Raw genomic sequence first — 72,089 nt, 5'->3', positions numbered from 1 at the left:
GTGAATGATGCATGCCTGATATTTTATCTCTATGAAAGATTTGTACTTGATGGGCACGAGTGTGATTCCTAAGTAGCAATGTGCCTCTGATATGTAGAGAAAGTATGAAAACGATGAATATGTAAGAAACATGAAAATGATGAATATGTAAGAAAGCATGAGCTGAATAATAAGTCTCTGTTCTACTAAAAAGTATGTACATGCACAAGTGTGTTTGAAGCATAATTGGCTTTGCATAATGAGTCTGAGTTGTATGTTTAGAAATGTAAATGCATCTGTATGTTGAAGTGTGTTACAATGAGTCGGTCAAGCTTGAGTTTGGATGCTGAGTCTTTTTACGTGTGAGTTCATCAAGACGGTACACACGAGTTCTGATACGAAAGTCCATGGCCATTGCAAGTGAAGACCATATAGTGTAAGACCTAGTCTGGGACTATGGCTGTAACACCTCTAACCCGTATCCATCACCAGAATAGGGTTACGAGTCATTACCAAATAACACACTTCATTCACAAACATTTATACATTCATACTCACAATCTATTCATATCAATCACATTGTCCCTTAAAAGGTCAAATGAGACCTTAAAACATGCTTAAACGAGGTTCGGGACTAAACTGATAACATTTACAAACTTGAGGAAACTTAGAAAAATTTATTTGATTTTCAGGGTCATACGCCCATGTGAACAGGCTGTGTGCCTCACATGGCTACCAAACACACCCGTGTCATAGACTGTGTGAAAACAGGGCATACATACTGACTTGTACCACACGACTGAGGACATGTCCGTGTGCCAGGCCATGTGAAATCTAAGGGGGTTACTGTCTTAGGACACATGGCAGACCATATGCCCATGTGCCATCCCGTTTGCCAAACACAACCAATGGACACACCCGTGTGTCTAGGCTATGTTAAAACTGTAAGATATGCTGAATTTAATTTGAAGGGTACCCCAAGGGACACACGGCCGTGTAACATAACCGTGTGTCAAACACGGCTGAGACACACGCCCGTGTCTCTACCCGTGTGGACAAAAATAGGCCATTTGAATAGCCAATTTGCCACCATTTTCTCATGCTCACCTAACCATCAAAATAGTATCAATTCAACACATAAATAGGTAGCCAACATAACAATTCATACGCACATATCAAGCCATCTATTCACAACCATTTCAATTACTCAAATCCACAACCAAAACAAACCATTTCAATATGACAAAATCATCAAACTTGCATAACTTCTAAATGCATTTATCCATTGACTTATCACCTATTACATGCTTTAAAATATACCATTTTATCACCTCAAAGTCAAGCCACAACATATCTTTATTCTAGCATTAACTTACCACATAACCACTAGTTACATAACCAAACTTATAACTATCACATAAGACATTATATACATTACATGTATCACATAATAAACACATAATTCAAACAAACTAAAATGGCCAAATTCATGTCAACATTTACAAGCCAAATCTCATGGCTAATATCATAACCCAAAATATACCAAAATTACACTAGCCTATACATGCCATATACCATATATACAAAGGTTCAAAAGTACCAACGAGACAATTGATAGTGTGATGAAGTTTCCTGACGATCCCCGAGTTCGAGCTAGCTTCGAAAATTTATAAAATAAAGACATATAACACACAGAGTAAGCTTTATAGCTTAGTAAGTTCATACCAAAAATACTCAATAATTCATAATATACAAATCATTACGTAATAGACACTTAGTAGTTCTCAAAACATCATTCAATTCTAATCCATGACCATTTATCATGCATATACAAATTCATCAAACTTCATACACATAGTATCAACTAGCACATGCGTATCATACGTACCTATACTTTCCCGTATTTATTTATTTCATTCTGGCCTCTTTGTTCTATATGTTAAATCGTTCGGAAATCTTTCAATGCTCTAAGAACTCACACACTTAGTGCATAAATGATTAGCCAAAGCTATAAAGATATCACACACTTAGTGCCATCACATTAAACCGAAGATATGCACACCTAGTGCCACATATAGCCGAAGTTATCCCAACTCACACACTGAGTGCTATATATGTATAGCCGAAGTTATATTGAAACGTACACTAAGTGTCAAACATAGTCGATTTTTCGTCGTACGCAATCATAGTCATATATATACAATTTATGCATTACTAAAGCATTAAAAACATAATTGTAACAATGTTTATCACGTACAAACTTACCTCGAACTCTAAATTGACGAATTGAATCGATTACTCGATAACCTTCGATTTTCCCTGATCTAAATCGGATTCCTTTCTTTTTTGATCTATATAAATTCAAAATTAACTGATTTAATCACTAATTCATTCAATTTAACCCACAAACACGTAGTTGGGCATTTTTGTGCTTTAGCCCCTAAAGTTCCACATTTATTCAATTTAGTCCCTATTTCACAAAAACACAAATTACACAAAATTTAATTACACCCAAGCCTAGCCGTATTTCCTAGGGACCCCTAGTAGACCAAAACTTTCATTTATTTCACCATCTAACCCCTCAATTTACACTTTTCTCAATTTAATCCCTAATATACATTTTTACTCAAAATCACTTTACAAAATATATATATCAAGCACCAAGCTTTCATGATCCATCATCAAACATCATAAAACACATGAATTCATCAATAGAAACTTTCAAAATCATGAACACTTTCAAAAATTGAGACATGGGCTAGCTAGAACACGGAGCAACTGTCACAAAAACATAAAAATCATTAAAAACTGAACAAATTTCATACCTCAATCAATCTATCAAGTTGCTGAAATTCAAAGCCCTAGAATAGTTCTTTCTTTTGTTGAAAATAAGCTAAGAAGAAGATAATGGAATAAAATGGCATTTTTGTTTTATTAAAACATCATGTAATAATCTATTTACCTATTTAACCTTTAAATTAAACCATAACAAATACAAATCTGATGTCCATGTATGTCCATTAAATATATTAATGGTCTAATATCATCATAAGGACTTCCACCTTTTAATTTCATAGCAATCAAGCACTTTTAACATACAGCATGCTACTTTTGTATTTTACGTGATTTAGTCCTTTTTCTCAAATTGAGCTATTAAACGATAAAATTAACTCACGAAATTTTCACAGACATATAGTCACATGCTGTAAACACCAAAAATAATATTAAAATAATTTTACGATCTCGAATTTGTGGTTCCAAAACCACTGTTCCGATTTAGCTAAAATCCGACTGTTACATTGGCCCCATGTGGAGAAAAGATGAAAAGGACGATTGGTGAGTACCAAGTGATAAGGGGCAAAAATCATTACGATGAGTTTAGGAAAATCCCTATCGTCAAAAACACCATTACCTAATGATAACTCTTGAAAAGAGTTATATTTTGGGGCTCTAAATTGAAGTATTTGCTTGTAATTAAGAAAATATGTTTGCATTTTAGACTTATTACTAGAGCATTCCATAATAAAGCTTGGATTGTGTTTTAACTGTAAATTTATGTTACTTTAAATTGTTGGAAAGAGGTTTTGTAGTCTTTGGTAGTAGGTACAAGTAGGATGAAAGAGACAAGAAGAAGGAAAAGAGGAAGAGTAGAAGAGAACAAAGGAGATAAATGAAAAATAGCGAGATAGATTGCCAACAGAAATGCCATGGCAATTCCAAGAAGATGACGCAACACTCAATCCATGTAACAACCAGGTTTTAGCTAAGTTAGAACAATGGTTATTCAAATGATATCCGGGCTAAGTCCCGAAGGCTTTGTGCTAAGTGACCATATCCGGACTAAGATCCGAAGGCATTTGTGCAAGTTACTAATCCCGGGCTAAGCCCGAAGGCATTGGTGCGAGTTACTAAATCCGGGTTAAGTCCCGAAGGCATTTGTGCGAGCTACTATAACCGGGCTATGTTCCGAAGGCATTTGAACGAGTAGCTATATCCGGTTAAATTCCGAAGGTACGTGATTCGGGAATGAATGATCTTGCTGTAAAAATTTCAGTTAATACGCTTGTGAAATCCCAACAATGAGGTATGTTTCGTATGTGCTCTGAATTAGTTGAGCCCTTACAAATAAGTATTCGCTCAGTTGATAAATGAGCTACCGGCCTTTGGCTAAGTTGATCTTTGTGTATGAATATAAGGGTTGGTAATGTGAAGTAAGTATGATATTGAGAATTTGTGCATATGAAATTATCTGTTTAGCTACATGAATGCTATACTTTGGTTGTGTTTAAATTCATGGCTCAAACTTACTAAGCATTAAATGCTTACTCCGTTTTCTTTGATTATCATTTTATAGATTTTGGTTCTTCACTATCGGACTCGGGATTTTGAAGTCGAAGTTGCCCACACTATCAAAGCTCCTTTCGGTATATTTTTGGTTGGACTTTGAAATGGCATGTATAGGACTACCCTTTTGTTGTAGGTCATATACCTTTCGGTTTTGTGTAAATTTGGATAGCCATACGAAAATGGCTTAAGTATACTTTGGGCATGGTATTATAATCATTGTATGTTGTTCATTAAGAGGTATGTAAATGTTTGGAAACGATTAGCCATTGGGATGGTTAATCATGATCATATTTTGTGCTATTTATGTTAAAGGGCTAGTTGAATCATGGAAACTATGAAATAGGTAAAGCCTACCTTAAAGACAGATGCTGCAGTGACGTGGATGTGAAAAATCACTATAAATAGTAGGAATGGAATTCAATAGTGAATAAATTATGTAAACTAACCTTGAGGAGACTATTTTCATAGGAAAGTAACGAAACGATCATATGAACAGTATGTTAAGAGATATTTAAGTTTTCGTGAGACAGGGCCAGAACGGCTTCTAGAGTCCCTGTTCCGACTTTGGAAATTCATTATAAATTTACCAGAGATAATTAGAAGTCATGCCATATATGTACAGATTCCTTCTTGAGTCTAGTTTCTGTAGAAACAAACGGTATCAGTAGTGAAGCCCTGTACAGAGAGATATCCAAGTCGTAATGTGCAAAGGTCAGTGTAGTCGATCCCTGTAACATGGGGGACTTTAACTAATAAACTGTACTAATTGACCTGACCAAAAATTCTAGAAAAAAAGTTGTAGATGCATATATGAGTCTAGTTTCAGGGAAAAATCACAAAACTGATTTTCGAGTTGTGGAACTCAAGATATGATTTTTAAGGTGACAGTGACACAGTTAGCCGGCTGTCTGGAAATTTTTAAAATGAACTGTGCAAGTAAGTGGATTAAGCCCGTTAACCCCTCGTGTCTGACTCCGGTGACGGTCTCGGGTACGGGGTGTTACAATTAAATTGGTATTAGAGCTACGGTTTAGTCGATTCTAGGATTACCGTAATGCGTTTGGGTCTAGCTATACATTCCATTTTATGTGATTATTTGATAGTGTGGTGATTTCTGACATTTGCAAATGTGTTTATTTATAGTAATGGATCCGATCCCGACCGAAGCGGTAGTGATGATCTTGAGAGTGTAGCACTGCTCCCAAGACAAGGGACAGCCGGCGGACTCTCAACCTAATGCTAGTAATCCAAATGATGAAGCTAGACAAGCTTTCTATAGCGTGATGAATGATTGGTTCAACCAATACATTCGAACTAATCTGACATTCCACAACCTCCATTCCCGACAAAACACAACCCGCACCTACCATACCTCCCAGTATCGACCAAATAAGGTCAAATAAGCCCCGGTTGATGAATTGAAAACATGGGGCTACTAAATTTAAGGCTACGGATAGTGATGATGCCGAGCAAGCTGAATTTTGGTTGGACAACACTATTCGGGTACTCGATGAGCTATCTTGCACACCCGATGAGTGGCTAAAGTGTGCTATCTCCTTGCTACGTGATTCTGCCTACTATTGGTGGAATACGTTGACTTCTGTTGTGCCTAGAGAGCAAGTAACTTGGGAGTTTTTCCAAACCGAGTTTTGGAAAAAGTATATCAGTCAGAGATTTATGGATCAAAAACGGAAGGAATTTCTTGAACTTAAACAAGGTTCCATGTTGGTTACCGACTATGAACGAAAATTTGTGAGGCTTAGTAGAGTGCATGCGAGAATGCATTTCCTCGAAGCCGTAATGTGTAAACATTTCGAGGATGGACTAAATGATGATATAAAGTCGTATGTTGGCATCTTGGAAATCGAGAATTTGTGGTACTTGTTGAGCGAGCTTGCAAGACCGAGGAGCTCGATATGGAGAAAAGAAAAGTGAGGTGGGAGCAAGGAGTTTTGTAAGAGGTCTTGGGAAGCCCTTCCCACGATCATCAAAGAAATTTAGAGATGGCTTGGGCGGTCTAGGGACACTTTGGGCTTTTCTAGACGAGATCGCGATCGACCCCTAGAAGCACACGAGTCACTTGATCGCCGGTGTTGGAAATGACCGTCGAGACAGAGCGAAATGCCGATGATTGTGGTAAATGGCATTGGGAGTTGTAGGTTCCATGATGCTCCTATTACAAGTCTTGGTCACCGACCACTTTATCAAAGATTGCCCGAGATTATGCGAGCAGAATGTAAATCAGTGGGAAGCCGGTGCTACCAACTGCTCGGGTAGACCATCTAGGAATACGGGCAATGCTAGTGGCGGTCGAGAGGATCTAGAGATGCTACAACCAAATCTGAGGCTCGTGCTCTGCTAGGGCTTATGCCATATGCGCGTGAGGATGCTTCCTCGCCGGATGTTATTACCGGTACTTTCACTCTCTTTGATACTAATGTGATTGCTTTGATTGACCTGGTTCTACTCATTCTTATATATACGAAACCTTAGCATCCGAGAAGACTCTACCTATTGAGTCTCATTGAGTTAAATAATTCGGTGTCAAATCCCTTGGGTCGTTCGTGCTTGTTGACAAAGTGTGTAAGAAATGCCCCTAGTAATTCGAGGTTCCTGTTTTCCGGCGGACTTGATGCTTTTGCCGTTCGATGAATTTGATGTTATTCTTGGTTTGGATTGGTTGACCATGCATGATGCGATTGTGAATTGCAAAAGCAAGACTATTGATTTGAGGTGCGCAAATAACGAGATAATCCGAGTTGAGTCTACGGACTTAAAGGGTTGCCGGTGTAATATTAGCAATGTTGGCCCGAAATATGTAAGAAAGGGTGCGAAGCATACCTTGCGTATGTATGATGACAAGGAATTGGAAAAGAAACCGAATCTGTGCGGTGGTTTGTGAATACCGGATGTTTTTCGAAGAATTATCGGGTTTACCACTGTTCGGGAAGTAGAGTTTGGTATTGAGCTTGTACAGGACTACGCCAATTTCGATAGCCAGATCGTATGGCACCAACCGAGTTAAAAGAATTGAAAGCTCGGTTGCAAGAGTTGACGGATAGAGGTTTCGCTCGACCAAGTTTCTCACCTTGGGTGCACCGGTGTTGTTTGTGAAAAGAAGGGCGGAACCATGAGGATGTGCGTTGACTATCGTCGGTGAATAAAGTGACAACAAAGAATAAATATCCGTTACCACGTATTGATGATTTGTTTGATCAACTAAAGGGAGCCTCGGTGTTTTCAAAGATAGATTTGAGATCGGGTATTACCGATTCGAATTCGAGATTCGGATATACCCAAAGCGCTTTCGAGCGAGATCGGCCACTACGAGTTCTTAGTGATGCCGTTTGGGCTCCCTAATGCCCTGCGGTATTTATGGATTTGATGAATCGGATCTTGAGCGATATTTGGACTGGTTCGTAGTTGTGTTCATTGGCGACATCTTGGTCTATTCAAGAGATGAGACCGAACATCTTTGAGCACACGAGATTAGTGTTGCAAATTTTACGGGATAGCGGTTATATGCTAAGTTCATGAAGTGTGAGTTACGGTTAGAGAGGTTAGCTTCTTGGGTCACGTGGTATCCGCGCCGGTATTCGAGTTGACGAGCAAAATTCAGCCATACTTAGCTGGAAGCCTTGAGAAATATTACCGAGGTTGAGCTTTTTGGGACTTGTCGGTTACTACCGACGGTTTGTAAAGGTTTCTCGATGATAGCCACGACCATGACGAAGCTACTTCAAAAGATGTTAAGTTGAATGGACGGAAAAATGTCGAAAAGTTTTGATCAACTAAAACTTATTTGTGGAAGCTCAATTTTAGTGCGGCCGAATCGGGCAAAGAGTTTGTCATCTATAGTGAAGCCTCCCTACTTGGGTTAGGTTGCGTATTGATGCAAGAAGGTCGAGTTGTGGCCTATGCGTCGAGACAATTAAAGCCACATGAGAAAAATTATCCGACCCATGATCTCGAATTAGCTGCCATCGTATTCGCCTTGAAAATATGGCGACATTACTTATTTGGTGAGAAGTGCCATGTATTTTCGGATCACAAAAGTCTCAAATATTTGATGACTCAAAGAGACTTGAATCTGCGACAAAGGCGTTGGCTTGAGTTGTTGAAAGATTATGAGCTGGTCATTGATTATCACCCGGGAAAGGCTAATGTGGTTGCGGATGCCTTAAGCCGGAAATCACTGTTTGCTTTACGAGCAATGAATGTACACTTGTTTGTTCTACCCGACAATGTGTTAGTGGCCGAATTAAAGGCCAAACCATTATTGATTCATCAAATTCATGAAGCTCAGAAAGTCGACGATGAGTTGGTTGCAAAACGGGCTGAATGTGTTCCGAATGTGGAATCGGAGTTTCAAATTGATGATGACGATTGTTTGAGGTACAGAAATCGGTTGTGTGTTCCAAGAAATTCAGAACTCATTTCGATGATTACGAGCGAAGCTCATTGTAGCCGAATGTCAATTCACCGGGAGTACCAAAATGTACAACGATCGAGGCGCCGATTTTGGTGGCATGGTATAAAACGAGACATTTCCGATTTTGTTTTGAAGTGTTTACTATGTCAGCAAGTGAAGGCGGAACATCAAGTGCCTCTGGGTTTACTCCAACCGATCATGATACACGAATGGAAATGGGATCGAGTAACGATGGATTTTGTATTTGGGTTGCCGGTCGGCAAGTAAGAAAGATGCGATTTGGGTCGTTGTTGATAGATTGACTAAGTCGGCTCACTTTATCCCGTCACGCACGGATTTTCAATGGATAAATTAGCTGAATTGTATGTTTCTCGATTGTGAGATTACACGGGTACCTATTTCTATCGTGTCGGATAGAGATCCGAGATTCACCTCACGATTTTGGAAGAAATTGCAAGAAGCTTTGGGTACCAAGCTGCATTTTAGCACCGCTTTTCATCCACAAGCAGATGGTCAATCCGGCGGATAATTGAGATACTTGAGGATATGTTGAGATGTTGCATCCTCGAGTTTAGTGGTTCATGGGAGCGGTATTTACCTTTGATTGAATTCGCCACAACAATGGTTTTCAGTCAAGTATTAAGATGGCACCTTACGAGGCTTTATGCGATCGAAAATGCCGTCGACATTGTTTTGGGGTGAGCTCGGTGAAAGTAAAATTTTGGAGTGGATTTGATTAAAGATGCTGAGAAAGTAAGAATAATTTGTGAAAGTCTGAAGGCGACATCGGATCGTCGAAGTCGTATCGCGGATTTAAAGCGAAGAGATATTGAGTATCAAGTGGGAGACAAAGTGTTTCTTAAGGTCTCGCCTCGGAAAAAGATACTCGATTTGGCCGTAAGGGCAAGTTGAGCCGAGATTCATTGGGCGTCTGAAATCTCCGAAAGAGTTGGTCGATTCGTATAGATTGATTTTGCCCCCGAACTTGAAAAGATTCACGGCGTCTTTCATGTTTCGATGCTTGACGTTATAGATCCAATCCGTCACACGTAATTAATCCATCGAAGTTGAAATTCAATCGACTTGAGTTATGAAGAGGAACCGATTCGTATCCTAGCTCGTGAAGTGAAAGAGTTGCGAAACAAAAGGGTTCCGTTGGTAAAAGTGTTATGGCTCAAACACGAATCGAAGAAGCTACTTGGGAAGCGAGAACTCTATGAAAGAACGATACCCAAACACATTTCTGGGTAAGATTTTCGAGGACGAAAATTTCTTAAGTGGGGAGAGTTGTGTGACCCTAAAGTGACCCTAGTCGGGAAGCGGATTCGGGACCGCTAAACCGAGTCACCAAATTATTTGAACATGATATTTATTGTCTAAAATATGTGATTATGAATGTGTGAAAGTTTTAGGCTTTGATTTAGTAAATTGCATGCGAATTTAGTCAAAAAGATTTATGTGAGAAAATTTAGAAATGTGCTAGGCAAATGTAAAGTGGCCTAATAATGCATGTTGTAGAAATGGTGGGTTTGCATGTCAAATTGCCCAATATTTGAGCTAATGGTCGGCCATGCTATGAGTGGAAACATGTCACAAACATGTTATATAGTGATGTATGTTAGGAACAATAAAATAATGAGTATGGGTAATAAAGAAATGGAAAAAGGAAAGAAAAATGTGTGTGGTTGCCCCCCCCTCCATTGCCGTGAATAGAAGAAAGAAAAAGAAAAAAAAATGTGTCCATCCTTTTTTCATTCTTCTTGACCGAAAATTCAAAGGAAAGAAGGGAGGAAATGTTGAAGAGATTCGGCCATGCTTGTAGCTAGGTGAAGGTAAGTTTGATATTGTGCCATGAGATTCATGTATGTTTTCTTTTGTTAGCTTGAGTTCTAACTAGCCCATGGTTCAAATCTTTACTATGTCATGGAGATGATATTCGGCTAAGGTGGATTTGTGTTGATGTTAATTGCATGCTAAAGGTGAAGCTTGTAATGATGCATGTGATGGTGGATTGATGACTCTTGAATCTCCTTTTTAGCATCCTTGAGTGAGACATTAAGTTCTTTGTTTAACCATGACTAAAATCGAAATGATATGGTGTTGTGATGCATTCGGCCATGGTAGAAAGTAGAGAGAAAAAAAAATATGGTTGTTGTTAGATGAAGTAGAATCTAACAAATGAGCTCGTATGTGCATTAGTTGCTAGATGGAGAAGAATCGGGTAGCAAGTTGGGTGCTAAGGCCGAATATAATTTTGTTATTATGGGTAATGCATGTGTTGAATTAATGGAAAGGGAGAGGATGCTTTAATAATGTATATATGTGTATTAGCCAAGTTTTGAACTTGAAACAAATGGTGTTTAGTCAATACAAGTGACCATACTTGTAGAATGTATTAAGTGTTGCAATCGGCCTTAGCATAGATGTGTATGTTCTACCACATGAATGAGTACATGAGTTGATGTGTCATTTGGCCACAGGTAGCCTATTGATGGCTTTAGCTTGACTTAGAAAATTGACCAAGGGGAAATATTAGCTAAAATGTTGAGTTTGATTAAGGATTCCATATATATATATGTGACTCTAATGCCTAAAGTATATATGGGCTAAGTACCTTGAGCTTCTCTTTTGATGTTCGAATGAATTGTATTAAATTGCTTGATGTGATTAAAAATGCGTATGATCATTGTGTATTTGAGCTAAAAGGTGGCCATATGACCTATCAAATTCCTTGTCATATTCGGCCATAAGCTAGCAAAATGAGACTTTAATAAGTTAAATTTGTTTGAATTAGCTCAAGAGCTTAGAGGGCCACAGTTGGATAAGGGAAAGGAAAAAGTGATCGAATAGCCGTTGAAGCCATTCGACAACATCTGAGGTAAGTTTTTGAGTAATAGAACTTAGATTATGATTTGATTAGATCATGCTCTTTGTATGTGGCTATTGAGCCGAAATTGCAAGTGTGATAAGTGTCTTGTGTTTGAGTTTTGCTAATGAAAATGAAATACGAATGTGTCATGATTTATTGTTAAATGTGCATGGTTATTCAAATGATATCCGGGCTAAGTCCCGAAGGCTTTGTGCTAAGTGACCATATCCAGACTAAGATCCGAAGGCATTTGTGCGAGTTACTAATCCCGGGCTAAGCCCGAAGGCATTGGTGCGAGTTACTAAATCGAGTTAAGTCCGAAGGCATTTGTGCGAGCTACTATAACCGGGCTATGTCCGAAGGCATTTGAAGCAGTAGCTATATCCGGTTAAATTCGAAGGTGCGTGATTCGGGAATGAATGATCTTGCTGTAAAAATTTCAGTTAATACGCTTGTGAAATCCCAACAATGAGGTATGTTTCGTATGTGCTCAATTAGTTGAGCCCTTACAAATAAGTATTCGCTCGTTGATAAATGAGCTACCGACCTTTAGCTAAGTTGATCTTTGTGTATGAATATAAGGGTTGGTAATGTGAAGTAAGTATGATATTGAGAATTTGTGCATATGAAATTATCTGTTTAGCTACATGAATGCTATACTTTGGTTGTGTTTAAATTCATGGCTCAAACTTACTAAGCATTAAATGCTTACTCAGTTTTCTTTGATTATCTATTTTATAGATTTTGGTTCTTCACTATCGGACTCGGGATTTTGAAGTCGAAGTCGCCCACACTATCAAAGCTCTTTTCGGTATATTTTGGTTGGACTTTGAAATGGCATGTATAGGACTACCCTTTTGTTGTAGGTCATGTACCTTTCGGTTTTGTGTAAATTTGGATAGCCATGCGAAAATGGCTTAAGTATACTTTGGGCATGGTATTATAATCATTGTATGTTGTTCATTAAGAGGTATGGAAATGTTTGGAAACGATTAGCCATTGGGATGGTTAATCATGATCATATTTTGTGCTATTTATGTTAAAGGGCTAGTTGAATCATGGAAACTATGAAATAGGTAAAGCCTACCTTAAAGGCAGATCTTTGACAATTGCAGTGACGTGGATGTGAAAAATCACTATAAATAGTAGAAATGGAATTAAATAGTGAATAAATTATGTAAACAAACCTTGACGAGACTATTTTCATAGGAAAGTAACGAAACAATCATATGAACAGTATGTTAAGAGATATTTAAGTTTTCGTGAGACAGGGCCAGAACGGCTTCTGGAGTCCCTGTTCCGACTTTGGAACTTCATTATAAATTGACCAGAGATAATTAGAAGTCATGCCATATATGTACAGATTCCTTTTTGAGTTTAGGTTCTGTAGAAACAAACGGCATTAGTAGTGAAGCCCATGCATGGGAGATATCCAAGTCGTAATGCGCAAAGGTCGGTGTAGTCGATCCACGTAACATGGGGACTTTAACTAATAAACTGTACTAATTGGCCTGACCAAAAATTCTAGAAAAATTTGTAGATTCATATATGAGTCTACTTTCAGGAAAAAATCACAAAACTGATTTTCGAGTTGTGGAACTCAAGATATGATTTTTAAGGTGACAAGTGACACGCTTAGCCTATTGTCTGAAATTTTTAAAATGAACTGTGCAAGTAAGTGGATTAAGCCGTTAACCCTCGTGTCGACTCGGTGACGGTCTCGGAGTGCACGGGTGTTACAATTAAATTGGTATTAGAGCTACGGTTTAGTCGATTCTAGGACTACCGTAATGCGTTTGGGTCTAGCTATACATTCCATTTTATGTGATTATTTGATAGTGTGGTGATTTCGACATTTGCAAATGTGTTTATTTATAGTAATGGATCCCGATCCGACCGAAGCGGTGGTGATGATCTTGAGAGTGTAGCTTTTGCTCCCAAGACAAGGGACAATGCCGCGGACTCTCAACCTAATGCTAGTAATCCAAATGATGAAGCTAGACAAGCTTTCTATAGCGTGATGAATGATTGGTTCAACCAATACATTCGAACTAATACGGTTGTTCCACAACCTCCATTCCCGACAAACACAACCCCCGCACCTACCATACCTCCGGTATCTAACCAAATAAGGTCAAATAAGCCCCCAGTTGACAGAATTCGAAAACATGGGGCTACTGAATTTAAGGCTACGGATAGTGATGATGCCGAGCAAGCTCAATTTTGGTTGGACAACACTATTGAATACTCGATGAGCTATCTTGCACACCGATGAGTGCCTAAAGTGTGCTATCTCCTTGCTACGTGATTACGCCTACTATTGGTGGAATCGTTGACTTCTGTTGTGCCTAGAGAGCAAGTAACTTGGGAGTTTTTCCAAACCGAGTTTGGAAAAAGTATATCGATCGAGATTTATGGATCAAAATGGAAAGAATTTCTTGAACTTAAACAAGGTTCCATGTCGGTTCTGACTATGAGCGAAAATTTGTGAGGCTTAGTCGGTGCATGCGAGAATGCATTTCCTCGAAGCCGTAATGTGTAAGCGTTTGAGGATGGACTAAATGATGATATAAAGGCGTATGTTGGCATCTTGGAAATCCGAGAATTTGTGGTACTTGTTGAGCGAGCTTGCAAGGCCGAGGAGCTCGATATGGAGAAAAGAAAAGTGAGGTGGGAGCATGGGAGTCCCTTCCCACGATCATCGAAGAAATTTAGAGATGGCTTGGGCGGTCTAGGGACACCGGGCTTTTCTAGGCGAGATTGCGATCGACCCCTGTGAGCACACGAGTCACTTCGATCGCCGATGTTGGAAATGACCGTCGAGGCGAGCGGAATGCCGATATTGTGGTAAATGGCATTCGGGAGTTGTAGGTTCCATGACCGCTCTGTTACAAGTCGGGTCACCGACCACTTTATCAAAGATTGCCGAGATTATGCGAGCAGAATGTAAATCGAGTGGGAAGCGGGTGCTACCACTGCTGGGGTAGACCATCTAGGAATACGGGCAATGCTAGCGGTGGTCGAGAGGATCTAGAGATGCTACCACCAGATCGAGGCTCGTGCTCTGCTAGGGCTTATGCCATATCGCACGCGAGGATGCTTCCTCACCGGATGTTATTACCGGTACTTTCACTCTCTTTGATACTAATGTGATTGCTTTGATTGACCCTGGTTCTACTCATTCTTATATATGCGAAACCTTAGCATCCGGTAAGACTCTACCTATTGAGTCTACTGAGTTCGTAATTCGGGTGTCAAATCCCTTGGGTCGTTCGTGCTTGTTGACAAAGTGTGTAAGAAATGCCCCTAGTAATTCGAGGTTCCTGTTTCCGACCGGACTTGATGCTTTTGCCGTTCGATGAATTTTATGTTATTCTTGGTTTGGATTGGTTGACCATGCATGATGCGATTGTGAATTGCAAAAGCAAGACTATTGATTTGAGGCGCAAATAACGAGATAATTCGAGTTGAGTCTACTTGACTTAAAGGGTTGCCGGTTGTAATATCGCAATGTTGCCCCAAAAATATGTAAGAAAGGGTGCGAAGCATACCTTGCGTATGTACTTGATGACAAGGAATTGGAAAAGAAACCGAATCTGTGCGGTGGTTTGTGATTACCGGATGTTTTTCGAAGAATTATCGGGTTTACCACTGTTCGGAAAGTAGAGTTTGGTATTGAGCTTGTACAGGACTACGCCAATTTCGATAGCTCCGTATCGTATGGCACCAACCGAGTTAAAAGAATTGAAAGCTTCGTTGCAAGAGTTGACGGATAGAGGTTTCGCTCGACCAAGCTTCTCACCTTGGGTGCACCGGTGTTGTTTGTGAAAAGAAGGGCGGAACCATGAGGATGTGCATTGACTATCGTCGGTGAATAAAGTGACGATAAAGAATAAATATCCGTTACGTGTATTGATGATTTGTTTGATCAACTAAAGGGAGCCTCGGTGTTTTCAAAGATAGATTTGAGATCGAGGTATTACGATTCTTGAATTCGAGATTGGATATACCCAAAAGCGCTTTCGAGCGAGATCGGCCACTCTGAGTTCTTAGTGATGCCGTTTGGGCTCACTAATGCCCTACGGTATTTATGGATTTGATGAATCGGATCTTGACGATATTTGGACCGGTTCGTAGTTGTGTTCATTGGCGACATCTTGGTCTATTCAAGATATGAGACCGAACATCTTTGAGCACACGAGATTAGTGTTGCAAATTTTACGGGATAAGCGGTTATATGCTAAGTTTAGTAAGTGTGAGTTACGGTTAAGAGGTTAGCTTCTTGGGTCACGTGGTATCCTCATCGGGTATTGAGATGACCGAGCAAAATTTCAGCCATACTTAGCTGGAAGCCTTGAGAAATATTACCGAGGTTCGGAGCTTTTTGGGACTTGCGGTTACTACCGACGGTTTGTAAAAGGTTTCTCGATGATAGCCACACCCATGACGGCTACTTCAAAAAGATGTTAAGTTGAATGGACGGAAAAATGTCGAAAAGTTTTGATCAGCTGAAAACTTTTTGTGGGAAGCTCAATTTTAGTGCGGCCGAATCGGGCAAAGAGTTTCTCATCTATAGTGGCGCCTTCCTACTTGGGTTAGGTTGCGTATTGATGCAAGAAGGTCGAGTTGTGGCCTATCGTCGAGACAATTAAAGCCACATGAGAAAAATTATCGACCCATGATCTCGAATTAGTCGCCATCGTATTCGCCTTGAAAATATGGCGACATTACTTATTTGGTGAGAAGTGCCATGTATTTTCGGATCACAAAAGTCTCAAATATTTGATGACTCAAAGAGACTTGAATCTGCGACAAAGGCGTTGGCTTGAGATGTTGAAAGATTATGAGCTGGTCATTGATTATCACCCGGGAAAGGCTAATGTGGTTGGAGACGCCTTAAGCCGGAAATCACTGTTTGCTTTACGAGCAATAAATGTACACTTGTCTGTTCTACCCGACAAATGTGTTAGTGGCCGAATTAAAGGCCAAACCATTATTGATTCATCAAATTCATGAAGCTTAGAAAGTCAACGATGAGTTGGTTGCAAAACGGGCTGAATGTGTTCCGAATATGGAATCGGAGTTTCAAATTGATGATGACGATTGTTTCGTGTACGAAATCGGTTGTGTGTTCCAAGAAATTGAGAACTCATTTCGATGATTACGAGCGAAGCTCATTGTAGCCGAATGTCAATTCACCGGGAGTGCGAAAATGTACAACGATCCGAGGCGCCGATTTTGGTGGCATGGTATGAAACGAGACATTTCCGATTTTGTTTGAAGTGTTTACTATGTCGACAAGTGAAGGCGGAACATCAAGTGCCTACGGGTTTACTCCAACCGATCATGATACGAATGGAAATCGGATCGAGTAACGATGGATTTTGTATCCGGGTTGCGGTGTCGGCAAGTAAGAAAGATGCGATTTGGGTCGTTGTTGATAGATTGACTAAGTCGGCTCACTTTATCCCGTCACGCACGGATTTTTCAATGGATAAATTAGCTGAATTGTATGTTTCTCAGTTGTGAGATTACACGTGGTACTTATTTCTATCGTGTCGGATAGAGATCCGAGATTCACCTCACGATTTTGGAAGAAATTGCAAGAAGCTTTGGGTACCAAGCTGCATTTTAGCACCGCTTTTCATCCACAAGCGGATGGTCAATCCGGCGGATAATTCAGATACTTGAGGATATGTTGAGATGTTGCATCCTCGAGTTTAGTGGTTCATGGGAAGCTGTATTTACCTTTGATTGAATTAAACACAATAATAGCTTTCGGTCAAGTATTAAGATGGCACCTTACGAGGCTTTGTACGGTCAAAAATGCCATACGCCATTGTTTTGGACCGAGCTCGGTGAAAGTAAAATTTTCGGAGTGGATTTGATTAAAGATGTAACACCCCGTACCCGAGTCCGTTACCGGAGTCGAACACAAGGTGCACAAAGCATGAATTTCATCATCCAACTTACAAGCTTACAATGTCATGAAGTTTAACCTCATAGTATCTATCAAACTCTCACTCAAAATTGCTAAAAAGAATATTCAATAATCATTAATCCACCATCACATGCACCATTGCAAAGCTTCACTTTTAGCATGCAAATGATATCAACACAATCTCACCTTAGCCAAATATCATCTCCATGACATAGTAAGGATTTGAACCATGGCTAGTTAGAACTCAAGCTAACTACTAAAATATACATGAATCTCATGGCAAAACATCAAACTTACCTTAATAGTGACCTAGGATAGCCGAATGCTTCACTCCCTTCTTCCCTTTTTCCTTCAATTTTCGGCCAAAAGATGTTCAAGGATGAACACACACATTTCTTTTTCTTCTTTGTATTTTCTTCCTAGTTTTGGCTCAAAGAAAGGATGAACAAATTTTTTCTTTCTTTTCCTTCAACTCACGGCAATGGGGATTACACCTTCTCTCCTTTTTTTTTCAATTCTTTATTCCTCACCTTAGTTTAATTTTTCCTCCCATATTGCACCAACAAAACATGTCTATGACATGTTTTGCCCATCCTCCTTGTCATGACCGCCACCACTTATAAAGGGGGTATTTGACATGCAAGACCATTGTTTTGCATGCATGCTTTAATTAGTCATCACACATTTCCTATCCTACTTTCAAAGTTCACTACTAGGTCCTTTTAGTGAAATTCACATTTATGACCCTAAATCAAATCATCAAAAATGTCACACACAAATTAACACATATCCTAGGCATCAAAATGAATATTAAATTATTTTATGCCTCGGTTTTGTGGTCCCGAAACCACTTCCCGACTAGGGTCAATTTTGGGCTGTCACAACTCTCCCCCACTTAAGAAATTTTCGTCCCCGAAAATCTTACCGGTAAATAGGTTTGGGTAACGCTCTTTCATAGAGTTCTCGGTTTCCCAACGAGCTTCTTCCATCCCGTGTTTGAGCCATAACACTTTTACTAACGGAACCCTTTTGTTTCGCAACTCCTTCATTTCACGAGCTAGGATACGAATTGGTTCTTCTTCATAACTCATATCGGCTTGAATTTTAACCTCTGATAGACTAATTACGTGCGACGGATCAGATCTATAGCGTCGAAGCATCGAAACATGAAAGACATCGTGAATCCTTTCAAGTTTAGGGGCAAAATCAAGCGATACACGCGAATCTGACCGACTCGTTCGGATATCTCATATGGCCCGATGAACCTCGGACTCAACTTGCCCTTACGCCCAAATCGAGTATCTTTTCCAAGGTGAAACTTTAAGAAACACTTTATCTCCCACGATACTCAATGTCTTTTCGTTTGAGATCCGCGTCACGACTTACGACGATCGGAGGCTATCTTTAGATTTTCACGGATTACTTTTACTTTACATTCAGCATCTTTAATCAAATCAACTCCGAAAATTTTACTTTCACCGAGCTCGGTCCAAAACAATGGTGTACGGCATTTACGACCGTACAAAGCCTCGTAAGGTGCCATCTTAATACTTGATTGAAAACTATTGTTGTGGCGAATTCAATCAAAGGTAAATACCGTTCCCATGAACCATCGAACTCGAGGATGCAACATCTCAACATATCCTCAAGTATCCGAATTATCCGCTCAGATTGACCATCGGTTTGGGGTGAAAAGCGGTGCTAAATGCAACTTGGTGCCCAAGGCTTCTTGCAATTTCTTCCAAAATCGCGAGGTGAATCTCGGATCTCTATCCGATACAATAGAAATAGGTACCCCGTGTAATCTCACAATCTGAGAAACATACAATTTAACAAGTTTATCCAATGAAGAGTCCGTACGTATGGGGATAAAGTGAGCCGACTTAGTCAGTCTATCAACAACAACCCAAATCGCATCCTTTTACTTCTCGACAATGGCGGTCCGAACACAAAGTCCATTGTGACTCGATCCCATTTCCACTCGGGTATCGTAATCGGTGAAGTAATCTCGAAGGCACTTGATGTTCCGCTTTCACTTGTTGACATATTAAACATCTCGAAACAAAGTCGGAGATGTCTCGTTTCATACCATGCCACCAAAACCGACGTTTCAAATCGTTGTACATCTTCGTACTTCCCGGGTGGATTGCCATTCGGCTACAATGGGCTTCGTTTGAATTATCAAAATAAGTTCGAATTTCTTGGAATACACAAACGATTTCGAACCTCAAACAATCGTCATCATCAACTTGAAACTCGATTCCACATTGAACACATTCAGCCCGTCTTGCAACCAACTTATCGTCGACTTTACGAGCTTGCGAATTTGATGAATCAATGATGGTTTGGCCTTTAATTGGCTACTAACACATTGTCGGGTAGAATAGACAAGTGTACATTCATCGTCAGTAAAGCAAGCGGTGATTTCGGCTTAAGGCGTCCGCAACCACATTAGCCTTTCCCGGGTGATAATCAATGACAAGCTCATAATCTTTTAACAACTCGAGCCAACGTCTTTGTCACAGATTTAAGTCTCTTTGAGTCATCAAATATTTGAGACTTTTGTGATCCGAATACATATGGCACTTCTCACCAAATAAGTAATGTCGCCATATCTTTAAGGCGAATACGATGGCGGCCAATTCGAGATCATGGGTCGGATAATTTTTCTCATGTGGCTTTAATTGTCTCGACGCATAGGCCACAATTCGACCTTCTTGCATCAATACGCAACCCAACCCAAGTAGGGAGGCGTCACTATAGATGACAAACTCTTTGCCAGATTTGGGCTGCACTAATACTAGAGCTTCCGTCAAATGAGTTTTCAATTGATCGAAACTTTTCGACACTTTTCCGTCCATTCAAACTTGACATCTTTACAAGCGGTTTCGTCATGGGTGTGGCTATCATCGAGAATCCTTTTACAAACCGTCGGTAAGTAAGCAAGTCCCAAAAAGCTCGAACCTCGGTAATATTTCTGAGGCTTCCGGTTAAGTATGGCTGAAATTTTACTCGGTCGACTCGAATACCCGATGCAGATACCACATGACCCAAGAAGCTAACCTCTCTTAACCGAACTCACACTTGCCGAACTTAGCATATAACCGCTTATCCGTAAAATTTGCAACACTAATCTCGGGTGCTCGCATGTTCGGTCTCATCTCTTGAATAGACCAAGATGTCGTCAATGAACACAACTACGAACTGATCCAAATACGGTCCGAAGATCCGATTCATCAAATCCATAAATCTGCGGGGCATTAGTGAGCCCAAACGGCATCACTAAGAACTCGTAGTGACCATATCTCGTTCAAGGCGGTTTTGGGTATGTCCGAATCTCGGATTCGATGGCGATAATAGCCCGATCTCAAATCTATTTTTGAGAACACCGAGTCTCCTTGATTGATCGAACAAATCATCGATCTGTGATACGGATATTTGTTCTTTATTGTCACTTTGTTAAGGCGACGATAGTCAATGCACAACCTCATGGTTCCGTCCTTCTTTTCACAAACAACACCGGTGCACCCCAAGGTGAAAAACTCGGCGAGCAAAACCTCTATCCACCAACTCTTGCAATCGAGCTTTCAACTCCTTTAATTCCGTTGGTGCCATACGATATGGAGCTATCGAAATCGGTGTGGTCCGGTACAAGCTCAATACCAAACTCTATCTCCGAACAGTGGCAAACCGGTAATTCTTGGGAAAAACATCCGGTATTCACAAACCACCCAAGACAGATTCGGGTTTTATTTCTAACTCCTTATCATCAAGTACATACGTAAGGTATGCTTCGCACCCTTTTCTTACATATTTCGGGCCATCATTGATGATATTACGGTGGCAACCCTTCAAGTCCGTAGACTCAACTTGGATCATTTCGTTATTTTGCACCTCAAATCAATAGTCTTGCTTTTGCAATTCACAACCGCATCATGCACGGTCAACCAATCCAAACCAAGAATAACATCAAATTCATCGAACGGCAAAAGCATCAAGTCCGCGGAAAGCAGAACCTCGAATTACTAGGGGCATTTCTTGCACACTTTGTCGACAAGCACGTAACGACCCAAGGGATTTGACACCGAATTACGAACTCGAGAGACTCAATAGGTAAAGTCTTCTTTGGATGCTAAGGTTTCGCATATATAAGAATGAGTAGAACCAGGTCAATCAAAGCAATCACATTAGTATCAAAGAGAGTGAAAGTCTTGGTAATAACATCCGGCGAGGAAGCATCCTCACGTCTTGGCGTATAGCATAAGCCCTAGCAGAGCGCGAGTCTCGGATCTGGTCGTAGCATCTCTAGATCCTCTCTGACCACCACTAGCATTGCCCGTATTTCTAGATGGTCTCCCTCAAGCAGTGGTAGCACCCGGTTTCCCACTCTGATCTACATTCTATTCAAACAACCTCGGGCAATCTTTAATGAAGTGGTCAAGTGATCCGCACTTGTAATGGAGCGGTCACGGAATCTACAACTTCGAATGCCATTTGTCATAATGTCGACACTCGTTCTATCTCGACGTTCATTCCCAACTTTGGCGTAAAGTGCCTCGTGTACCCACCAGGGTCGATCACGATCTCGTCTAAAAGGCCGAAGTGCCTCTAGACCGCCCACATCATCACGAAATTTCTTTGATGCTGTAGAAGAGACTTTCCGAGGATCTTTTACGAAACTCTCCAGTTCCCACATCAACTTTTTGTTTTTCTTTTCTAAGCTCTTGACTTTACAAGCTCGCTCGACAAGTACTACGAACTCTCGTATTTCAAGAATGCCAATGAACATTTTATATCTTCATTCAGCCCATCCTCGAAGCGTTTACACATGGTAGCCTCAGACGAAATACATTTCCGAGCGTATCTACTAAGTCTAACAAATTTTCGCTCGTAATCAGCAACTAACATAGAACCTTGCTTAAGCTCAAGAAATTCCTTCCGTTTTTGATCAACAAATCTCGATCGATATACTTTTTCCAAACTCGGTTTGGAAAAACTCCCAAGTTACTTGCTCTCGGGGCACAACAAGTCGAGTGCTCCACCAATAGTAGGCAGAATCACGTAGCAAGGAGATAGTACACTTTAGGCATTCATCGGGTGCACAAGATAGCTCGTCGAGTACGCGGATAGTGTTGTCCAACCAAAATTTAGCTTGCTTGGCATCGTCGCTATCCGTAGCTTTAAATTCAGTAGCCCCATGTTTTCGGATTACATCAGCTGGGGCTTATTCGACCTTATTTGGTCGATTCACGGAGGCATTGTAGGTGCGGGGTTGTATTAGCGGGAATGGAGGTTGTGGAATAGCCGTGTTAGTTCGAATGTATTGGTTGAACCAATCATTCATCACGCTATAGAAAGCTTGCCTAGCCTCATCATTCGGATTGCTAGCAACAGGTTGAGAGTCCGTCGGCGCTGTTCCTTGTGCGGGAGCAGGCGCCACACTCTCCACATCATCAGCTATCACTCGGGTAGGATCGGGATCCATTACTATTAATAAACACAAATTCAAACGTCAGAAATCACCACACTATCAAATAATCACATAAAATGGCATGTATAGCTAGACCCAAACGCATTACGGTAGTCCTAGAATCGACTAAACCGTAGCTCTGATACCAATAAAATTGTAACACCCCGTACCCGAGTCCGTTACCAGAGTCGAACACAAGGTGCACACAAACTTGACTTAATCATTTTCACAGTCCATTTAAAAATTTCCAGACAAGCTGGTTACTGCGTCACTATCGCTTTAAAAATCATATCTTGAGTTTCAAAGCTCGAAAATCAGTTTCATAATTTTTCCCTGAAATTAGACTCACATCTCCATCTACATATTTTTTTCTAGAATTTTTGGTTGGGCCAATTAGTACAGTTTATTAGTTAAAGTCTCCCATGTGACAAGGGTCGACTACACTGACCTTCGCGCATTACAACTTGAATATCTCTCTGTACAGGGCTTCAATACTGATGCTGTTTGTTTCTATAGAAACTAGACTCAAATAGGAATCTATACATATATGGCATGACTCCTAATTATCCCTGGTTAATTTACAATGAATTTCAAAAGTCGGAACAGGGGGTCCAGAAACCGTTCTGGCCCTATCTCACGAAAACCTAAATATCTCTTAACATACAACTCATATGACCGTTTCGTTTCTTCCATATGAAAGTAGATTCATCAAGGTTCATTTAAATAATTTATTCACTAATTTATTCCATTCCTGCTATTTTTAGTGATTTTTCACATCCACACCACTGCTGCTGACAGCATCTGCCTTTAAGGTAGACTTTACCTATTTCATAATTTCCATGATTCAATTGGCCCTTTTTGCATACATAGCACAAAGTGTGATCATGATTAACCATTCCAATGGCTAATCGTTTCAAAACAATTCCATACCTCATAATGATCAACATACAAATGATTATAGTACTATGCTAAAAACGTATATAAGCCATTTTCGCATGGCTATCTAAGTTTACACAAAACCGAAAGGTACATGACCTACAACAAAAGGGTAGTCCTATACATGCCATTTCAAAGTTCAACCAAAATTTGTACCAAAAAGGGGGCTTTGATAGTGTGGATAACTTCGACTTCAATGATCCCGAATCTGATAGCTAACGAGCAAAATCTATAAAACAAAGAGCCAAGGCAACGGGGTAAGCATTTTAATGCTTAGTAAGTCTCAAGTAATGAAATCAGCTTTGACTAAAGTGTTACATTCACATAGCTAAATGAATCACTTTAGTAATACACATTCTCATAATCATATACACACACAAGGTATCAACCTATCTAAGAGCCGAAAGTTCGTTAGTCGATCGAACGAACACTATTTCAAACGAATCGACTTTTCCGATGCACATGTAAACATACCTTATCATATGGGTTTTTCGAGCGTATTAATTGAATTTATTACCGCACCAAAACGCTCACCTTCAAACCGAGCTTCTTCAGAATTTAGCCGGATATAACCACAAGCACAATTGCCTTGGTCTTAACCGGATTTGGTATCTTGCACAAATGCCTTGGTCTTAGCCGGATATGACAACTTCGCACGAATGCCTTGGTCTTAGCCGGATATAATCACTAGCATAAATGCCTTGGGACTTAGCCGGATATATTCACTAGCATAAATGCCTTGGGACTTAGCCGGTATCATTCAAATGCTCATGTATACATATATCGATAATCACGACACATCCATATTTCATTTTCGTTACTAAGGCTCAAACACAAAATATTTATCAAACCTTTCCAATTTGGCTCAATAGCCACACACAAAGAGCATGATTTCAATTAACTTTATAACTTAGTCCCTACGCACATTCGGCTGTCCGCCATAATATGACAAATCATTTCAATATAATTCAAGTAGGGTCATTACTCGAAGACTTACTTTGGACGTGGTCGAGCGATTTCGACGGCTACTCGACTACCTTTTCCTTCCCTTTATCGGATTTAGCTCCCTTTGCTCTTGAGCTTAATTAACAAATAAATTGATTTAATCATTTGAGCATCGAAGAGAATTCAAGGTACTTAGCCAATATATATACTCATTAGGCATCAAAGTCACATATGTACGAAATCATGAATCGAACTCAACACATTAGTTAATATTCCTCTTAGCGAATTTTCTAAGCCAAGAATAGGCATCAATATGCTTGCCTCTAACCGAATGCATGCACACCAATTCCCCCATGTGGCCGAATATGCATGTCCATGTTGAGGCCAATTATACACTTAATACCACACAAAACAGCATACATTTTACTAACTAACGATTCCATATTGTAACTCAATACGCATCAATCATTTACTTCATAACCAAAACACCATCATATGTAATTATATGCCTTGAGATAGTATATATGTCATACCAATACATCATGTGCAAACATATATATATATATACATGCAAGAGCCGAATCATAAGGCTGATTATGACTATCTCATATATCTTCATTATGGCGAATGCTCCTTCTACACCATTTACCTTCACAAAGCATGAATTTCATCATCCAACTTACAAGCTTACAATGTCATGAAGTTTAACCTCATAGTATCTATCAAACTTCACTCAAAATTGCTAAAAAGAATATTCAATAATCATTAATCCACCATCACATGCACCATTGCAAAGCTTCACTTTTAGCATGCAAATGATATCAACACAATCTCACCTTAGCGAATATCATCTCCATGACATAGTAAGGATTTGAACCATGGCTAGTTAGAACTCAAGCTAACTACTAAAATATACATGAATCTCATGGCAAAACATCAAACTTACCTTAATAGTGACCTAGGATAGCCGAATGCTTCACTCCCTTCTTCCCTTTTTCCTTCAATTTTTGGCCAAAAGATGTTCAAGGATGAACACACACATTTCTTTTTCTTCTTTGTATTTTCTTCCTAGTTTTGGCTCAAAGAAAGGATGAACAAATTTTTTCTTTCTTTTCCTTCAACTCACGGCAATGGGGGATTACACCTTCTCTCCTTTTTTTTTCAATTCTTTATTCCTCACCTTAGTTTAATTTTTCCTCCCATATTGCACCAACAAAACATGTCTATGACATGTTTTGCCCATCCTCCTTGTCATGACCGCCACCACTTATAAGCGGGGTATTTGACATGCAAGACCATTGTTTTGCATGCATGCTTTAATTAGTCATCACACATTTCCCTATCCTACTTTCAAAGTTCACTACTAGGTCCTTTTTAGTGAAATTCACATTTATGACCCTAAATCAAATCATCAAAAATGTCACACACAAATTAACACATATCCTAGGCATCAAAATGAATATTAAATTATTTTATGCCTCGGTTTTGTGGTCCCGAAACCACTTCTCGACTAGGGTCAATTTTGGGCTGTCACAAAAGATGCTGAACAGAAAGTAAGAATAATTTGTGAAAGTCTGAAGGCAGCATCAGATCGTCAGAAGTCGTATGCGGATTTAAAACGAAGAGATATTGAGTATCAAGTGGGAGACAAAGTGTTTCTTATGGTCTCGCCTTGGAAAAAGATACTCAGATTTGGCCGTAAGGGCAAGTTGAGCCCGAGATTCATTGGGCCGTACGAAATCTCCGAACGAGTTGGTCCAGTTGTGTATAGATTGATTTTGCCCCCTGAACTTGAAAAGATTCACGACGTCTTTCATGTTTCGATGCTTCGACGTTATAGATCCGATCCGTCACACGTAATTAATCCATCAGAAGTTGAAATTCAATCTGACTTGAGTTATGAAGAGGAACCGATTCGTATCCTAGCTCGTGAAGTGAAAGAGTTGCGAAACAAAAGGGTTCCATTGGTAAAAGTGTTATGGCTCAAACACGAAATCGAAGAAGCTACTTGGGAAACCGAGAACTCTATGAAAGAACGATACCCAAACACATTTATCAAGAAGATTTTCGGAACGAAAATTTCTTAAGTGGGGAGAGTTGTGTGACCCTAAAGTGACCCTAGTCGGAAGCGGATTCGGGACCGCTAAACCGAGTCACCAAATTATTTGAACATGATATTTATTGTCTAAAATATGTGATTATGAATGTGTGAAAGTTTTAGGCTTCGATTTAGTAAATTGCATGCGAATTTAGTCAAAAGGATTTATGTGAGAAAATTTAGAAATGTGCTAGGCAAATGTAAAGTGGCCTAATAATGCATGTTGTAGAAATGGTGGGTTTGCATGTCAAATTGCCCAATATTTGAGCTAATGGCCGACCATGCTATGAGTGGAAACATGTCACAAACATGTTATATAGTGATGTATGTTAGGAACAATAAAATAATGAGTATGGGTAATAAAGAAATGGAAAAAGGAAAAAAAATGTGTGTGGTTGCCCCCCCTCCATTGCCGTGAATAGAAGAAAGAAAAAGAAAAAAATGTGTCCATCCTTTTTCATTCTTCTTGACCGAAAATTCAAAGGAAAGAAGGAGGAAATGTTGAAAAGATTCGCCATGCTTGTAGCTAGGTGAAGGTAAGTTTGATATTGTGCCATGAGATTCATGCATGTTTTCTTTTGTTAGCTTGAGTTCTAACTAGCCCATGGTTCAAATCTTTACTATGTCATGGAGATGATATTCGCTAAGGTGGATTTGTGTTGATGTTAATTGCATGCTAAAGGTGAAGCTTGTAATGATGCATGTGATGGTGGATTGATGACTCTTGAATCTCCTTTTAGCATCCTTGAGTGAGACATTAAGTTCTTTGTTTAACCATGACTAAAATCGAAATGATATGGTGTTGTGATGCATTCGCCATGGTAGAAAGTAGAGAGAAAAAAATATAGTTGTTGTTAGGCAAGTAGAGTCTAACAAATGAGCTCGTATGTGCATTAGTTGCTAGATGGAGAAGAATCGGGTAGCAAGTTGTGTGCTAAGGCCGAATATAATTTTGTATATTATGGGTAATGCATGTGTTGAATTAATGGAAAGGGAGAGGATGCTTTAATAGTGTATATATGTGTATTAGCAAAGTTTTGAACTTGAAACAAATGGTGTTTAGTCAATACAAGTGACCATACTTGTAGAATGTATTAAGTGTTGCAATCGGCCTTAGCATAGATGTGTATGTTCGGCCACATGAATGAGTACATGAGTTGATGTGTATGTTTGGCCACAGGTAGCCTATTGATGGCTTTAGCTTGACTTAGAAAATTCGCCACGGGAAATATTAGCTAAAATGTTGAGTTTGATTCGGATTCCATATATATATATGTGACTCTAATGCCTAAAGTATATATGGGCTAAGTACCTTGAGCTTCTCTTTTGATGTTCGAATGAATTGTATTAAATTGCTTGATGTGATTAAAAATGCGTATGATCATTGTGTATTTGAGCTAAAAGGTGGCCATATGACCTATCAAATTCCTTGTCATATTCGGCCATAAGCTAGCAAAATGAGACTTTAATAAGTTAAATTTGTTTGAATTAGCTCAAGAGTTTAGAGGGCCACAGTTGGATAAGGGAAAGGAAAAAGTGATCGAATAGCCGTTGAAGCCGTTCGACAACATCCGAGGTAAGTTTTTGAGTAATAGAACTTAGATTATGATTTAATTAGATCATGCTCTTTGTATGTGGCTATTGAGCCGAAATTGCAAGTGTGATAAGTGTCTTGTGTTTGAGTTTTGCTAATGAAAATGAAATACGAATGTGTCATGATTTATTGTTAAATGTGCATGGTTATTCGAATGATGTCCGGGCTAAGTCCCGAAGGCTTTGTGCTAAGTGACCATATCCGGACTAAGATCCGAAGGCATTTGTGCGAGTTACTAATCCCGGGCTAAGCCCGAAGGCATTGGTGCTAGTTACTAAATCCGGGTTAAGTCCCGAAGGCATTTGTGCGAGCTACTATAACCGGGCTATGTCCCGAAGGCATTTGAACGAGTAGCTATATCCGGTTAAATTCCGAAGGTACGTGATTCGGGAATGAATGATCTTGCTGTAAAAATTTCAGTTAATACGCTTGTGAAATCCCAACAATGAGGTATGTTTCGTATGTGCTCTGAATTAGTTGAGCCCTTACAAATAAGTATTCGCTCAGTTAATAAATGAGCTACCGGCCTTTGGCTAAGTTGATCTTTATGTATGAATATAAGGGTTGGTAATGTGAAGTAAGTATGATATTGAGAATTTGTGCATATGAAATTATCTGTTTAGCTACATGAATGCTATACTTTGGTTGTGTTTAAATTCATGGCTCAAACTTACTAAGCATTAAATGCTTACTCCGTTTTCTTTGATTATCTGTTTTATAGATTTTGGTTCTTCAGCTATCGGACTCGGGATTTTGAAGTCGAAGTCGCCCACACTATCAAAGCTCCTTTCGGTATATTTTTGGTTGGACTTTGAAATGGCATGTATAGGACTACCCTTTTGTTGTAGGTCATGTACCTTTCGGTTTTGTGTAAATTTGGATAGCCATGCGAAAATGGCTTAAGTATACTTTGGGCATGGTATTATAATCATTGTATGTTGTTCATTAAGAGGTATGGAAATGTTTGGAAACGATTAGCCATTGGGATGGTTAATCATGATCATATTTTGTGCTATTTATGTTAAAGGGCTAGTTGAATCATGAAAACTATGAAATAGGTAAAGCCTACCTTAAAGACAGATGCTGACAGCTGCAGTGACGTGGATGTGAAAAATCACTATAAATAGTAGAAATGGAATTAAATAGTGAATAAATTATGTAAACGAACCTTGACGAGACTATTTTCATAGGAAAGTAACGAAACGATCATATGAACAGTATGTTAAGAGATATTTAAGTTTTCGTGAGACAGGGCCAGAACGGATTCTGGAGTCCCTGTTCCGACTTTGGAAATTCATTATAAATTGACCAGAGATAATTATAACTCATGCCATATATGTACAGATTCCTTTTTGAGTCTAGTTTCTGTAGAAACAAACGGCATCAGTAGTGAAGCCCTGTACAGGGAGATATCCAAGTCGTAATGTGCAAAGGTCAGTGTAGTTGATCCCTGTAACATGGGGGACTTTAACTAATAAACTTTACTAATTGGCCTGACCAAAAATTCTAGAAAAAAATTTGTAGATGCATATATGAGTCTAGTTTCAGGAAAAAATCACGAAACTGATTTTCGAGTTGTGGAACTCAAGATATGATTTTTAAGGTGACAGTGACACAGTTAGCCAGCTGTCTGGAAATTTTTAAAATGAACTGTGCAAGTAAGTGGATTAAGCCCATTAACCCCTCGTGTCCGACTCCGGTGACGGTCTCGGGTACGGGGTGTTACAAACTACTTTAGTTTTACCTCCTTTCTTATATTTATGTACGATTAATATTTTAATGATTCAATCATCAATTTTTTCTATATAATATTTTTGTCATGATGTAAATTTCAAACCAATCCAATATCTCTATTGATTGAAAATATTGTATATATTATTATTTAACGGTTGGTTCTAGGAGTGTGCAATCGATCGAATCGAATGAAAAAATTTCGAGTTAATCAAGTTGACGAATCATATTTTATCATCCTAACTCGATTTGAAATTTTCTCGAATAGAGTCGAGTGAGATGGAATTCAAATCGAATCGAATATATTTGTTCGAGTTAAATTAAAAAAAATTAGGTTATTTTAATCACTGTCATCTACCGTAATCAAATTTGTTATTAACTTTCATCTCATTATAATTTATTTATTAATCTTTTATATCTGAGTTAACTTCTTTACTTGCTTAGTTGCTTCAATTATCTTTTGATTCTTGTCACTATGTATTTTGAAATTAAAAAATATGAAATGTAAAAATGTGATTTTTAATAAGAACTATCTTAAAGATAAAATGTGAAATTGGTACCAACATAAAATTTTAACATGAATATTTTATGGCATCATCAATAATTCAATTTTAGCAAAAATTTATAAAGATTCAATATGATAAAATAATTCAATAATATAAATAGTACAAAAATATAGAATTTTATTTAATAATATAAATACTAGATATTAATAAAATTATTATTATTTAGGTTTAAGAATTGTATTTGGATGATTTTAATTTTTTATTAGGGGTTAAAAGGTGAGAAGTAAAAGTTTAGGGGAAAATAAAAAGTTTTGGAGGTTGAGAGAGTAAAATTGGGGGGGGGGGATAATTGGAAGAAGTAAAATTTTGGGAAGGAAATATTAAAAAAAAAAAAAAGGAGGGGTGAATGGGTTTGGGGTAGAAAGGGGATGGGATGAGAGGGGAGCAAAAGTTACGGGGGAAAGTGGGAGGGAGTAAAAGTTTTGAAAGTAAAGTGAAGAGGTTTAAAAGTTTGGAGTAATAATGTAAATTATAATAGTTTGATATTCGGTTTATTCGAATTATTTGAGTTATTCAAATTCGAAAACCAAACACGATTCGAACTCGAAATTAAAAAAAAATTCGAGTTGACTCGAATAACTCGATTAATTCGAATAATTCGATTCGTTTAACTCGAAAATCGATTTTTTTTTATTTTTTTCGAGCTAAATCGAATTTTGCTCACCCCTAATTGGTTCAATAAAATATACCAACTGCTAAAATATTAATCATACAAAAATATATGAAAGGTGCAAACTATTTTAACTTTACATCCATGTAAAGGGAGCCCTCCCTTAACTCTAATATTTTTGGACGCAAACCATATTAGATATGTACATATGGAGTGAGAACCCATATATGATATATACAGTGTAGGACTCAAAATTGGAATGTTAAAGTTTGATTAATTAATTTTTACTTTATATTTTTTTAGTTCTATCATTTTATTGTTTTGTGATTAAAGTAGAATAAGTTGAATTTCAGCAGAGAAGCTAAGCATTGCTTGTTCTCAACTCAAAGTTAGATGCTACTTTGAAGAACAAAGTACAAAGCTTAGAAGATAAACACGAGGTACCAATTTTAACAAAATCAGATATATCTATCTAGTTTTCTATTTATATATAAAAAACAAAATTATGCATAATTCCACTTACTGAATCAAACACGATAACTTTCAATATAATAAATAAATTGAAGCAACTATGGCTTTTATAGGCATTGTTAGTGATAAACTGAATGAAGAAAACTACGAGAATTGGAAGGAATGTCTGGAAAGCTATTTGAAATCGCAGGGGCTTTGGGGCATAGTGAGTGGAGAAGAAAAGGAACCACCACAAAGTGATAAAAACCAATACGATCTGTGGGTGAAAAACAATGCCAAGGCATTGCATGCCTTGCAAATCTCATGCGGGGCTCACACTATTGCCAAATTCGGAGGTAACCAATCAGCCAAATACCAGTGGGATCGGTTGGCTGAAAAGTTCCCCGCCCCACTGCCACAAGGCAGTGGCTGCTTGCTCCGTCAAGGTAATTAAATTCTCTATATATGGTTTTATATTTATTATTTTTCATGCTGAAAACATCATACAAATCTAATTTTGTTCTCTTTTAGTGTCTTTGCACATAAGAGCAATATATCCTAAAATTTTTATCTCCAACTCTGAAAAAAAGTAGGTAAAACTATGACAATTGAAGAACTTTGTATATGAAGATACTTGAATAATAATAAATAGAGTTGGGTTCAAGTCCCCTGTTCGTTGATTTTGCCTGTTTAATCCAATCATTCGAGAGACTTTATCTAGATTCGAAGATAAAACGGTGGGCCGCTATTCAATGGTCACTCGGCACATAAAAAACAAAACCTGATTTGCGTGATGTCTAACGAATCAATAATTATAATAATAGCAAACAATAGAAATACGATATATATTGCAATGCAGGGGAATCAAATGTCTTCCAATACGATAAGCTATACCGGCAAATCGAAGAAGGTAAAGTGGAGAAAGTAAAAGAGTTCCTTCGTGAAAACCCTAATGCCCTGAGAGAAAAGATTACACTGAAAGATGACAGGGCGCTTCACGTGGCGGTTATGGCTGGAAGAACGGACATTGTGAAGGTATTGGTGGAGATGATGGGAAAAGAGGAGCTGGAAATGAAAAACGACATGGGGGAGACAGCCTTTTCCATTGCTACCATCAACGAATCCTGGAAGATGGTGGAGGACATGGTGGAGAAGAACAGCAACTTGCTGACGCTGAAGAATCGGTATGGGGCGATCCCAGTGGTTGTGGCTTCGTTGTTCAGTGCCAAAGATATGGTTCGTTATCTTTACCAAATTACACCAAAGGAAATACTGAATCCAGAAACTGAAGATCGAAGCGGTGCCACACTACTCAATTCCCTCATCGCTGATGGCATTTTTGGTGAGTTCATATTTTTATGTATAATATAAACAAGTAGAATTAATAATCGCTGAGACATTAACAAATGGTTTGGATTGTTTATGATTGGTGCCGGTGAACTGAATACTGTAGATTTAGCGATAAGTCTGGTGAAAACATATCCAAAACTTGGGGTTACAGAAGATATAAACAATAATTACGCCATTAAGCTGTTGGCCCATAAACCATCGGCATTCATGAGCAGTAAGAGTTTCGTCTTCTGGAAACGTTGGATCTATGACTCTTGTAAGTTTTGATACTTTATCTTTATAATTTATTTATTTTAATTATACTAGTGGCTAAAATTATTATGAATACATGGAATAAGAATATGATTGTATTTTATTCTTTTTATTAAAAAAAAAAGATAGATTAGCCTCTATACATTAGATTAAATAGTAAATTAATCAATTATTTCTATTAAAATTTTATTAAAATTCTACTATTAAAAACTTGTGTGATGGACAAAATAGCTAGACAATTACATGTGACATGTCATATGTATTTTATTCTAATATATGAGACCAGGTTTTAATAATAGAAATTAATTTACTCTTCAATTTAATATACTGAAATTAATTTATTTAATTTTTAATAGAGAGTAAAATGTAATTCAATTCATTGTACAAAAGCTTCTATGATACTTCTATCTCATTATTTCCAATAATATACATAGTATAATAATTGTTGAAAAATGTGATGTGGGTAACTCCAGGTATAAAGATATCAGACAGAGAATTAGAAGATGAGAAAATAATCAAGGTTGAGTTAAGGAGAGATTTAGAGAGCAATACAATGCAGCATCAGCCTCCAAGTGATGGTATGTTGAAAGTTATTACTATACAATTAACTTTATTTTGCTTTTAAAATATTTTCCTCTGTTTCATCAAATATTATTATTCATTATAGTAAAGTTTACATATAATTTCACCTTTCTTGCAGTGCATAGTTCGCTAATGAATTTTATTTGGAAGCTTACAAAACGGTTTGGTATGCAACATCTACTTCCTGCAATATTTTGAATTTTGTTGTGATGTTTTCATTTTATATTAATACATAATCTTTCTGTTTCAATTAAATTTAAAAAGCTGCTAGATTCAAACTTTTATAAAATATATTTTCTCAAAGTTTATGAAAACTAAATTTAAAATAATAAGAAGTCAAATTACTATTAGAAGTCAAAATGTAACTGGTCGAAGCAAGGGTATCTGGAGCCTGCCCATTGGTTAAATGTTCCAGTTACACTTTTTAACTCCTCTAAAAACTTAAACAGTTGAATTTAATCTTTTTTAGTCTTTTTGTTAAAAGAAAATATTCTACTTTCTTTTCTTCTCAAAAAATAATAATTCTATTTAAATTATTATAAATTTTTTGGTTTCCCCTCTCAAAAACATTTTACACTTATCCCAACCCTAAACAAAAATTCATGGTATCACCTTTAACACAGGGATGAAATCAAAAAAATTTTTAGAGTAGCAAAATTAAATTATAATCTTTATGATAGAAAAAATACAATTTCGCTGTTTTAATATACTATATCTCTATAAATTTTAAAGGATTAAATCAAATTTTTATATTTTTTAGGTGGCCCAAAGTGCATTTTTACTTTTACTGATTTAAAAAATTTTAAATGAGCCATATGAAAAAAATTTAATTTTACGGGGGCCGAGGCCCTGCCAGCCCCCTAATTTCACCACTACTTTAAAAGTACTTGCATTATAATTAAACCTAAATGTCAAACTACCAATTCATTCCGAAAGATTGATTCATATGACTCGGACTTGCTGAACGACTATTTAATAATTTTTTTATTCAAATATGCTTCAAATCTTTATATTTTTATACATTTAAAATTTAGTCTTTGTATTTTTATTTCAGCATTATAGTTTCTTTACTTTTCAATTTTAAAAATTCAAGTTTTTATTGTTAATATCGTTAAACTTCTTTTGTTAAAAATCATTAGTGTGACATTTTAAAAAAAAAAGTACTCAATTGGTAGTCGTATCACAAAATAATGCACTAGTAATGGATTTAAATTTGATGAAAAAATTTTAACAATGTTAACAATTTAATTTGCATTTCTAAATCCAAAATAGATAGACTAAATTTTTAAAATAAAAGTAGATAAACTAAACTCTAAATGTATGAAGAATATATAAACTTATATCGCCCTTTACCCAAGCTCGAACATAGATTTATTGAGCTTTCAGAGCATATAAAGCTCTCTTTCTAATTTACTCTATACAATTTTTGGTAAGGTTTTAAAGTTGTACCATTGTTGCTGTTTTTATTTCCCAAAATAACTTGCATATTATATACACAATAACTTGTTCACACTGCCACTTTTCATGTCACTTAATATATCATTTTCTCACTTTAATTCTTATAATTTTTAGATATAAACTATTATGTAATATTTTACACTAATATTATTTTCAATTAAATTCACATACACCACATTTATTTCATCATATATTTCAGTCTAATCCTTCAGAGAACAAGTAGAATTCATAAGAGTACTTACTTTTCTTTAGCTAGATTTCACTTCATTGGCTTCCTTTCACACTTTTGTCACTTTCATTCCTTTGTCTATTACATTTTCATTATTTTCTTCTCTTTTCTCATATCACCTTGATTTCTTAAACTTTATTAACTTTCCTTCAATACCATCTTTATTGAAACCATCATTTAATTTTATTGAAACCATCATTTCAATTTCATTCATACTATGCTCATATGCAATCACTTACTTCACACTTTCATAACACATGTATTCTTTTCTTCAATCCACCACCACTATCTATTTTATTCTCCGCCATTCTCCAAAAATGTCAAGCTTCCTTATCATTTGATTTTTGTAACACCCTTACTTGAACTAATCGCCGGATTCGAGTATGGGCATCACAACTGAATCAGGTTAATTGTAGATACTTAAAACTCAGTAACTTTTAAAATCAGACTATATTACCTATTAATTAAAAACATAAACAATAGAGTTTATAAATTTTAAAATACAAGTTTATTGTCTCAACCCCAGACTTAACTGGTTACAACATTTTCGCCCCTTTGTCCCTAAAGGTATCCCCCTTCTTATGTGCATGACACCTTCTTAATGAACTCCTTGATCCCAAACGGTCTAGCTTAATCCCTCCACGAGTTTCTTACCCCGCAAATCCTGCAACACATGTTAAACCCTTGTAAGTTCAAATGAACTCAGTGAGTTTCTACATTACATGAAAACGTACCCCACCATGTCGAGGTTAAAATAAATAATATTAAAATTATAAATAAATTCTTTGCTCATTTAGGGAATTTTCTCTCAATATGACCCGACTGTTTCTGATTTATCTCCAAACCTATCTATTGGAGGATAGGACGTTAAGCAATCATTTCTTCAACCATATCAGTTTAATGGTTCCTCGAACGAATCCTCATATCTGCAAACTCTGCCCTTCCTTTACTTATATCATTTATTTTAAACCTACCTTAGGGTGGGTTTCTTCTTCTCACCATGTCATATTACAGTGGCCCCTTAGGCCGACCCTTTGTATGCCCTTAGGTATATTCCCCTATGGTGATTATTTCAATTCTGTTTAGTCCATGACAGACTCATTTCCCTACCATAATCCCATAGCATTTTAGAACTTTACGAGCTCTCCAAATTTCCTATTTTTCTAACTAATTCCTTACGATCATCGCTCCATGTAGAGCTTTCCATAACCATCGCTTCTCTGAAGCAACCATGAAAGATGAAAAAGAGGAAAGAATGAAACAGAATTAAGAGGAATAACCTTCTGAAAGTTACTTCTCCACTATTTATAACCCTTTTTACATGGTCTTCAATTGTGTAAAATCTATATATTTATAATCATTTTGTCCCCTACTAAGGGACCAGTTGGTTTTAATCTAACCAAACGAGATTTGGAACTCAACCATGTCTAATTTTGTTTCCAACTTTTCCTGGCTTTTTAGTGGAGACCACCAACTTATGATCTTATTCAATTAGATTACCAAATTGTTCCTAATTTTCAAGTCTAAAAGAAATAGGGTGTGACAAGTCTCCCACCCTAAAAATTTTCATCCTCAAAATTTTCTATCACACCCATTCTTAGAGGCAGACTTAGAGAAACTCTTTTTTATCCTTTCCCTTGTGGGGTTCGCGTAATCAATCACCTTTCATCTTTACCAAAACCTTTACCTTGGTTCCCCTTTTGTACGTTCAAGTTATTCTTACTTCGCCCAGTTTATGGATCCCCTCAACCCTTAATGAATTATAGATGCCAACTCATTGGCGGGTATTTGACCACTTCGATGTCAAGCTTATTCTAGTCTATAATATCTCCTAAATCAAAACTTTGGCTAGTGTATAGAAGTGAACATTTCCTGACTAACATCTTCTTATCCTTGATTCTAGTGGATAGTCTCGCGATTCTTAGACTCATTTATACTCTAACTCTTTCCATTTTAATGGGTCAATTCATTCCCTATCTCAAGGCAGCTAACGTTCTCGTTTCTACCTTAGCGGAATACCAGAGCCACTGTTGTGATTCCGGAGTTCTTATTTCAATAGTAACCGTATCCATAGCTTATCGATTTTACTCGAATAAGATTGTCATTGAACAGTCCTATGGCTAGTTCTACTTTCGTGTTGGCAAGTATCCATGTTTTGGAGATCATAAAAGATTCTCCATTTTTTCGATATTGACAGGTGCCCTTCATGCATTGATAGTCATGAATGGTTTCCTATCATTAATTAAAATTTTCATAACTCCCCATGCTCTCTTTTAGTTATAAATATACTCGAATGTTAAGGGGAAAGTCACAACTCCACAAATCTTTTGCTTGATCATCCTTCCTAGTATCTCTCACCTTTTTTCTCCTTTTAATTACATTTCTAGAGTGCACTCCCCTTTCTACTCAAACATTAAGACCTTGAAAATAAATCCGCTATTTTTTTCTTTCATTGCTTGTCCACTGGCCAAATTCATAATTGATGGCATAGACAAGACGATAATTACTTACTTTCAAGGATACACCCACTAGATACGATATGGAGGTTTACCTATTACCTCGAGAAATTTATTTTCCCTTATTTATCTTCGTCCTTAGGGTGAACCAAAAGGAGTATTGGCTAGAGGTTGCTATTGGCTACCTCCTCCTCTCTTGGAGGAGATGTTTTATCACATGGGGTTACAAACATTATTCATTTTTTATCATTCTAAAACAAGGCCAGGTTCTAACTCAAAAATTTAGGAAGTTCTTTTCTTCAACTTCCCTGTTCCTCCCCAAGGCTCAACTTATTGTGACTCATATTGTAACATCGTGGGGAAACTATGTCAACATCTCTTACCTTCCCACCACATCAATCCTGGTGTTTCTTCCAACTATTGACAAGGTGTTACATTCTTATCTGCCCTTCAAAGTGGAAATGAAGCTAGACATGTTGAACTTCAAGAAGGTCACCCATTCAGGCAAATTAAATCTTATATATCCCTAATTCATAGGAGTTTTCCCATCAAAGTTGGGGGTTTACCTCCGCTACGCTCTCTCTAGTTGGAGGCCTAAATTCAAACCTTGTGAGGGTTTGCATAAGAAAATGGACTGGTGAGCTGCACCCCAACAAAAAGGTGCACTCATAAAATGGAGAGTTTATAATCCCTTAAGCCGTGTACAACAGACACCAAGTCCAACATCCAAGTGTACCTTCCTCTTCAACTCTTTCATCTAATCTTCCTTTCTAAATAATAACCAGGGGTGTTCCCATGCCTTTCAAAGAGGTGAAGGTACCTTTGAGGCGACAACCCACTTGGCGAATAAAAATATTTAGTTCCTTTTTTGTATCTTTTCCTTAATGAATTTTTTCTTTTCAGCACTTGTATTTTCAATCAATGTATTTGCTTATCTTTTCCTTATGTCCTTTTCCCATTTATTTGCTTTTACTCTTATTTTTGACCACTACTTTATGCAATTATATATGCATTTAGCACACATAATAACTTAATAAAATAAGGACTCAATGGACTTATCCAGATCAAACGTCATGCACGTCAGGAGTATTTTTTTTCCAATTTTTAGGCCCAGAGGACTAACTAAATCGTGCTCTGATACCACTTAACTTATAACACTCGAACTAATCGTCAGATCTGGGTACAAGCGTCACAATTAAATCGGGTTAATTGTACATACTTAGAACTCACTAACTCTTAAAATTAGACTATATTACCTATTAATTAAAAACTTCAACAACATAGTCTATAAAATTTAAAATACAAGTTTATTGTCTCAACCTTTGACTTTGAAGGAACTAACTAGTTACAATATTTAAGCCCCTTTGGCTTGGTCTCTAAAGGTATCTCCCTTCCGATATGCATGACATCTTCCCAATGAACTCATTGATCTCACACGGTCTAACTTGGTCCCTCCTCGAGTTTCTTACCCCGCGAGTCCTACAATCACAAGTTAAACCCTTGTATGTTAGAATGGAATTAGTGAGTTTTACATTATATGAAAACGTACCCCTCATTGCTGGGGTTCAAATAAATAATATTAAAATTACAAGTAAACTCTTTACTCATTTGGGGAAAGTTCTCTCAATACGACTCGACGATTTTTAATTTATCTTCAAACTTATCTTTTGGCGGATAGGTTGTTAAGAAATCCTTTCCTAAACCATACCGGTTTAATGGTTCCATGAATAACTTCTCATATTTGCAAACTCTGCCGTTCCTTTACTTATATCTTTTCTTTCAACCCTACCTCTGGGTAGATATTTTTTTTTGTTTTCACAATGTCCTATTATAGTGGCCCTTTGGGCCTACTCTCCATATGCCCTTGGGTATATTCGTTTTTGGTGATCATTTTAATTTTGCTAGTCTATGGCAGGCTCCTTTCCTTACCATAATTCCATAGGATTTTCTCACATTCCATTCATTAGAATAACTAACAAGTTCCCACACCACTCTGGCAGACTAAATCCCACTTGGGTTTAATAGTGATCAAATTACATCCTTGTAACCCACCCTACTGGCATTACTTTACTCTTTTTCGTAACATACCCATTTGTTCTAATCGCTTTAGCCTTTTGTAATCAACTAACTATCATTTGAGGGGCTACCTAATTTCATTATTTTCCGTTATACACTGATTTTCCATAGAACAAACCATTCGGCTGATACTTTCTTTATAGTATACCCTTAGAGAGGAATAGTCTTGATAGACATTCTGTCACTTAGTACCCCTTATTGGCACATTTCTCTTGCATATCAAATTTATTGAATGCCTTCTAGTAAACTTAATAGTGAATCCTTATCTACAATCCTTGGATACATCTTTCTCGCTTGCCTTTAACCCAATCATTACTAGTACATCATTTCTCTTGTCTAAATCTTACTAAGTTACCACCCAAAGCCCTACTAGCCTTTTTTGATCCCTATACTAGTGGACTGTTTCTTTTTTTACTTTTTTTTTCTTTATTCAATAGATTCCCCAATAATCCTTTTGCTTACTATGATTTTTCCATTACTTATAAATTTCTTCAACCCTTTTTCCTTATTGTCGGGATTTCCCACAACTACTGTCTTGAATATCCACCAGCGTTTCCAGTCCCTACCTCAGTTGAGCTAGGGTTTTACGCAATGTAATCTTATGTTTAACATCATGGAAGACTATCCCATGATTAGTGTTCCGGTGGACCACCCATTGTTTACTGTCCCGACAAACTATCCCGTGTTTACTGTCCCGACGAACTTGGTATGCTACCATAACCGAGCTATGGTTTTACGCAATATACTCTATGATTAATTTTTTAGCTGACCCCATTGTTTGCCATAGCCGAGCTATAGTCTTACACTTTGTAATCCTCATGTTTATTATCCTAGTGGACTCCATATACTGCCATAGTCGAGCTATAGTCTTAAACAATATACCCTATGCATACTGTTCTGATGGACTCTAGTGGTTGCCATAGTCGAATTATGGTCTTACACCTTACACCTCTTTGAAGTGTCACCCCGAAGAACCTTACCGTCATCATGGTGTTGCCTTATGGATATTATTGTCTGTCATCACGGTGTTGCTCTATGGAATCAAATAATCATCAATATACTCTCATCTCATCTAATCCAACCAAACTAGATTTGGAACTCAACTGTGTCTAATTTTATTTCTAAATTTTCTTAATTTTTTAGTGGAGACCGCCAGTTTACGGTTTTATTCAATTAGATCCCCAAATTGTTCCTAATTTTTAGGTTTAAAGAAAATCAGGTGTGACAAGTTCCAAATAACTCATCTAGATCACTTATTCTTCTCTTCCTTGATCATGTAATTCCTTTCAATTCCTTCACATAGTCCCTCTTGTTTTCTCTTATTTCTATATTCCTTTAGACTCTATCACAAATCCCTTAAGTCCTTGTACAATTTTGTACTACACTAGCCACAATGTCTTTATGCTTAATACTTTTCTCAACTTTGCATTACCATTGCATTCAAGGCTTTCATCTTCACTTTTATCATCATTTAACCATAGCTAAGTCACTTATCATCTTTCTAAACAACTCCTTTATACACTTCCTTTAATCTTCTCTAGAGGAAAACAACTCTTATTCAAAGATATCTAAGCTCGAATTATCTTAGAAAATTTTCGAATAATTTCAGTTGTAGACAAGAATATGTCCTCTTGGTCCAAACCTCTAGAATCTACTAAATCGACTGTTACTAATAGATTTCTTGACGTAATTGCTCTTATCAAAGTTTACCTCTTTAACTTCACGATTCGCAACTTTCTAACTTTCATTACAAATTTTTTCCTTGCCATACTTATTTTCATTCCTAAAGATTCAATCACTTCTCATTTTTTAATCTTTGTAATCGAATAATCACATTCTCATAATTCTTTTCTCATACTTTCTAATTTATTTCACGATTTCCATTATGATTCTTTCATTCACTTATTCACTACCCACTATCTCATCTATACTCTATCACTACTATCACTACTATCCCACAAGACATTCACTATCATGAATTTGAATTTTATCTCTTTCTAGTCTATATTTCATATCTACCACGACATTTTAATTCAAAGTCATTATTTTCTTGGTAACAGTTTAGGTTCCACTTTATTAACACTTTAAGTTTTGGCATCACATTTCGTCTTTTCACTTTCTATTTCTTATGTGACATGTACTTATATACTCGATCATTCTCCAAGCATCGATTAAACAATAACTCTAATGCCAAAACAAATGTAACAACCCTTATCCCAGCCCAAAACCTAGACTCACTAAGCTTTATAAGCATATAAAGCTCTCATTCTAATTCATTCTCCAATTTTTGTTAAATTTTTAAAGTTGTACCACAGGTTTTTTTTTTTCATAACAAATTGAATATCATGTACACATAAATTTGTTCAAACTTCCAAGTTTCATGTCACTTTCTCACTTTAATTCTTATAATTTCTAGTTATAAACTCTAATGGAATCTTTTACACTAATATTATTTTTAATTAAATTCACATACACCACACTTGTTTTGTGACATATTTCAATCTGGTCTTTTAGAAAACAAGTAGGATTTATAGGAGTACTTACCTTTCTTTAGCTAGATTTCATTTCCTTTGCTTCTCTTCTCTTCCTTTCACACTTTCATCACTTTCATTCCTTTGTCTATTACACTTACATTACTTTCTTCTCTTTCTTCTTGTCACCTTGATTTTTTACACTTTCTTAACTCTCCTTCACTTCTATCTTCGATTTCCTTGATTCCAATATGATGAACAAGCTCACCAAGGTCTAAACATTAAATTTTCTCTTTGGCTTCCATGGAAATTCAAAAGGTTTTGAGTTGGAAAGATAGTATTTCGCGTGGGAAGGACCAAATTAAATGAAAGGAAAAGTTTCTTTTCTTCCTTTCTTTATGAATGTATAAGTGGATAAGTATGGAGAGAATTCTCTATTTTTATTCTTTAAATATTATCCAATAAGAATAATAAAATAATAAAAATATCCCAACACCATAATTTCAATCCAAAGACCATAATTTCATATCACTTTTCATTAAGATCCAATGTCTCGTCTTGTGCCAACATTTATCTTTGATCCAATGGCTCATATTAAATCCTTCATCATAAAACAAATTCAATACACAAGTCCAAGGGCTTTTTGGTAATTTATTAAAAATTATCTCACTTGCAAAATTTTCTTTTTTCCATTAACAATTTTTAATATTTACTATTGAGTCATTCCCACTTTTGGTATAATTGCAACTTTAATCCTTCACCCTTTAATTTTCACTTCTTTATAATTTAGTCCATACCTCGAATTGATATCTCACAACACAATACTTATTTCAACTTCCTCTAGTATCCAATACCTTTCTGTACTATCACAAATATATCACATTTCTTTTAAGCAAGAAATTTCACTATGCATATTCCCAATATAACTCTTCACTTATATAGCATAGTGGTTTTAGGGGCATTACAAAAGATGGAGCACATTTTAAACTAAAATTTCAATTTAGGCATTGTTTGCTAATTGTTGAAAAGTTTGAGGTTAAAATATATCTATAGTCCTTGTACTTTTCGAAAATTAGGAATTTAATCCTCTACATTTTAGATTTTAAAATTCGGGTCTAATTGTCAATATTGTTAAATTTGTTATTAAATTCAGGTTAATTAAAATATTATATTACTACATGACTATCAAGTAAGTAGTTTTTATTATTATTTTAGATTGCCACAACAACGAATTTAACAAAAAATTAATAGTGTTAATAATTGAACTTAAATTTTAAAATCTAAAAATATCTGGACTTAAATTCCTAGAAATACAAGTACAAAGACTATAGACACATTTTAACGAAAATTTAAATAAATTGAAAATTGATATTTTAATGATTTAATTTTTAACATACTTTTGATAATCTAAAATAAAAACAATCTAATAGAATTTTTCTATAAAAATGGAAAATGATAAGTGGATAAACTACTTATCACTTATATTTTCAATTAATTCAATTCAAATTTATATATCCTATAAAAACTGTACGATTAAGATTTAATTTTGATAAGGATAGGGTGAAATGCTTACAAAAGAATGATATAATATAGAATAATTTTTAATAATTTAAAATTTATATTTTATAAATTAACTTTAGTGTTGAAATTGTTAATATTTTAAATTTTTAATCATTATCTTTTTCACACAAAATTTCAGTTAATCGTTAACAACCCGAAAAAAAAAATTAAAACATGCAGATACAATTGGAATAAAAAAAGAATTGAATTGTACTAGACAATCAAAACACAAAATTAGCAAAAATTGGAATAAAATAGAAAGACATAAAATTAGAATAAGTGAAAATTTGCGGGCCACCTACTGTCTTATTAATTCCATTGTTATCCTTTTCTTTTCTTTATTTTGTTTCAATACAATTTCAATAAAAAAACTTATTGTATAGCAACAAATTCAAAGAAATAACTCACTCATTATTTGAATGGAGCAAAGTGTCACACATTAGTTAGAAAATAATAAGTTTTAGTGAACCTTAACTAAGAGAGAGAAAAGAATTTCGGACCAAAACCCGAGTAATAAACATGTCTACTTATAATATATTTCAAATTGCAGTTCCAGAATTTAAGCACATTCATGATGCAAAGTTACAACACGATCAAGCTGTGGAACTCCTTAACTGCATATTTATCGAGATACCAAAGCTCAGCAAACAGCAACTGGAAACAATTGGATTGGATAAAGCAATCTATGATGCAATCAAGCATGGCATGTTTGAATTTATTGATGAAATTATAGAACTATATCCTGAAATCTTATGGAGGAAAGATAAGAAGGGTCGTACCCTTTTTGCAAACGCCATTGTTCTACGTCAAGAAAAGATATTCAACCATGTCTTCAGATTGGGGGAAAAGCAGCGTCTAACATTGCTTCGACATGATATCTTTCGTAACAATTTCTTACACCTGGCTGCCAAGTTGTCCCCTCCTTCTCGACTTGACCATATCTCTGGTGCAGCTCTGCAAATGCAAAGAGAACTACAATGGTTTAAGGTGATATATTATATACAATTACTTTTTTTTATCTGAATTTAATTATTATCTTATGTGGACAATTAAATGGATTCATAAATGATATAAAGAATTGTATGATAATGTTGGATTAGGAGTTGAGGAGGATTCTACCACCAAAATTTGAGGAAGAATTGAACGAAAACAATAGAACGCCAGCATCATTATTTTCTCATGAGCACAAGGAACTGATGAAAGAAGGGGAGAAGTGGATGAAGAACAACGCAGCATCCTGCATGGTGGTAGCTACTCTCATTTCCGCCGTCATGTTCACGTCGGCTTTCACTGTTCCGGGTGGCATCGACGAAAAAACAGGCTCCCCAATCTTCCTACGATCCAATGCTTTCCTGGTTTTCGTCATCGCCAATTCTCTCTCGCTTTTTTCTTCCTCCACTTCGGTTTTGGTATTCCTGGGAGTGTTAACGTCTCACTACGCTGAGAAAGACTTCCTCCAATCCTTACCGGCGAAATCCATACTCGGTCTCTTCACTCTTTTCTTCTCCATTGTGACCATGATGGTTGCCTTTGGCTCCGCCATTTTCATCACCCTCCAGGAACGGCTGGCTTGGGTTTCAATTCCGGTCATCATTCTTTCAACCGTTCCCATTGCTTTCTTTACATTGTTGCAGTTCCCTCTCTTGATTGAAATGCTGGTTTCTACCTACTGTTGTCGCATCTTTGATAAGTCCCCAAACCAAACTTAAGTAGTTTAAGGATCCATGAATAATCCCCTATTTTGTGATTTGATTCAGGTATTGCTGCGCTGCTTGTTTGCATATGAACAATCACTCCATTTATATTCATCATTGAAGTGTTTTTTTAAACATGAATATGATGGTTGCTCATTATAATATTTTCGATGAGTATTAAAATTTGAGTTCATATTTGAATTTATACTTTATACACTATCATTTTTAAATATATTGAAAAATTTAGACTTTATTAACGTATTTCTTCGTATAAAAATTTTAGAGTTATAATTTAATTCTATATTTCGATTGGGGTGGGAAAGGGAAAGTGGAGTAAAATAGGAGACAATATCCTCTCTTGTGAATAAAATTTTTCATTGAAGTTACTGAAAATGAGAGAAAATTATTATTTAACGCTAGGCCTTGGTCAAGTGGATTTGAGTTATTGAATGATATAATATAATTTATGTTTTAAATTTTACCTAAATTTTATTTATATTTGTAAATAATTAATTTAAGGGTGAAATTAAAATATTGTTTTAGGAGAATCAAAAATGAATTATAAATTTTGGAGTGTTAAAATATAAATTTATCATTATATTAATTTGTAATATTTTAAATTATGAAAGAGCTTTAAGAAAATTTTACCAATTTTAAGGGTCAAGACCATTTTCTGCACCCATTTTCTACCCCTTAGATTAACGATACTTGTTTTTGTCTACCCATATTTTAATATTTTAAAAATAATTTATGCTAATTTTAGTTTAATAGTTAATTATTTTATTATTTTTCTTTTATTAAAATTATAATCATAAACAACTTTAACATATTTTAAATATTTATATTATATTATAAAATAAAAATTTTAATTTTTATATTATATAAATTACATAATATATTACAATATTAAAATAAATCAGTGGACCTTGAATTTAAAATTCAAGGTCCATCCATATTTTAAATATTTTTTTTGTTAAAACTCATTTCTTTTAACCTCTAATAGAATTTAACAATCTACTTTTTTTTTTTTAGTAAAAGTTGCATAACCCTTTCAAATATTCTAATTGTTGACAAGTTGCTATAAAGATGTTAGGTTCATAGCCGCCATTGTTACCATCCCCGTACAACGCAAAGAATGGAATCCAAAACTTAGCATTGAGCTTAATTTTAAGTTGTCATGAAAGCTTATCGTTTGAAATCTATGAGTAACACCATGACTACTACTATCTGATTAAGTTCGGTAGCCTCCAGTGAAGCGTGATCATTATAAATTTTGGTGCAAATTCATCACTATCATCTTTTTTTTGACATTTTAAATTTGACCACTTACAATTTTCAACACACTAGAGATGAAATTTTATAGGAGAATATTTTGATATAGTTAAGAGAAAAATTGGTAGTGGTAAATATTTTGATATAGTTAAGAGAAAAATTGGTAGTGGGAAATGTTTTCTTAGTTTTATTGATGAACATGGATGTTTACAATACTTTTCTAAAATCTATATTTATAGATATAAGAAGTATAAATAGAATAAAATTCTACTTCTAATGAATAAGAGAGTTATAAAATATATCAAACTTTATTTTGATTATGATGGACATCCACTTAATGATAATATATTCATAAACTCCCCTTTAAATATCCATTGTTAGATAACGTGCCTCATTAAAGCCTTTCTAAGATATAAACCTTGTGGGAAAAAAATCTTAGTGAAAAAAAAAATACGCTTATCTATAATATGTATATCATGCTGCCTCATTAAAAATCTTACTAGAAAAACTCAATGGGACAAAACCTCGGTTAAGTGGAAAGAGTATAATGCATATTTGCTCCCCTTCTTGACAATATCACATAATATCTCTAGGTCGAGACATACCAATTCCATTGACAAGCTTCTCAAATGTGCTACTTGGTAGTGCTTTAATGAATAAAATCCCCACATTTTCACATGAACGAATTTATTAAACATCTATATCACCATTCTTTTGAAAGTCATGAGTGAAGAATAATTTTGGTGAAATATGTTTCGTTCTATCTCCTTTGATGTACCCTCCTTTTAATTGAGCTATGCATGTTGCACTGTCTTGGTACAAAATAGTTGGAACCATTTTTTTGGATGATATACCACACATTTGCTAGATATGAGGGGTCATTATTCTTAACCAAACACATTCTCAACTTGCTTCATGCATTGCAATTATTTCGTCATGGTTTGATGAAGTAGCAGTTAAGGTTTGTTTTGTTAAGCGCCATGATATAGTTGTACTTTTGCTTCTAAATACATAACTTGTTTGAGAATGAGCTCTATGTGGATTAGATAAGTATCGTGCATCTGCATAGTCAATCAATTATGATTTTGAACCATTTGGGTAGAGTAACCCCATATCAATCGATCCTTGAAGATATCAAAATAGTTGTTTAACTACGTTCCAGTGCCAATGCATCAGAGAAGAACTAAATCTTGCTAATAAGCTTGCAACATGCTATAACATGATGTGTACTATTAGTATACACCAATGCTCTTATAGCACAGAGATATGGTACTTCGAAACTAAGACGTTCTTCATCATTCTCACAAGGATAAAAATAATATTTCTTCCCATCTAGCGATCTTACAACTATCAGTTACTTAAAGAATGTGTTTTATCCATATAAAATTGCTTTAAGATCTTTTCTATGTAAGCTAATTAATTAAGAATAATTTCATTTGATAAGTGCTCCATTTACAAGCCCAGACAAAACTTAGTATTTCCAAGATCTTTCATCTCAAATTCTTTCTTCAAATAATAGATTGCTTTTTGAAGCTCTTTAGGAGTTCCAATAATATTCAAGTCACCAACATATGCAACAATTATAACAAATTTCAATTTTAATCTTTCTATAAATACACATGGGCATGTTGGATCATTTTTATAAACTTCCTTCAACAAATACTCACTAAGTCAGTTATACCACAAACACCTAGATTATTTCAATCCATATAGAGATTTATGCAAATGTATCGAATAATTTTCCTAAGAAATTTTACATGCTTCTAACATTTTAAATCCTTCAGGGATTTTCATATAAATCTCATTTTTAATTGGACCATATAAATAAGCTGTAACAACATCCATTAGATGCATATCTAGCATTTCTTACACTGCCAAATTCATCAGATACCTAAAAGTAATTGTATCCACCACGGGGAATATGTCTCCTCATAATCAATATCAAGCTTTTGTGAAAAGCCTTGTGCTACTAATCGTGCTTTGTATTGTACAACTTCATTTTTCTCATTTTGTTTTCTCACAAACACCCATTTATACTAATAGTTTTACTCATTCAAGATTTTGAACTATTGGTATAAAAACTTCACGTTTTGAGAGTGAACTTAATTCTACTTGAATTGCGTCTTTCCATTTTAGCCAATCATCTTTGTGTCTACATTCTTCAATAGATTTAGGTTCAAGATCCTCATTTTCATTCTTTATTTCAATCGCAGTATTTTATGCAAAAAAATTGTCAACAACTTTTTCATTTCGGTTCCATCTTTTTCTTGTAGAGACATAACTTATGGAGATCTCTTCATTTTCATAGTTTTAAAAACCTGAACCTCTTCTAGGGTGTTATAATTAGTTATGTATTGGTCTTCTTCATTAGTACTGGCCTCCATAATACAATCATATAAAGTGTTTGCTCCTTTTCTTTTACGAGGATTTTTATCCTTGGAATATGTCTACCTTGCTTCAAGCGAAGCTGACTTTTATTTGCACTAATAGATTGTCCTATAGAGACATTAGTTCTTATTAGAGCATTTTAGCTAGTATATGAGATTTAGTAACTCTTTTAAGGCTAGCGATCGCCTATAAATGTGTTATCATTTATTGTAAAAATATCACACCAAAAATATATAAAAGTAAATCGGCGGTGTCTGCAAGTATACATGTCAAATTGTAATTGTAACAACCCGATTTCAGTTGTGTTAGAAATATTGGTTTCGGTACCACAATTTTAACATGTGAATCCGTAAATATTATTTATTTAATACTTATAAATTTATGTGAGTGTCATATTAAGATTTGATCCGATAATTTTGATGTTTGGCTAGTTAATTAAGGAAAAATGACAATCGTAAAAGATGTAAACCTTAATCCCTATTGATTTCTATTAACTAAAAAGCATGATTAACTATTGTTAAAGGTTTTAAATGGTAAATATACCATTTTTAATAGTGTTAGACAGTAAGTGGGATTTTATTTAATTAATGTGATATAATTTATATTATAAAATCCCAAAAGGAAAACAAAGAATCCAAAGGAAAAAAAAATTATTTAGCTTGGTTCATCATCCTCTTTCACAAAAAAAAAAAGTGGGAAGTTAGGTTTGATTATTCAAGCTTTCGGTCCTTGATTGAGTAAGTTATTTTAGTCTGCTTCTTGTAATTTTTATGTTTTTGGAATCCCAAAAGTTGATTTAGCTAACCCAGGGACTATTTTGTGAAACTTTTAAAGTTTTCTAAAGTTTTCATTTATGTTTTCTTGAAGCTTTTTTGGTTATTTGGTTAATTTTGAAGCTTAGATATGTTAATGGACTAGTTTGTAAAGTAAAAATTGTTAGTTTTGAACTTAGGGACTAAAATGAAATAAGTTCAAAATGTGTGTGAATATTCTGATTTTTTATGTTCTATTGGATTTTTGGAGGATGAATTTGAGACTGATTTTGAAATCGAAGCTCAAATGTGAAAATTATAGTATTTGCGATTTTAGGGACTAAATTGAAATAAATGCAAAACATAGTGAAATAATGTATTGATGAAGTTGAGTTAAGGCATGACTTTACTATGCTTTTATAAACTAATTGGAATGGTTAATTAAGTTAAATCATGTTTTAGATCAAGAAATTCAATAAACGAAGAACTTACGAGGAAAAAGAAAAATTATCAACTAGTCCCTGTTAGCTAAACCGCTTCGATTTTGTCAAGTAAGTTTATAAAATATAATTTAAATTTTTTATGTTAATGTATTATATTTGATTTATTAATATTGATTGTTGGTGAATTGGAAATTATTTTATAATGTGAGATAAATCCTGATGAAATTAGTAAATGTCTCGTATACGAGGTTATGAGTTCTTGCCCAAGTTCTGAGCTCCTGCATATGTTGCGGACTTGAGAATACAAGAATAGGTTCTGAGATCCTGCATATCTTGCGAACTCAAGAATACAAATTTAGGTTCCGAGCTCCTGCATATGTTGCGGACTTGAGAATATCGGAATATTAAGAATTGGACAGGCTATTCATTGTGTAGGTTTAAACCTAATGGGTAACCAGACACTATTATTTTCACTGGTATGCATAATTCTTTCATGAAATTTCATCAGGTATAATTGTGATTGTATTTCTAGAGGTATGCCATTTGAGATTGTCTAAATGATGAATATGTATTGATTATGAGATCTAAGTAAGTTGTTTGAAAATAAGAATGATTATGGTTATTCATATGGTTAAACTTAAAGTTTTATATATTAATGATGTGTTTTGAATCTTGATAGGTATATTTGCATTTCATAGTGAATTTGTATATGATAAGAAATTGAGGTAAGTGAATGTTTTTATTGTATAAGCTTACTAAGTATTATATATACTTACTCGTGTTACTATTTTTTCGTAGATTTTGGATATCCAGAATGTGTCGATCAAATCAACGAAGAGCTCACACCTACTGTCACTCGATTTGATAGACCTGAGAAGTTTGATAGTTGGTTATTTGTGGCATGTATATAAGATGTCTATCTTGCAAATTAATGAACATGTTTTGGCACCTTAGTTGTAGATATGCTTATATATATAACTTTTTTATGTTAAGTAATTCGTACTAAATTAACAATTAGTAGATGGATGATGTTGGCAAAGATTTGAATGACTTATATATATGTTTAATGTGACTCATAACTCCAGTAAACAGTATTGGAAAATAAATATAACACTCAAGCTATTGAATATACAAAGTATTTAAAATAGTACAAAATTTATAGCTTATGACATGCATAAATATGTCAATTAAGTATTTTCAGAAAAGTTTCTAACCAACTTCGTTACATACAATAATAAGAGTTCCCTAGAACTCATCCAACCAATAACACACCAGTTTGTGGATAAGCCGCCAGTATTACAGATAAACTGTCAATATTGTGGACAAGCCACCAGTATTGTAGACAAGTTGCCATTATTGTGGACAAGCCACCAATATTACAGATAAGCTATCAGTATCATGGACAAGCCACCTGTATTGAGACAAGCTATCAGTAATATGTGGTCAAGCCACTAGTGTTGCAGACAAGCTGCCGTTACTTCCTCCTTTCATAATCGACCCAACCTCATGCAATGTAATATGACATGCAATATCAATAACAAGATCAGTCCAGTAGACATGATTTCTAACATGCAATCAGTGGCAAAACATTAGGCATGATTTATCATGCATCTTATATTTCAGTATCAGTAATCATGTTTCTAACATGTAATCGAATTTAATGGAAATAGTGGCATGTCTTTAACAATCAATCAGATTTATCAGTCTCAGTGAACATAATTTATCATGCTATCAGTATCAATAACAAAACAATTACATGTTTTATCATCACAAAACATGCGAAATATTAGCGAATTATATAATAACATACATACATATTTGGCAACACAAATTTCTTACGTCAAAGGCACTTACTTGTAGCCAATCCTAAGAAAGAATTTATTTTTCACCAAGAACACTTATGCAATCGATTAGTCATAAGTATAGCAAGAGTTTATACTAACATTATTATAAAATAAACACATTTATTAGTTTTGGATGAAACATCCAGAGTTCTCTAATGGCTAGAACTCACACCTTGAATGAAAGTCCCAAAATACTAGATCTACTCCTTCACAATCCTACGCTTTATATCTAACCAAATCTTGCCTCGATCTGGTTATATAATACTGGTACCAACACCAAATATACATATTTGTTAGTTTTGTCTATATAGTCCAATAAAATTCTCTTATGAAATCGAATGAGAATCATTTACTCTATTATTCTTTGGAACGAATATCCAAATACTTCTCTTGCGCTAAAGCAAATCTGAGTGATTTAGATTGGAACCTTTAATGGAAACATAATATACATATATAGACATTAGATTCAACCCTATCAAATAAAATAAATGATTGAGATTACACTCGAAAAATCAACACTTACTCTTTACAAGGCTAGATCAAAAAATTATGATTTAACCAAAAACTTTAGTAGAGGGAGGAGTAATGGAAAAATATAAGAAGAGAGGTAGAGAAAGAAAGAAAAATTAGTGGTGGCGATGGCAACATGACGGTGGAAACGGTGGAGGTTTGACGATGGTATGGTGGCGAAAAATAAAGGAAAATAAGGGAAGAACAACGGTGAAATGGTGGTTGATTGGTGGTGCAACAGTGGCTAATGGTGTTAAAGTGTTAGTAGAAACAAAATACACTGGCAAAAGTGGTGGAGAAGTAAAAAAAAAGGGGGAAAGAAAAGAGAAAAGATGGAGAAAAAAACAAAATGAATGTTTTCTTTGCTACTAGGGATGAAAAGCATAGTCAAAGGGGAGGAAAAAAGGAAAGGATAAAATCTAGGGAAAGAAAAAGGAAATGACGGGAACAAGGGGAGTCAAAAGAGGAGTAATGAAGGAGGAAAAAGAGGGTGGAAAGAATCTTGTTATATGGCAAGTGTTTTGGGTGGGAAAGATGGTGGACCAAGGGGGTGTGTCGAAATTAAAATAAAATGTAAGAGAGGTAACTCGAACTTAAGTCTCAAGGATAGCTACACTTGTTCTTAACCATTAGGATAGAACTCAATCTTGTTTAAAAACTAACGATAAGTGAAAAAAATGGGTTGTGACATTTGCTCTTGGTGGAAACCCGCAGCCTGTGACTCTCTTGCTGAGACAGCAAAATACCCTTTTACATTTCTGGGTCTTTTGAACCTAGTGTTAGAAACTGCACCGAAAGCTCCACACTTGCTCTTTTTTCTGTATCTGACCTTATTTCTCTCCTAAATGGTTTTCTCCATTCTTTGGTCTTTCATAGATAAGGCAGCAAAATCTTTACTCTTAAAGGCAGATAAAAACACCCTAAACTCTTCATATAATCCTCCTTCGAACCTAATACACTAGCCTTCCTCATCTAAAACTAGGTCCTTGGCGTACTTACTCAATCTAATAAACTCCCTCTCGTATTCAAATATTATCATCCTTCATTACTTGAGTTCTAAAAATCTTTTCTTCATCTACTCAACGAATAGTCTGTTGATGAAATTTTCTCTGAATTATTTTAGGAAGAATTCCTAGGTCACTTGCTTTCTTAGGACCATGCTAATTACCGTAGTCCACCATTGATATGCCTCATCTTCAAGCAAGGAGATGGCACATCTCAAACTCTCAGTTGGGGAGTACTGTAGCTCATTTGTTCCATGACTAACTTTAGAAAGTTAGTTTTTAGCTACAACTGGATCATCTTCTTTACCACCTCGAAACTCTTTGGCACCTAACTTACGAATGGTCTCTACAAGGTCCCCTCTAGACACTATTACTGCTGGGACTAGATTGTAAGGTTTGCTGGTGTGTAACTTCTGCCATCCTCACCATCTCCTCAGGTCTCACAGATTTGTCACGACATCTATGGGATGAGGTTGGTGTAGCTCCCATGTATCTATCGAACCATTGTCTCATAACATGGTCCATCATTTCCATCATGGCCTCCTTAGCCTTTGCTCTCAGAAGGCACAAGGTTGCTCATTGATGGAAGGGTATTGCTTTCTATTTCCTCCCTTTCAGCATTTCTAGAATTTACTAACATTCTTCCTTCTTTCTTTCTTCACTAAAATACACCAAATTCATTAGCAACACTATGAGGGATTTAGCCAGATCCATATAACATGTTACAAAATATCATTTTTAAAATACAGTTTGATGACTCTTAAATAATGGTATCTAGAAACCATTGTAAAACCCCCAACAAGTACGTGTTACCCATAAAAAAAAAAAAGAAGCCCACAAATGGCTGCCAATCTGGCTGATTCCTGGCTAGCACAACGCTCAATCTAATAACCTAAAAATAAGAATAATAACTAGGTAAGTTTGTGAGAACTTAGAGAGTTCTCGGAACATAAATACCACAATAAATACCATAAAAAATTACGAGATTAGACTCAACTGATAGACTAGCATGCCATATTTGGAAAATACAACTCTCTTTGATCATAAGTATCCGTTGGAGGACATTACTATGATCAGACTCAACCTACCAATAGACACTAACTATTTTGGAATCTCGCATACGGTAGACACGAGCACAACTGCTCTGCGTGTATACCACTTGCGTTGACTACCCTTTATTAACTGTCAGGCTTACTGTTTACAATTCATGCAACATGCACTTCTTATTTTACACACGTGCACCCTTTTTTCCACATACTCCCTTCTCTGTGATAGCTTCTGATCCTAGTTCCGAAGATTTCCTATATCTTCATACCCCTAATTAGGGTTATTTACTAGACATCACCTTCGTACCCATAACATCTTTCCTTATTTTCGAACACAACAGTGTTCCCCCCACAAGGTCGAGTTTCCAGTAGCCGTGGTTTGCACCAGAGTGTCATATCAAAGGAAAAACATATTATCTTGTGTCTTTTTTATCATCACAGAAAACATCCCTCCATTTCCCCCTTACACCAGTCTAGATACGGAGATTGTGTACCAAGGAAGGAGTATTTACATCATCTATATATCAGATTTCTAGGTCTATTTAATAGTTTATACCCTTACATACACTGACTCTCTAAAAACATTTCCTTAGACACAAACACCAAAGCCAAAGTACAAAGGCACTTGCCTGGTTGTACAGTGATAAAGCTTAAACGAAATAATGTAGATATCAGACTCAAGGTAAGAAAGAAGTCACCAGAATTCTTTACTCAGAGCTTTATCTATTCTATGGTGGTAATAGGACTTTTTCTAATTTCTTTAGCTAAAAGAAAAGAAAATAACTTCTTTAAACATCAAATACAACCAACATTTAATGAAATAACATGAATCTGTAGACATGCAAATAGTTTTTGGATAGAAGTTTCCTTCCTATCTAGTATCCAAATAAAAATCCTACTGACCCACTTTTACAGAAACTTCTTTCTATCTGGTAAAACTTAAAGGAAGGTTTAAGAGTTTACCTGCAGACAACTAGGACAGAAACTCTTTAAGCTTAATGCACAACACCTTCGTTAATGATAAAGAAGTCTCTTGGTTTTCTTTAATGATAACAAAGACTAACAGAGAGGATGAAATAGAAGTCTTCTCTCCATTACTAGGTGACCGCCTATAAACATGTTATCATTTATAGTAAAAATATCACACCAAAAATATAAGAAATTAAATTAGTGGTGTCTGCTAGCGTACGTGTCAAATTGTAATATAGTTAAGTTTATAACAAAACATTGGTAAATATTTCCAAGGATTGTACCAAGGTATTGTAGATTGGAGAAATTATTATTAAATTAATTACAAAAAATAATTGCTAATCTAATCGTGGCAATAATTAGTAGTGATATTCCAAATTAATAGATTTATTAAACTAATTAAATTATTAAACCTAAATTAACCTAATGGACTTTCCTATTCCTAGTGTTGACAATGCAAGCCTCTAGCCCATGATCGATTAAATTTCTAATTAATAAATAGAAGATTAACTAATTTCATAATTTGGGTTGTAATATGAATTAGCTATTATTTAACTAATATGGACTTTCCTATTCCTAGAGTTTACAATGCGAGCCTCTAGCCAATGATCGATTAAATTCCTAATTAATGAACAGAAGATTAACTAATTTCATAATTTGAGCTGTAATATGAATTAGCTATTAATTAACTAGTATTACCCCCTGGCCTCTACTAATTAATTAATCGATAGGTTGATACTTGCTTCTCTTCCGACCTCACTTTCTCAATCAGGATAAACTACGATTTACTTGGCTAAACTTATCTCCCGATCTTGTTTAACCTGAGATAACTTCCTAAGGTTGTCAAGCCTAGGGCTTAAGAACCCATAATTTACACCAACTAATCCTATAATGAGCCCTTATTCTTTTGTTAATTAATCGAGTTGATGAATTAATCAATTCAATAAACAAAACACGTAATATATGAATAAAGCACAAGATATTATTTTAATATTCACACAAATATTAGTTGATAAGGCTAACGAAATATAAATAAAAGAGTAAAATAGAAGAGCAGAGAGAATGCTTATTTATATTATATCGAAGAGCAGATCCGGAGAAATCTCTGTTTGCAATTGTATTCACATTGGAATAGAAAAGTTCTGACTAAACAAAAAAAAAATTGGAACAATTGTGTCTCTAAGTATACACATCAATTTTAGTGACTTTAAGGTTGCTTATATAGGCAATGGGCTACTTGGTGACCACTTAACCCTAGATACACTAAAATACCAATTAATGCAATATTCTGATAAAGGCTATGGTCCAAATATGAAAATATCCCAAAAGTATCATGGAAACAATCAACCATATTTTGGCCTCTACTTGGATGCTAGATTACTTAAACGTGTCCCACTAACTATTACACTTACATCAGTAGCAACACAAAAACACGAGTGGTAGACTTATTACCAGGAAAGTCCACCTAATAAGGTTTTCTCCACGACCAAGAACTCGCCATTCTGCAGAGTGAAACTCTGCAATATTGGCGAAGTTAAGTTACCAATCTTATCCAATCTAAGTCTCGTGACTTAGGAGGTTTTTGTAACCCCTTAAACCCGGCCTAGACTTTATGATAAAATCTCAAAGATCACATTGGCCATGTTGATGGTGCAGAAAACCATTTAACTATTTTCTCACAATAATTGTCCTTATTTTTAAAGCGTCATTTCATTTCAGTTAAAGAAACCAAATATCATCTAAAATTTCCTTTTGAAAGATTTTATCGAAATTGTCTATTTTAGAAAAACTCAAGTATTGATGGTTTTCAGAAATCATCATATTTGAAATAAATGTCACAGTGGAAAATATCATAACTAGACTAGTTTGTTATTTTCAAAAACACAGATTTGATATATCTTGTAAAATTTTAGGTTAAATAAATAAGTAGTGTTGAGTTTTGAAAATCGAATTATTAAGTGTGAAAACTTTATTGTTGTGTTGGATTAATATCATTATGAAAAATCCATCATTTAATTATTATTTATAGAACCTGTAAGTGATAGTTTAAATTGTTCATCTTACGAAACCAACCAAAAACCAAAATAAATCCAAGGTCCAAAAGAAAGTCTCAAACCAAAGTCCACAAAAATAATAACACACCCCCAAATATATAAGTTTTTCTGAAAATGACCAAGAGCACTTCCGTAAGCTGAGCCCATCCTATCTTTGATTATTATCTGAAAAGTTAGAAGTAAAAAGGGTGAGCTTAAAAAGCTCAGTGTGGGTTGCAATTCATAATAACAAAAATTAACTCATAACAACATCAGTTTAAGTATATCATATTCATACAATATTCAGTTGACAAAATCACATTTATCAGAATGCTTAATGACAATGTCAATGCAACTTTTTTTCAAAATTAGTGAAAATATTTTGGAAAACAGATCCTACCTATCTCCGCTACACATCATAATGGGTTCTTTAGAACTCATCCATCAAATACATGCCAATATTGTCGGCAAGCCGCCAGATAGTGCAGTTGAGTCGCCAGAAACAAAATATTGTGGTTGAGCCACCAGATAATTGCAGATATATATTTCTAGATATAGAATATTGTGGTTAAGCCACCAAAATTGTAGATATATTGTCAGATACTTCCTCCGTATGGATTATCTCAACCTATGCATGTGATATGGCATATATAATAGATTTTACAGTAGGCATGCTTTACATGCGAATCAGATTTATTTTCAGTTTAACACAGTGGCATGCTTATCATGCAAATCATAGGTAGAATAATAGCATGCTTAACATGTGAATCATATTCAGAATATTCATAATCACATATGAATCAAAATATCAATGTAGTAACATCATATTTACAATACATGTATTACCCAAATTGTCATATATCGCATGTCATGAGTGTAAGGAAATCACACATCAATATTTTTAATAGAAAAATCATACAAACCCATATTTAATCATAGATATGAAGTTTTGGAAACACTTACTTGAAATCCTCTTTTAAAAAATTTTTACCAATCCATACGAACACTTAAAGTATTCGCCCAATATCACTTTTCAGATAATTATTTAAACAGTAATTAATTATTTGAAATAATATCTTTATCTTGATTAAATATGATATCAACCATTGTTAACAAAAATGAATCCCCACACATTTGTAATTTCATTTGCAATGATCTCGATTCCAACTTCTAATGAGAGAGTTTGATTCTCAAGCCTCAAAGTTTAAAACCATTCACAAGTATTAGAATAGGTTACTAAAATAAATAATCCTTCACTTATTTGATTCAGTGAGATACTTACGTAATCCTTTGACTTATTTGTACACTTCTACAAATGGGGGTACGAATTCGAAATTTTTTTATTTGCACTTCAGTGAAACTCATAAATTGAAATGGTTAGCGTTGTCTTAATCGAGTATGTATGTATATAATATACGAGAGTGTAACAAGAATAGAGGGTCGACTATACTTACATAGTAACGGAGGAAAATGACTCAAATTTTCCCACAAAATATTGATTAGAGAGGAGGATTCGTCACTAAAGTTAGAAAAATAGAATGTGGGATAATATTTTTATGAAAAAATTCAGAATTGAAACGCTAAAGAAATCAATTATGAAAAGAAGAGGAGAAATGAAGAAAATCAAAATTTTTTGTAGTGGTCAGTGGTGGCAGTGCAGCGACGAAAAAGGAGAGATAGTGGTGAGGTGGAGGTGCGATGGCCTTATGTGGTGGTGGAACAGAGGAAAAATGAGAATAAAAGGGTAACTTAGGTGGTGAAATGGAAGAAAAAAGATAGAACAAAGGAATAGCAAGGTGGTGGGTTGCAAAGAGAGGGGAAGAGAGAAAAATGAAAAAAAAAATGAAATAGATTTGTCTAGGTGCATGGCCGACCAAGGTAAGGTAAGGGAGAAAATTAGGTATGTTGAGGGGATAAAGGCATAGAAAGGGGATCATGGAAGTGAAAATGGGAGAAAAAGGGGAATATTGACCTTGTAATCAAGGAAAGGATCTTCCCAAGTATGGCAAGATGTGGGTTGGATGGCAAAGGTGTTCACACTAGCCTAAGTTGTCAAAAATTTAATTAAAAAGGTGATATTATTTGGGCTTGAACTTGGGACCAGTTGGAATAAATTCACACACTTAACAACTAGGTTATTTAATCCCTTATGTCATGAACTAGCACAAATAAATAAATAAATATATGGCGTGACATTCTTCACCAGCTTGACAAAAGAGGTTGTGACATTAATAGGCTCTCTTAGACCTTATTGGATTGATTAAACACAATTAGGTTACATTTTATAGACAAAAACACCATTTCTCTTTTAATTGGCCTCGTTAAGCCGGTGTTATGACACCCTCAATTATGTGTTTTGCGAAATCGATGGTAGAATACTTCCTTGGGTGTGTCTTCAGGGTTATGTCATGACACCCTATTGTCCATGTCGCGACATCCTTGGCAATGAGCTCCTTAGTGTATTTTGGATGTTATGTTGTGACATCCAAGTGTTGTGTTGCAACATAGGGAGTAGTCCACTATTTTTCTGTCCTAATTTGATGTCTTGCACACTCACCTAACATGTTAGTCTACCCTTAGGCCTAATTTGGCCTACAGGGTCATATAAAACACCTAAATTACTCATTTTATTCTCTAGGTGCAAAAGATAAAAACTAAGTAAAGACATTACTAAATTGCTTTCCAAAAAGCTTATTAAGTGTAGAAAGAGGTTTAATTTGCTACAACGAATTGAGGTAGATCAGACATCAAGTTTATATCATGTTATTTCACTTTAGCCATTTTGCCTGATAAACCTTAGTAAATGGACTCGGATACATAGGTATCTACATCACACCAGATGCTCGTTCGAACTAAGTCCATTTGTATTAGTTTACTAGTCCATCCTAAACCTTTATAACAAATTTTTACATATGATTGCTTGTCCTAGCTGAATATATACATGTCAGGTTACCCATTCGAACTAAACCTTTAAATCGATATTAGGTTACTAATCTAGGCTAAACCTATGTCACATGTATCTTTGTATCTACAAAAAGTGTTGGATATTGATATCGTCTGTAATCAATATCGTAAAGCACGGAAAAAACCCTATTGGCATGTCAATCGTATCCTGACCTTTCCTAAGTTCACTCGGGCATCTTTAATACATATAAACATTTCCTTACTGTAATAGCCCAAAATTGGGTCTAGTTGGAACAGAGGTTTCGGGACCACAAAATCTGAGATATAAATAATTATTTTATGATTATTTTGAGGTCTATGATATGATTGCATGATTGTGTGAAAATTTCGTGAAGAAATTCTATGCATAAAGTGCTTAATTCGAAGTTAGGGACTAAATTGAATAAGTTGCAAAACTTGCATTCTAGAAGTTTCTAGTATGAAATTGATTTGAAATATTAATTAGGAGGTATTAAATAGAAATTTGACCAATTTCTAAGTTATGGACAAAAATTGGACATGGATGGAATTTTTGGAAAGTTTAGTAGTAAGGGTATTTTGGTCATTTAGGGGTAAAATGAATTAAAATACAAAATTAAAAGCCAATTTTGCTCATCTTCTTCACCATGGACGTGTATACCAAGGGAGACTCCATGTCTGGGGTTTTCAAGCTTCCCAAGCTCAATTGTGAGTCCGTTCTAACCCCGTTTTTCAAGTTCTTTACGTTTTTGGAGTCCTAGTAACTTGATTTAGCTTATGCTAGCAATAATACAACCTAGGGTTCATATTTGGAAAAATACCCATAGGTAAAATTTTTGTATTCTGGTGTTTTATGATACAATATAAGGTTTTAAGTTATGTTAGACAACTTGTGCTACTTGGTTTTAAGTGAAAACGAGCAAAAGGGCTTAATCGGTAAAAACACCTAATAGTCATAAGTATATGTTAGAGTGAGAATTTGATGTTGCCATAGAAGGGAAAAGTGATCATCATGTCATAAAACATAAGAATAAGGGATGAAGTTTAATTCCCGAGCCTAGGGGCAAAAGTGTAAATATGCAAAAGTTTTGGGGCAAAATTGTAATTTTTCCAAAGTTTGAGTTAAGGACTGTTTTGAATATTACATTAATTAAATAAGTAAAATATGATGTTTTAGATCCCGGAAAACGAGATTTGAACCTAGAATGAGAGAAAAATCGAAAATTGAGAAAGTTGGTAAAATGACCGTTTTAATATCAAGGTAAGTTCATATGTATAATAAGCATTAATTTATGAATGTTTCAATGTAAAATTGATATATTTACTATGATCTCCGAGGTGTTGAAAGTATGTAAGTTGGTATGATAATAATACAACAATAATCTTGTAATTTATATTTGAAAGTTAAATTTAGTGAATTAATTGAATTATGTTAAATTAAATGATTATGGTGCCAAGTTTATGAATTGATTTAAAAATATGTCTATGGTACATGAAGTGCATTGAATTATCATACATAAATGTGATTTCTATGATTATGGATATTATGGGAAATTGTAAGTTCATATGATTTTTAATAAGACAATGTGTAATTTAATGTTCTGCGTTGATATTAAATGAGATGTAAGTTTATATGTAAGTAATACATCACTATTACTTGTATTATGATATTTTATAAAAATATTGGAAATATGTTTGTGGATAATTACTTGATTGGTGAAATTGTTGGAAAAGAGAGAAATCCGGTTGAACCTTGGAAAGATTGGATGATACAGATGGTATGTAGCTAGGTCACATGTATAGTGCTGAGTGCACATCATGTGTACAAGAGAGCTACAAGACATTATGATATAGCTAAGTCGCATGGGTGATACTATGTGACATTATGATATAGCTAAGTCGCATGGGTGATACTATGTGTACACCATGTAGACAAGAGAGCTACGGGATATATGTAGCTAGGTCGCATGCGTGGTTCCAAGTGAAGGACACCATGTAGACAAGAGAGCTACGAGATAAACTGGCTAGGTCACATGGGTGGTACTAAGTGTTCACCATGTGTACAAGAGAGCTGAACTATATGATGGGTGGAGCTATGTGCTGAAACCACCAAGTATCGAGGATTGATCCGAAGTGTTCAACGGGAGACTCTCTATGTATTGCTTTGTGAGTTTTGTGATGAATAAGTGCAGGAACTTGGTTATGTGAATGATGTGTTCATTAAGTGACCAGGATGTGGTAAGGTTATAAAGAAGTAAGTTAAACATGAGGATGATTTTATGGTGACCTTGTGATCATGGGCCTATACTTGTGATGTATGAAATGTGGTGAAAATGATTTGTGATATGTATGTTAAAATGAGGTTAATACAAATAAAGTGTGAAAGAGTGAATTAGCAATAAAACTGTTTTGGACAGTAGCAGTGACGTGATTTTGAAAAATCACCAAAAATAGTATAAATTGAATAAGAGACTGAATGAGATATCAAATTAAAGCTTAATGAGTCTATTTTCATATAAAAGAATTATAGAAAGTAAAGGAGTTCTATATTGTGAGATATTTATGTTTTTGTGAGACTGATTCAGAATGATTACGTGATCTCCTGTTCTGACTTTGGAAAATCACAAAAATTTGGAGAAAAATAATTAGAGGCTCAAAATTATATTTTTAAAATCCATAATGAGTCTATTTTCAAGATAAATCAACAAGAACATTATCCAAGTTCTGTACTATGAGATAATTATTTTTTAGTGAAGAGAGGTCAGAACTGTTAGAAAGTGAACCATGGGAAATTTTAATGAATAAAATGTACTAATTGGCTAAACCAAAAATTATGAAAATTTTATGGTGGAAAGATATGTGAGTCTAGTTTCAGGGTAAATTTACGGATCTTAATTTGGAGCTCTGTAGATCGAATTATAAATAATTAAGTGACTATGACTCGTGTGGACAGTTTGATGTGAACATTTATTAGTAAATTGTGAAATCGTACTTACAAGAATGCTATATACATTAAGGATGTGGAATGGAGAGGAGGAGGAGGAAAATAAATATATGTGGAATACATGGAAACTATGGTATATGAAATATTGATATAATGAAATAAATGATATGTGTTTATAAGAAAACAAAAGAGAATGTTATGTATCATGACATGTATATATATATATATATATATATATATATATGACTAGTCTCAATGTAATGCTTGTTGGGTATGGAATTGAATTGAAATGTTTCAGCAAACATGTTATTTCGTGCATCTGAATCATGGTATTTTATAAAGATATGATCTAGCTTTGAATATGAATGCTTGATGATTAAGTGAAGATATTTGGTAAGATGATAATCTTGGTATAAATGTATAAGTGGTACTATAATAAACAAGGTAAAATGAGTATGAGAGACACATGTATGATGACATACAAATGCTATGTTTGTGGTTTAATTGAGGATGTTTAAGCATTAAATGAATACCATGTTATATGCTTTTGATTTTGTATAAGTGTGTAAGAGATCAAGGTTGACCAAAGCTTGGAAAATAGCCTAGGTATATTCCACAGCAGAGACACGACCATGTGTCTCACCGTGTATGGAACACTGACTTTGGGACACAGGCGTGTGGAGCCTTAAAGCATGAAATTTCCAAGATTTTCGTAAGTTCTCGGTTTAGTCCCAAACCCTTTCTAAAGTATGTTTTGGGCTCCGTAGACTCAAATAAGGGACTATGTGTAAGAGAATGAACGCTTTGAAATATGAATAAAATTTTATGGCTCGTATTTTAGTTTAATGTTTGTATGTTTGTCTGGTAACGCCTCGTACCTTAGCCTGGCCTCGGATACGGGTAAGGGGTGTTACACTTACAATTTATTCCAACTCTCACCTTTTATATCAATTTACCACATTTCAACTCACAACCAAACATGCATACACAATTCAAATACATAGTAACTTAAATATATTTATACCATATGAACTTACTGGGAAAAAAACAACAAACAAGTTGAATCTCAAGGAACTAATCGATAATTTTAGTTTTTTTCACAATTATCTCCAGTTTGATTCAATTCTTTATCAACTTATTTCCAAAAGCTTGAAACCCTTATGGATGATTTTTCTTGGTTTATTTTCTTGAACATTCGGGTATGGAAAAATGGAAAAAATGAACCTTCTTTTTCTTTCCACTTAAGTCATGTTTTTATACATTTTATACTTATAATTAATTTAATTAAAATTTTAATAATAATCATGCTTAAAGCATTTCACTTATTCTCCACTATACTCTCTTCAAGTTGGTTTATTTTCCAAATTTGACCTTGGGTTCATTTCCATTCAATTCCTTAAGTCTTTGGCCAATAAAAAACCTATAGCGATAAGACTTATAATTTAGTCTTTGTAACTTAATTAAATAATTAATAGAAAAAATTTGAAGGAATAAACATCAATATTCTATTATATTAACTCTTTAAATATTTTAATTTAATCTTTACAGACCCGGTTTACGGAAATGGGGTTCTAAAATCGCCTTTTTTTACACTATTGAAAATTGAGTTGTTACAAATGATATATGCTCAATTAGTTTCTTTGCTAGCTCAAGATAAATAGAAACAAATTGCATTAGAACCAAATAATATGGAATGAATAAAAATGACGAAGTAAGAAAAATAAATCATAAGTACTGCTATCTGCAGTAAATGCTTTTCTCGCTAAGTACAAAAATGGCTTAGGAATTAACTTAATTTCTTCAATTTATTATTTAATTAATTATAATTTAATAATTGAATTTTGAATAAGAAATTAAATTAATTAGTCATTATGAATTTTTCGAATAAGACAATTAAATATATTTCTTTATAGATTCTAATACAATAAAGTTAAAATGACTTTAACGAAATTGAAATTAGGTTGAGAAATGAATTTAATTGAGAAATTAATTTAAATAAAATTAATTAAATTAAATAAATAATATTTTGGGCAATAGAAAATAAATATTTTTGGATAAATTATAAGTGTTGGATTAAAGTTCATGAAGCACATATAATTGGATTCAATACAAGAAAGCCTAACTCGACCTTATACTATGTTGAAGGCAGGAAAGGGTGTTGTTGCAATCTGTACTATTGTTCTAATATAGTATTGTTTTTTATTTAATTAGACCTTACTCAATCAAAACTCTTGTACTTTTTCTCTATAAATAAGAACTATTGGTTGAAAAATTTACAACACTTCATAGATGTCATTACTCTTCCAAAAAGTAGAATTTTATTTTACAAAATAAATTCAATTTTACGGAAAACTGCATAGTTATCGGTTATAGAGAAAAATTAACTTTCCTATTGAAAGTTAATTAAAAATTTTCATTCTGTGATTTGGTTCGTGTTGCTCAAGCTCACACTCGAATCAATTTGTGGTTCAAGGATAGAGGAGAAGGTCAATCGATTAAAATTCATGATCGACTTAACTACTTCATACGAAGTATAGGTACTACTTCGATAAATAGGTTTATTGCTATAAATTATACAATGGCTCGATTTAAAAAAATTTAAAACTTTCATTGTACCTAAATTAATTGGTTTTTAAATTGATTTTTCCAACACATCCATCTATGAAGGAAACAATAATGAGGATGAAGATGATGAAGAGGTTATCATCCTTGCCAAGAAGTTAAAAAGGTTCAAAAAGATGGAGAAAGACAAAATGCTTCAAGAAAACAAAATAATGTGCTATACTTGCAAGAAGTTGAGTCACACCAAGTATGATTGCCCAATAATGAAGAAGCAAAAGAAGAAGAAGAAGGCCATGATAGTCACTTGAAGTGATAGTGATTTTTTCGATGATAATGAATCCAATAAAAAAGGCTTTGGCAAACTTTTTTTCATGGCTCTTGAAGAGAAAGACGTATCTTCTAACTCATTGATAGGTGCTAAAAGTAACATGTTTTAATCTCATTCTTAATGCATTTTTGGGTGATTATTCGATGTTAATTATGAATTTTATGTTCCTAATCTTTTAAATTCATGTTTTTATACTTAGAAGAGAATTTGGGAGCAAAAGAAACAAATAACGATCGAAAACCAAAAAAAATGGAGTAAGTGATAGGAGTCATCATAGAATATTCAAGAAAACAACTCGAAAAACATCATTGAACTGGATTCTGAAGAAGATTTCCATCAAGATTGAAGATTCCTTTTTTATTTCTTTGGAGATTATTATGAGTTGTTTTATTTTTTGTGGTTATACTGTATTTTGGATGTTTTATTTGCAAGCATGAACTAATTTTCTAAATACATAGGGGAAATGAACCCTATGATGGATTTAGTCATTTGATTTTTATTTTACTTAATAAAGACTTAGTTTCTTGTTCTTAATTACGGGTGTTTAATTCTTGGTTTAATATTTTAGGCTATTGATCCATGTTTGATGTGCTTAAATCAAAGGAGGAATAAACCTTGTTTAAAAGTAGATCTTACATAATTGAATAGAGTTGCATCCAATCCTAGAAATAGGATGACATAAATCTACAAGATTAGAGTCAAATCTAATAGGGGAATCTATAGATTGAGTTAATGCGATAATATGGGTTTTAATTAAAAAAAATTCAATTAATCAACCTAGAGTCAGTTGCTCTTATTCTTGAAGAAAGATATTAGCATAATTTAGGGATTTCTATGAGTCAAGATACTAAGTGAGGAGATTGCATAATTTAGATTAGATTGATAATGACAGATGAAGTCTAGGTGAATTCTCTCATGGGTACTGTTTTGCTTCTTGGTTAGTATTCAATTATTTTCTTGAATTGTTTTTATCATGTTCATTAGAAATTAATTTAGTTACTTTTAGTTTTCAACCAATCATTTGAATTTATCAGTTAAATAATAGAAAGACAATAATTACTAGTACTTTTAGTCTTCATGGGAACGATAACCTTGCTTACTGTAACTATACTATTAATTGATAGATGCACTTGCGTTAGTCAAATTTTTAATAGGTTTACAACTGCATCACTCATGTGGTTTACAAGTGTATCACTTATGTGATTCATGCCATTTTAGCTCATACTTTGACTGGCTGAAAAGAGAGTACGAGCATTGCGGGTACCTTATATGCATACTTCTTATGTAGCATGCACAAGAAACACCCGATTGATCTAGCCCACTTCATAGCCCAGTGTTTTCATAATCAGAGTGAGCAATCACGGAGAGGACCCCTCTGTATGGGTTCTTATGTAACATGCTTATCTCATTACTTCGGCCTCCTCGAGACTCAACTAGATTGGTATTCTTACTTTGGTTGGGGATGTGACGCCATAGGGATTAAATTTTATGAAACATATGAGGATGGTCGCTCGTCAGCCTGGCCCTTTCGGTGATCACTATATGTTGCTTCATCTGAATCAGTAGCATGTGGATGATAAGCCTCTAGACGATGACCCCCACCATTATCGTGACCCATTCCAAGTCCTTCGATCAATCCCCCTACTATTGCGCCTATTGTTACACTTGACGATATTTTCGAGCGATTTTAGCACTTTAAACAAGAACCCTTTCTTGGATTGACCTCTTCGAGCGATGACAGTTAAAGTGGATTGATCACATTAAGGTGTATATGCAACAGCTATGCCAACATTTCCATATCTCTCCTCCCGATCATGCACCTCGCGATATTGACACCTCGCATGACGTCTATCTCTTACCTGATTTCGTTTTCTACTTTATTTATTTTTATTTTCAGTTGTACTTTTATTTTTAGTTGTTTTTATTTTATTGTGTGACTATTTTTGTTTTACTTTATTTTTATTTTGAAATTTATATTTTTTTTGTGACAGCCCAAAATTGACCCTAGTCGGGAAGTGGTTTCGGGACCGCTAAACCGAAGTCAACGAAATGTTTGAATGTAATATTTATTGTCTAGAATATGTAATTATGAATGTGTGAAAATTTCAAGTTCGATTTAGCCGATTGCATGTGAATTCAGTTAGTAGGACTTGTGTGACACTTTTGAAAAGTGAAAGGCTAATCTATAAGGACCTAATAGTGCATGTAGTCAAAGGGAGGACTTGCATGTCAAATTCCCCCAAGTTGTAGTGGCCGGCCATGACAAGGAATCATGGGCTAAACATGTCATGAAACATGTTTTGTTGGTGCATTAGGGAGAAACAATAAACAAATAAGTATGGGTAATAAAGAAAGAAAAAAATGTGTGTGTGTGAGTGAAACCCCCATTGCAGTGCATTGTGGAAGAGAAAAGAAAAAAATTGTTCATCCATCTTTTCATTCTCTCTTGACCGAAAATACTAGAGGAAGGAAGGAATTTTGCTTCATGTTTGTTTTGGAAGAGGATTAGGAAGAGGTTGGCTATACTTGCATCAAGATTAAGGTATGTTTGAGGTTGTGCCATGAGATTCATGCATGTTTTTAGTTGCTAGCTTGATGTTCTTGGTAGCCCATGGTTCAAATCTTTGCTATGTCATGGGAATGAAATTCGCCAAAGTAAATGTGGTGTTAATGCCATTGCATGCTAAATATCAAGCTTGATAATGATACATGTGATGGGGGATTGAGGACTCTTAGATTTTCTTTTAGCATTTTTGAATGAGATACTAAGTTCTTTGTTTAATCATGACCAAAATTATGGTGTTGTGATGTATTCGCCATGGTACATCCATAAGTGTGATTTATGCTCATTGCATGGAAAGTAAGATTTGTGTATTGAAATTTTGTTCATGTTTAGTTACAATCAACTTGAGATTCGGCTCTAGCATATATATATGTATATATGTTTGCACACGATGTATTGGTATGACATATATGCTATTTCAAGGTGTATATTTGCTTGTGATGATGTCTCGATTATGAAGTAAATGAGAGATGTGTATTGAGCTACGATATGTAATGCGTTAGTAGTAAAATGTATGCTGTTTTTGTGTGGTATTAAGTGTAAAATTGGCCTCAACATGGACATGTATATTCGGCCACATGAGGGGAAATTGGTGTGCATGCATTCGGTTAGAGGCAAGCATATTGATGCCTATTCTTGGCTTAGAAAATTCGGCTAAGAGGAATATTAACTAATGTGTTGAGTTCGATTCATGATTTCGTACATATGCGACTTTGATGCCTAATGAGTATATATATTGGCTAAGTATCTTGAATTCCTCTTTCGATGCTCAAATGATAAAACCAATTTATTTGTTAAATTAAGCTCAAGAGCAAAGGGGAGCTAAATCCGATAAGGGGAAGGAAAAAGTCGTCGAATAGCCGTCGAAATCGTTCGACCACGTCCGAGGTAAGTTCTTGAGTAATAGAGCTTAAATTCTGAATTGATTAGATCATGTTTAAAGCAAATTAAAATCATGCTCTTTGTGTGTGGCTATTGAGCCGAAATTGCAAGTGTAAAAAGTGCCTTGTGTTTGAGTTTTGCTATTGAAAATGAAATACGAATGTGTCATAATTTATTGATAATTGTGCTCGGTTATTCGAATGATGTCCGGGCTAAGTCCCGAAGGCTTTGTGCTAAGTGACTATATCCGGACTAGGATCCAAGGCATTAAATGCGAGTTAATAAATCCGGGCTAAGCCGAAGGCATTGTGCAAGTTACTAAACCGGGTTAAGTCCGAAGGCATTCGTGCGAAGTCGCTATAACCGGGCTTCGTCCGAAGGCATTTGAGCGAGTCGTTATATCCGGTTAAATTCCGAAGGTACGTGATTCTAGAATAAGCGATCTTGCTGTAAAATTTCAGTTAATGTGCTTGAAAAAAATTCCAGCAATGAGGTATGTTCATATGAGCTTGAATTAGTTGATTCCCTTCGAATAATATTCGCTCAGTCGAGTAATGAGTTTCGGTATTTGACTAAGGTGATCCCTTATGTATGAACATAGGGGTTGGAATGTGAAATGAGTATGATATTGAGAATTTGTGCATATGAAATTATCCGTTAGCTTTATGAATGCTATGCTTTTGTTGTGTTGAATTTCTTGCTCAAACTTACTAAGCATAAATTGCTTACTCCGTTTTCTCTGTTTCTCTTTTATAGATTTTGCTCGTTAGCTATCGGATTCGGGATCATTGAAGTCGAAGTCATCCACACTATCAAAGCCTCCATTTTGGTATAATTTTGGTTGAACTTTGAAATGGCATGTATGGGACTACCCTTTTGTTGAAGGTCATGTACCTTTCGATTTTGTGTAAACTTGGATAGCCATGCGAAAATGGCTTATATACGTTTTTTTTAGTATAGTACTATAATCGTTTGTATGTCAATCATTATGAGGTATGGAATTGTTTTGAAACGATTAGCCATTGGAATGGTTAATCATGATCACACTTTGTGCTATGTATGCAAAAAGGGGCAATTGAATCATGGAAATCATGAAATAGGTAAAGCCTACCTTAAAGACAGATGCTGACTGCAGCAGTGATGTGGATGTGAAAAATCACTAAAAATAGTAGGAATGGTATTAAATAGTTAATAAATTATGTAAATGAACCTTGATGAGTCTACTTTCATATGACAGAAACGAAACGGTCATAGGAGTTACATGTTAAGAGATATTAAAGTTCTCGTGAAACAGGGCCAGAACGGTTTCTGGATCCCCTGTTCTGACTTTGGAAATTCATTGTAAATTAAACAGAGATAATTAGGAGTCATGCCATATATGTATAGATTCCTCTATGAGTCTAGTTTCTATAGAAATAAACGGAATCAGTATTAAAGCCCTGTACAAGGAGATATTCAATTCGTAACGCACAAAGGTCAGTGTAGTTGAACCCTGGGATAGGGGAGACTTTAACTAATAAACTGTACCAAT

At 35.2% G+C, this 72,089-nt stretch overlaps 2 protein-coding genes across 2 annotated transcripts; both read left to right on the top strand.

The window, feature by feature from the left end:
* Positions 1-31,961: 31,961 nt before the first annotated feature.
* LOC128284246 (uncharacterized) lies at positions 31,962-34,404 on the top strand. Its single transcript, XM_053022153.1, has 4 exons — positions 31,962-32,414; positions 32,828-33,574; positions 34,044-34,148; positions 34,271-34,404. Exons 1-2 carry the CDS (start codon positions 32,090-32,092, stop codon positions 33,337-33,339), a joined length of 837 nt encoding a protein of 278 aa, XP_052878113.1. The 5' UTR covers positions 31,962-32,089; the 3' UTR covers positions 33,340-33,574; positions 34,044-34,148; positions 34,271-34,404.
* Positions 33,391-46,279, top strand: LOC108485782 (uncharacterized). The gene is made up of 4 exons (XM_053021320.1): positions 33,391-33,574; positions 34,044-34,148; positions 44,953-45,389; positions 45,503-46,279. The coding sequence occupies exons 1-4, from the start codon at positions 33,391-33,393 to the stop codon at positions 46,109-46,111; spliced, it is 1,335 nt and encodes a 444-aa protein (XP_052877280.1). The 3' UTR covers positions 46,112-46,279.
* Positions 46,280-72,089: the final 25,810 nt, after the last annotated feature.

The sequence above is a fragment of the Gossypium arboreum genome, chromosome 11, assembly GCF_025698485.1.
Source record: "Gossypium arboreum isolate Shixiya-1 chromosome 11, ASM2569848v2, whole genome shotgun sequence".
Lineage (NCBI taxonomy): Eukaryota > Viridiplantae > Streptophyta > Magnoliopsida > Malvales > Malvaceae > Gossypium > Gossypium arboreum.
Note: the sequence above shows the minus strand (reverse complement) of the source record. Positions and strands in the feature narration are given on the sequence as shown.

Coding starts and splice junctions, on each gene's coding strand:
- LOC128284246 (XM_053022153.1), top strand. CDS start 32,090: ATGGCTTTTATAGGCATTGTTAGTGATAAACTGAATGAAGAAAACTAC. Junction 32,415..32,827: donor TGGCTGCTTGCTCCGTCAAG/GTAATTAAATTC, acceptor ATTGCAATGCAG/GGGAATCAAATGTCTTCCAA.
- LOC108485782 (XM_053021320.1), top strand. CDS start 33,391: ATGATTGGTGCCGGTGAACTGAATACTGTAGATTTAGCGATAAGTCTG. Junction 33,575..34,043: donor ACGTTGGATCTATGACTCTT/GTAAGTTTTGAT, acceptor GGGTAACTCCAG/GTATAAAGATATCAGACAGA. Junction 45,390..45,502: donor GAGAACTACAATGGTTTAAG/GTGATATATTAT, acceptor ATGTTGGATTAG/GAGTTGAGGAGGATTCTACC.